This window comes from Agelaius phoeniceus, chromosome 18 (assembly GCF_051311805.1).
Source record: "Agelaius phoeniceus isolate bAgePho1 chromosome 18, bAgePho1.hap1, whole genome shotgun sequence".
Lineage (NCBI taxonomy): Eukaryota > Metazoa > Chordata > Aves > Passeriformes > Icteridae > Agelaius > Agelaius phoeniceus.
In genome coordinates, this window is record NC_135282.1 from 8081760 (window position 1) to 8146557 (window position 64798).

The following is a 64798-nucleotide window of genomic DNA, read 5'->3' on the forward strand; positions in this document are numbered from 1 at the left end:
ATTACACAGTACAGTGGAATATTTAGCATGCAAACAGGAGTGGCAGCACAGTAAAGCAGCACAACAACACATAGAAACTAATTGCACTTGATGAGTACCATAGCATTTAAATACAAAATCAGATGCTAGCAGGGATTGTCTGTATTTAGCAGAAGAGAAAGCAGATGTGTTTTTGAGAGGGAAAAGGAAAAGGTAGTAGAATAAAGAGAACTAGGTAAGCTTTTCAATGTATACATACATGTTAAAAACTCCACCCTAATGTAGGACTGCCATATATTCCATGCAGCTCTCAGCTCCCTGGCTGACTGTTGGCCAGCTGTTGCTTATCTGGGATGTTAAATTTGTGTTTTGTGAGCCATAGAAAAGCAGAGATTAAATTTCTGTTGATATGTGTTTTGTAGAAACACATTCTGCATATGCTTGCCTATATATGCAAAACAGTTGGCTAGAGGCAGGGATTCAAGCTTTTTCTGGGTTGGGATTGTTCAGTTTCCTTTTTTTCCCTTTCTTCTAAGAGATGTGTTTCTCATCTTAAAATCCAGCTTTGTATTTCCTTCTTCATTTTCTATCCTGCCCAGATTAGGGCATCCAGCACAAGCATATTCTGTCATTTCACAGATAAATAGAGCCAGAGGATTATTGTAATCATGTGCTACAACTCACCGTGGGACAGAAGCCACGTGACTGGTGATATTGCTTGTCATTTAAACCAGAACATCCCTTAGGAAAACATGCCTTAGAACATCCTGTCTCCACAAATTGTTAATTCCTTGTTCCAGTCATTAATTACTCTCATTGACAGATCTATACATCTTATTTCTCCCTTGAATGTATTTAATTTTACCTTTCAGCTACTGTTTCCTCTGTCTCTGTAAGATGGAGGAGACTGTAGGACTCACTATAGACATGAGAGCATCCTTTCAAGTAATAGCATTTGATAAAACACATTTTTCAATTTCTAAGTTGTTTCTAGATCTCTTCTCAGATCCTTTTCCAAGGTATCAAATGATTTCTTGAGCTGTGGATTCCAGCAGTGGATTCAAGCATGGGACTGTCCTTTTCTGTTCAGATAGATGATCATATCTATCTGTGCAATTCACTGCCAGTTCAACTGATTCTTTTGGGAAATGCCAAAGGCATTTCAGAATTGCTGTTCCCACTTCAAAACCAGGAATATCTTATTGTAAGGACAAGCAAATCCAAAGTTAGTTAATTGATGGTAAAAATCTTTTCAACTTGTGTTTTCTCATGAATCAAATTAGTCATACTATACAAATTAAAAGCTCGGCCACATTCAGAAGGCTTTTGCTATCAGGAATGACCAGCAGGTCACCGGACTTTTTCACAGAAGGTGAATTTAATTTCATTTCAGAGGTGAATTACAGATTTCCATAGCAAAGCAGTACTCTGGGAAAAATTAAATTGGAACCAATTTTGATTAGGATTGACTTCCTGTGGTAGCCAGCCTATTGTTTACAGGGCAAAATGCAACAGGGCATCAAATTATTCTCTGGAATTATATGAAGACAGATACTAAAGAGCTGATTCTTTTTGCAATGTTGAGATAAATATACAAAGTAAAGAGTAATGCTGGCCATGGAAGTTTTCTGAGAAGGACAAAAATAAAAGCTTTTATTGTAATTAATATGTCTAGTGTAACTTTGAAACTGAATGAGAAGGAGACTGAAGAGAAGAACAGTAATAACAAGAAAAAATATGTTCTGTGACTGTCAGAGCACAGGGTTATACACTGTAACTTGACACATATTCTTTTGAGTAACTTATCTAAAAAGTGTCTACAAAGATTGCTGGAAGGAGAGCATACAAAGCAGCCCCTGTCTTCCTGCTCTTCACACTCGGGTTTTTTAATTCACTGTGGCAATTGCTAGAGCTGCCTCTGCAGATTTATTACTTGTATTGATACACCAGATTCTGTGAGATTAACTCAAAGGTCTTATTTGCCACCCTGTAATTTTTCCCTCCTCTTAATCTTTTCTTCTTTTTTTCCCTTGGATCATTTAATTCCATCAACCCCTGGAGAATGCAACCGAGTCTAAAGACTGGTTTTATTTAGACTCAAGAAAAAGCATCCCTGATTTTTATGTTTTGTGATCAGATTACCTGTACATTTTGTTTGTAGGTTGGAACAAGCTATATGTGATTTCTGTATCATAAATACTAGATATTTCTGATTTTTATTTTCTCCAAGGCTATCTCAGTAACTGAGAAGTGAACAATCCTATTAAAACTGCTGAAGGATTTAGAGAAAAAACAGTGGAACACTTTGTCCCACTGGGAAGGTGTGCCTGGTACTGTAGTGGCTCCATCTTGTGGCTGAACCTGCACTGATTCTTTAGAACAGGCTGACCCTTCTTGCCATCATTCTTATATAAATATTGACAAATAAGTGTGAATTTCCTTTATAACTTTGAGGACAAATGGCTCAAATTTTTCTGGTAATAGAGAAATAGGGAGATAGGTTGAAGACAAGATTGGCCCGAGCAAGCATTGCCCAGTTCCCTGTGTAGCAATGTCAGTCACAGAGTTTGGTTACATTCTCTGCTTACTGCCACAGGAGCACAAGCAAACACCAGCTTCACTTTTTGATTCCAACCTCCACTAATGTTGCTGTTCATTATTAACTTGCTGTGGCCAGTAAAGCAATTCGTCATTTACCTTCAAGAGTGGCTTCGAGTTTCTACCAAAACATAAACACAGATCAGTGTAGTTTATTTTGGCAGCATTCTTTTTTTTCTAAAACAAATATTTTTTCAAGTGGTTGTCATTAAACAAAATGTTAGCATTTGAATGGAAGAAAAAAGCAGATACCTTTTAATTAACCTTTTCCTTCCATCCCTGAACTGTGTTCAGTAAATGCCTCAATTTGACTGCTCAGCCACCCAAACCATGAGCTGAGCATAGGAAAGGACAAAACTCACAGCAGGAATTACAGAAGGCTGCCAACACCCTGGCTCACTGACCACATGGCTCAGCTACTGCCTGCTTCATGTCCCCATTATATAAGTTCATGTTTCAGTGTACAGCACAACTAGGTGTTTTCTTCAGACTGCAGAAAAGTAAATAGTTCACTTTTAGCACCTTCAGTGTTGGCAGCAGGAAGGCAGTGAGCTGCCAGGGCATGCTGGATGTTCTGTTGTGTATCAGCTTGTGTGTTACAGGACAGAGCTTTAACAGGCACAGTAGAAATGGCATTCATCTCTAAAGATATTGCCACAGCTGCAAGATTGCAGAGATCAAGAGAACACAAATTACAATTGCAGAGCCTGGTAGAGGGCTGGTTACTGGGTACAAGGCAGGATAAGACTGGCTGCACCCATATTTTGGCAGTGTTGATATAAAAGACACATTCCCTGATCCACACAATGTGAAAACAAAGAAAGTGCCTGTGTCCAAGGAGTCACAAGCCCCAGCAAAATATGCATGGCAGGAAAAGTCACTCTTGCTATGTCATACAGAGCATCCACCATATCCAAGCTTGAGTGACAAAGCAGCTTTACCTTGTAATGTTGCTGCAGCCTCCAGACAGGTGGTAATTAGCATTGACTCCACGATTCTCAGAAGGCTGATCCATCCCTTTATTACACTATATTTATATATACTTATACTTTATTACACTTACAGTCACAATACAGGTGGACCCAATTGGTCCTTCAATCTAAACACCATCACCATTGGCCAATTAAAGAAACCCTGTGGTAAACAAATCTCCATAACACATTCCACATGTTCACAACAACAGGTGCAGCAAGTGAAGATAATTGTTCATCATTCTTTTCTCTGAGCTTCTCACAGCCTTTCCCAGGACAATGCCTGGGAAAGTTGTGCATTGCTCTCTGTGGCCAGAGAGCTGCTGGCACATAATCTAGCTGCCAATCTGGAAAACATTCTATATCTAAAATTCCATTTTTATCCCCTGCAGACATGCTCAGAAATCTGGAAATAGATACAGATTTGCAAGACTGCCACAGTGAGTTAATAGTGTCAAAGTCTCACTCTCTCTGCTGCACATCATCCCCGTTGCATAAAGCAAATCCACTCAGAGCTGCACTACAGTTTTATGTGAAGGATTCCTTGCTAGATTTTGTACCAAGAAAAAAATCTTTGCATTAAGCGTGTCACTTGGTCAGGATGGCCTTTGCACACAGGACAGACCTGCTGTGCTCTGCTGTGCCCACAGCTGCTGAATGCTCTCTCTGTTCTGCCCTGGTACTCACATGTCTGGCAGAATGTTTGCTGAGCCTGGCACAGGCACTGCTGAGCTTGTGGCCCAGGGAGGCAGCGCAGGAGAGGAACGGGGTGGCCAGGCTGCTGAAATGACTGCACAAGGGTGGGAGAAAGCCATAAAAGGCTCTCTTACATCAGCTTGAGACAGCAGCATCCAGCACTGCACATAAAAGCTGCCAGGTGCGTGTCATAGAATGTAATAACAATTACTTAAAGGCAGAGGTAATGCTGCTGCTTCATGTCCTGCAGTGTGCCAGGTTAGGAGGTTGTTGTCTGGTAACAGAGGGGTGAAATGCAAATACTGCAATGCCATCTCAGCTGGTATCTAAGCTCTAGAGAGGCCAGTGCTCAGGTGGATCTTACCCACACCAGCTGGGGGTTACATCTTCAACATCCTTCTCTGCATCCATCTATTCCAGAGAATTAGTGCTGATGTTGGTGTGCCACGCAGAGGAACTGTCACAGGCGCCTTTGTCCTGTGCTTTTCTGAAACCCACTTTGCATCCTTGGCTTTGTTTTTGTATTCCCTGGTATCCTTGAGAAGACCCTGCTCTGCCAGAGATATCCACATTTCAGTGCCTTTGTGGGGTACCTTAAACTTTTAGGTTGTAAAAAAAAAGTCACCTGAGACCTCTGGATGGCTCAGGGGGCACAGGACACAACCAAACCAGCTGCTCTGGCAGGAGCACACAAGCCAACATAACTCACATTTGATCAGGAAACTGATACTTGCTCTTGTCTGAGCTAAAGAATGATAGAGCAGAGCAGACAGCATTAACTGTGTGAGCAGGGTGCAAAGCAGGGCATGGAAACTGCCAGAAAAGCTATTGGAACCAGCAAAATCCCCTGAGCACCCAGAAACTTCCTGTAAGACACTTTGCTGCTGCTACAAACAAGATTCTGCAACCCCTTGGATATTGTTACAAGAGAGAAATGTGTCATCTTAGCAGGGGGTACAAAGCACACCCACAGGCTGGTGAAGTTAGTTTTTGTGTTACAAGCTGTAATACTGTTCTCTCAGTCCTCTATCTTGAATTGTTCTTTTGATACTTCTGCCAGTACGTATGGAATGGGTGGATGGGAACAGAGATGAGAAGAACAGATTGTACAAAGTTTGACAATCATAACTAGCATAATCATAAGCATTAATATTCATATTAAGTTCCCAATGCCTCACCTTGCTTCTGTGCTTCATTCCCTAGCACGGTGGTGTGCTTTTTTTGTAGGTGGTGGGAATTGCTTGGACCCACACCAGAAACGGGGAGAAAAAGGGAAGAATGATCAAATCAGTCCCACACAAAAAAATTGTCTTTAATTCCTCCTTTCTACTGCCTTGACCAGTTATACTGTACACCCACTGTGAGACTCAGACTGCTTTAAAATAATACAACTAAACAACCAAACCCAAAACAAAAAAAAACCCCAAACCTACCACATAAAAATAGAAATTATTCATTTACAGTTTCAGAGATATGTTTATGTTGTACCCTGTCATAGGTTAGCCTTTGACAAACACTGAAGCTCTAAATCTAGAAGACTTATATGATATTTTTCTAGACAGTCTGAGTATCATTATAAATTCTGCTGTTGAATGATGGCAGTTGAGTGCCGTCAGCAGGGTTTCTATGTGTGTAACGCAGTTCATGGCAGCTTTTTCCCAGCAGATGGCACGAGCGCAGCCGTGACCATCCCGACAGCTCTGCAGGACCGGGCTGGGCAGGAGCTTTGCAGCACAGAGCTCTGAGCTGCGGCTACGCTTTCTCATTTCCTTCACAGCCTTTAACGGAGGCAAGGTTCCTACTACGAGGCTGAATAAAAAGTGTCATTACGTCATTTCTAGGGCCGGTTTTGTCTCTGTTATTTTTGCTTTCTGGAGACTAGAGCACCATTGCTGAAAAAATTGACCCACAGACAAAATGAATAGCAAACATTACACAAAATTGGGTTTGATTTGTAGAAAGTATGTGTAAAATCCAAAACGTGCAAGGTGGTACAAGATCGAAAGCTCAGCCTGGAGGCAGGAACAGCACAAACTGTGGTGGTGCCAGGAAGGGCAGCCTGTGCAGCAGGGAGGGGCTCAGCCTTTGCATCTGCTCTGTACAAACGGGAATCATCCTTCTCTGCCCATGTCTTCCAGTCAAAACAGAAAAAAGGATGTGAGGGGTAGCCCCCTTTATACCCTATGCCCAACGTGACTGAAGTAAGGGTGGAAGTGATTCAAGGACAAATTCTATGCCTAAATCTGTCTTGATCACTGTACACAGCTAAACAGCAAAGTTTAGCTCTATAAGGTATTAGCAAGTATGAACTAAAGATTCACTTCTCCCCTCCCCTGAGCAGGTCCTCTTCAGCCCCATGGAGCCCAGAGGTGTCCAGGTCACCACATCTGCACTGCCATGGGTGTTGGGCTGGGTGACCTTCAGAGGTTCCTTCCAGCAGGATTTTTCTATGGCTGCCTTCAGGAGCTTGGCTACATTTGACAGCTACATCTAATGGCACTGAATTACAGAAAGTTCTTGAGATGGACTGCCTGTTATCCAGGAAGGCCAGGCATTCATCTCACCTCAGCACAGCCTTTAAAGTGTAAGGGGACTAAAGAGAAGAGTAAAACAACAAGAAAATAAATTATTGCACAGGACGACAAATGGAAACAAAACCATCACAAGAAGATACCAGGCAGGAGACCTCTGGCAGCGCCCATTAATTCCTGAGGGAGTACTGGGTACTGGGTGAATCCAGTTTTGGGGCTGGTTTAAGAAAATCAACATGGCATTGGAAAACCCTCCCGGCAGTATTGTAGCAGCTGCTGATTAGCAAGCCCTGGAAGGCAGGGCTTCCGTGGTGTAGTCCCCAGCAGGGGATAGGAGTTGTGCTCATAGGAAGAGCTGTTTCCCTCAAGCTTTTCAGAAATTAGTTAGCTCTTCACTGCCTGAGTAGGTGCAAAGGGTTTACAGATGTATTTATTATCCCTAAACAGGCCATACAAAGAGGTTTCAATTTTTACTAGTTTACCTGAAGATTATTTTATTCCAGGGCATGAAAGGCTTCACGCCCCCTGCTCCAAAAGCTAGCAGAGTTAGCAAGCAGGAGTAAGACAGATCACTGAAAGGCAATCACACTTCTTTTCACAGTGAAAATTACCAAATATTCAAATGATTCATACATTCAAGTAAAACCAAAATATACACATGCAAAATTTCAGTAATTGAACACAAACATGTCATCATGAATCCATTCTCAGTGCCACTGAATGCCAAGACAATTCCTGAATATCCCGAAATTAGCACCTTAAGAGCTGAAATAGACTCACCTGCTTAATTAATTGCTACCTTTGTTTGATGAGGAGTGTGGCAATTTGCAGATAGCAATATTTATACAAGAAATGCCATGGGCTTCATTGTTGCTGCCCACCTCTCTACCCACCAAACCCACCTGGATTATAATCACCACCTTCAGACAACCCCTGTTGCACACACAAATTTCATTCATTCAAGCGCATTGATTTGAAGATATTTTTGCTTCCTAGTCCCTTTCCCCCCCCCAAGATTTAATTCAGTTGCTATTACAGACATGGCATTTTATTCTGAGAAGGATTGTATTTGTATTTATTCTTCAAGCTAAGTGTTTTGTTTAATATGCTTGTTGTAAATAAACTCTTTTACCCCTTGTGGTAAAAGGCCACAAGTTCTTGCTTTGAGAAACTGTTAAGTGAAATTGTTGCCAGATAAATGTTTCCATGTGGTATTTGCCTCTTAATTCACTTAAATACCTTTGAAAGACTCAGGCTCCCAAGGACCTTATGTAACAGTTGCAGGGAAGGAGTTTTAAAGGGAGGAAAACAGAGAAGAATTACAGAAGCAGTTAAAAGTTGGGAAGCAGAAATATTGTCACCTCCAAAAAAAAAGAATTTTTCCCTGTATACACAAAAGACAGCTGACTGGAGCCTCAGGTAGTTGGGAATTGCAAGCTGCTTCTCTCTTCAGCACTGCAGAAAATCCAGCCATTTGAATATTTCCTAAAAGTATTTCATATTCACCCCCCAAGGAAAATACATATTTTGAAATACATATGAAACTCCTTAAATTTTACCTGCTGCTGCACTGCCTGATGACATGCCTTCCACAACACATGGACATTCACGAGGGCAAATTGTTCTGAAGGGCTTCACAGCGGCCTTCATTCCACCTCCTGGGGACCGATTTCTAGGAGAGGGGGCACTGAGCACATCTCCCAGCATTCCTGCTGCCCCTCTGCTGCTCCCCTGCCGGCTCCACACCTGCAGAGAGCGCAGCAGAGCAGCACATCTGCATTTGGAACTCAAGAGCAGCGCTGGGTGTTCTCCACACAGGGCAGACCTCTTCCACTCTGACGCCCCTCTCTCCTTGGATGGGAAACAGCAACAGGCTCCAAGGACACAAGGCCCCAGCAACAGCTTCCTCATCAGCTTCCCACTGCAAATTATCCTGTGCTCTGTACTTGTTATACAAATGGTTAGAGGTATTTACATAAAATGGTATTATTGCTCCACTGACAATCAGTCTGACAGAAGGGTTGATTTGCTGTCAGCTGGCAAATAATGTGGCAATGTTCCTGCCTAGAATAATTGCTGTCAATGCTAGAGTTGCCTGGAACTTGTTAATAGGACCAGATTGCTGTGGAGGCTGGTCAGCAAAAGGTTCCTCATAAAAGCACAGGCACAGCCTTTCTAATCCCCAGGTGATCCTCCAGGAAGTGCAGTGAGGACTGACAGCTAAGGCAGTGTCACACGTGTACAGAGCAGCACCACAAATAACTTGACTGTGCGTTTACAGTAATTTTATTTACAAGTTACCATGACACCTGTAGTACTACAGTTTATAGAACACCATTAGCAGTAAAGTAAGTCACATCTAAGAAGGAGGCAGCAGAGAAAAATGTGCACAAGGGAATGCAGAAAGGCTATTTAGCTCTAACTTAAAGTATTTTTCTACAGACTTAGTAAGAAGGAATATATGTTGAGAAGAACAAGCTCTTCAGCCCTCTTATTTCTACAGTATTGAATTTTTTTGTACAGTGACAATTTAGTATAATGACTACTACACTAGCAGTCAAATGCAAGTGATAGGGACAAAACTGTCTTAATATCTTGCCCTTTTGAACATCCAGGAATTAAACCCCAAGCTTCCCTTTGGACGGAGTTATCCAGGGCTGGTTTACTTGCAGAGCCAGTAGTGCAGAATTGCTACTGGGGGGCAGGAGGGAACAGAACTCATGACTAGAGAGTTCCCAAGCATTGCATATTGCCTCTGAGGTCTTATCTGCTCTTAAGTACTTGGTGAGCAAAGCCAGTTGCAGCATTCCATAAGTCTTTTTACAGTGCTGTGCTCTAAAGCTGAGTACAGTTTAGCAGAATCCCAGAATCAAGCAGAGAAAAAAAACCTTCTGCTCTCTTATCATCATTGGCTCTAATGATGCTGGTGTCGAGCCTGGGCCTTTCTCAAGAAGAACAATGTGGAGGAGCAAATCTGGAGAAACACTCTAGACTTAGATGTATTCTGATGACAAGACTCAGAAGAAAATAAGCTTAATGCAGCATCGGGTGCAACCCTTTTCTGCCTCAAAGTACAGCAACAGCTTCCAGAAAGCAAACAAGTGTTATCCAGGACCTGGCTTTCCCCTAGACGTCTTTAATAGCCTGGAGCGACTGTCAGTGCACACAATCCATGCTAGGGGCTGCAAAGACAATGAATATACAAGCTGCACAGTAATAATTATTTCCACTAGTAACTACACACAGGATATATTGCTTTTGGTACAATGCCATTTATTGTCACAAGAAGAAAACCAGTGATTAAGTTGAGCACATGAATTATGCAGACCTTTGCCATGCTGGAACAACAGCATATTTTACTTACAGAAATGTCACCAAGTCAGCTGTAAAAACAGCTTAACACAGTTCCTCCAAAATACCAAGCATATCCTCAAATCCAAATTTATTTTACATTTAGCTACAACAGAATGATTAAGAAATGGTTTTGTTTTCAATCCCCACTTTTGTCTGGAGTGCTGTGCTTATACTGCATGGAGGCAAACAGAATCCAAACACGGAGCTACAGTGACAGCCACAACACCCACTGAAATATTTCTGAGTGGGAAAACTGGTCTGCAAGTTTGTGTCCCCTCCACACCTGTGCAAACCTACTCAGAAAGCCTGCAAAGGTATGTATGTGTACAAAAACTAACAAAGTTTTTTAAAACACAGAATGCATTAGAAAGTCCAAAGTTTGAACTCTTGAGTCTGTGGTGCCTCAACTGTAAGTTAGAATATCTGTGAGTTTTAACACTTCCAGGAACAAAGAAAGGATTTTTAGTCCAAATTTCCTTTTCAGTACTAGCTAACAAAATTAAAGGTGACCTAGGAGAAAAAAGCTCGACTAAAAAACCTTCCAGCTCTCTTGCAGTATCAGTTCAGTGAGTCTCAAGCCAAAATTCTGAATATTCAGCATTTTTGCATTTGCAATTTTAAGGCAGAAAAAGATGTTCACAGCAAGCCATTTTGTCTTGGATGTTACAAAAAAATCACAAACAACAAACCAACAAAAACAAATAAACAAACAAACTACCCTCCTAAAAGGTGCATCTCAATTCTTTTAGTAATAGCAAATTTAAAAAAATTCTATGGCATTCTCTTACAGCTTTGGATTTTTTTTTTCTAAAAAAGCCTGAATTTTCAGACACAGATCACACATCACAGATAGAGATTAACATCTTCCATGATTTTAAGTTGTGTGTTCAAGGTCAGAACGAAACTCGCAAGGTGGAATAAGAGATCCCTGCACCAAGAGCTGGCTGCTGCAGGGCTGGCCCAGCACTGGAGCTGTCCTGCAGCACCTCGGGTTTCTCCCCAGAGCCAGGGCTCCAGGCCAGCTGCTGTACCCAGCCCCAGCCCTTGAGGCACAACTGTGTCCTCGGCTCAGCTCTACAGAGGCAAAAAATGAAAAGCAAATAAAAGCAGAGCTGTGAGACTGCAGGAATCTACAAGCGTGTGAGGCAAGGAAAAGAAAGAACAAAGGAGTGAAGTCATCAAGCCAGAGCACACAAGGGACTTTGGAGAAAGATCCCAACATGGAAAGTGTAAACCCCTGAGGAGGAGCAGTGTCACTGAAGAGGAGCTCAGATCAAAGGTCAGCCCAGTGCAAGCAGTGAGGCAAGGAGAGAGAGGAGCTGCAGGCAACAGCTGAGCGCACACAAACTCACAGACTGGCAAGAGACATGAAAGTATTTTTATTACTGTCTTTTTAGGTAAGAAACACTGCAAACCCAAGACCCTGGCAAGGCTTTTCTTGCTCTTTTCAGGGAAATCAGGAATAGAAGACTTCAAGTCTCTTCAGCCTTCACATACAAACACAAGCTACCTCTGTACTAAGCTAGAAGGAGCACACATTACCACACCAATTAATCAGCTGGAAAGAGAAGGAACTTCAGGAAAAATAGGCTCTGTGTGTGTGCATGTTGAGAGCAAAACAAGAGGCAGCTTTAGGGAACTTGCAGGAAGTTTTCAGTATTCACAAGGTACATCAGTTTAACAGGATCAATAATCTGCTGTTTATCATCTGAACGCTTACAAATCCTATAAAATAAAGATTTTTTTTGTAACAAGTGGAACTTGTTTAGACTCAGTTTCACAGAGAAAAGTAAATTGCCAATAGCAAGATGTCCTGAAAACAGGGCAGAGTTTTAGAAAACATTTGAAGGAAAGTTGTCATAAATTACAGGGAAAAAGACGGAGAGGTTACAGAACAGTTCTCACATCCAACTCCCAAGATCAGGTTTGACACAAACAGCACATCAGCAGGGCTGCCTTCCTGACAGGGATGTGAACACCCCTGACACCAGTGGAGGTTCAGCAGACACACTGACACAACTCTGACACCAGTGGAGGTTCAGCAGACACACTGAAGTTGCCTTTGAAAGCAGAGTTGAGGCTCTAGAATTCCTCCCGAAGCTACCTGGACTTGTGTGGGAGAAGAGCAAGGTAACCACCAACAGACCCAGCATACATTGATGCAATGATGTTTGTGAGTCTTCTACATTCCTCAAGTGTTTTATATTTTTTAAACTTTTCAGTGTTACATATATGCAATTTAGTAGAAAGAATAACTAAAGATGAAACATGCACAACACAGAATTATCTTTGGTCTGCAGGGTCCTGGGTCAGAGTTCTACACAGCTTGATGCCATCAGAGCTACATTAATCTCTTCCAATAAACACAGCTTGTCCTCAAAAGCAGCTCCTTGCCAGCCTTCCTGGTATCTGAGTGCAGCATCTCCCCAGCACCTGGGGGTGCTCACTGGAACCACCACCCCAACCCACATCCCAACAGCTCAGGAGTGCCCACTACACCTGAAGCTTACACACGGAGAGCTTACAGCCACTTCTGCTCAAACACAGGAAATTTGTGTGGTATTTCAAACTAATCCCACTGAAACAAGGACCACAACAATGTTAAGTCAAATCAGTTATTTGTCAAAACTTTCCTGGAGCCAAGCAGCTGTGCACTTGTACCTTGAAGTCCCTTCCTGAAGTGCATGCTACAGTGAACACACCTTCTGCCAGGGGAACAGCCACAGCCAACAACAATGTTAAGAACACACAGAAACACGGCAAAAATGAAACTCTGTATTATTCTTGGGGGAAAAAAAGTCTGTACTCTGCAGTGAAAGCCAAGGAGGGGAATGAGAGATGAATTTTTACAAGCCAATCTCAGAGCTATTATGCATCTGCCAGATACGGTTAAGCTTTCTTTAGTTGCAGGCCACATTTTTTGCCTTTTCATATTAACTAAGAAGTTTTTAGCTGCCATTATCCAGCTACACCTTTTAAGAGTTCAATTCTTTGAAGAAGAGTTAAAGGTCCATGACAGTGATATGAACTTGCACTGCTCGCAGAAATCCCACATTTCAAATCCCTGGTTGGAGAAGAACCTTTTTGTACTGAAATGAAAACATTTGGTTTCTAAAGATTACACAAGTAAACATGTTCAAGATTTCATGGGAACAGTGCAATGTGAATATCCATAGAAAGAGTGTCAGAAAAGCCTGTGAGCCATCAGGTAACACTGACACTGATTTGCATCACTCAGCAGGTCAAGATTTCATCATTTTCTCACACCAAAGATAACACATTCTGCCTGTCTATAAAGAAAGCTCATCTGTGGGTTTTTTGGTTTTTTTTTTGGGATGGCTTCCTTAATTGAATTCCAAGCTGGTACAGCTACACAGGGGGACACACCTTGAGCAGTTACAGCTCCTGCCTGCAGGCCAAGGAGGGGCAGTTTTGGATCAGCCAATGGACCAGCTCAGGCCAAAGCAAAGTCCCAGTCGTTCTAGATATGCACGGAACTATGCTGGTTTGGTAATACAGGGACACAATTTAATGATTTTCTTTGCATTTGTTTTTACAAGATTCAGATGCCAAAAACAAAACAGAACATTAAGTTACCTGATTTAAAAAAGAAAATCACAAACGTTTACAACATCAAAAGAATAAGACGAAATATAAACCTTTGCTACTTACAATTGATCTATACAGATTAACCAAATCACAAATCTGTCACAATATAAATGTTTAATTGTTACAATGAATAAGAACATACAGAAAATGATTTATTTATTTTTTATAAAATCTTCCTTTGCTTTTTTATTTTAAACTTACCATTAACTAAATTAGCTATGCAGGACTTGTGGGGTACGTGACTAAGAAGGCACCAACAGTACAAAGCAAAGACAAAGCAGTTTGAGTATTTTAAGAGTACTCTACACTGATACAACACAAGAAAAGGCAACAATAGTAAGTAAACCAGCTGCAACCTTTAGAAATTTGTTCTAGATTTACACATGTAGTCCAACTTTTACATTTCTGCCAATGTGTCACTTGGTTTGATCACAGCACATGCTACAAAAACCACTGTAAGCTTCACTTCACTAATGTGCACTTTTCACTAATTTAGTGTCTTGATTTCAATTGTTAACTAAACCATTTTGAACCACAAATGTATTTAAAACTTAGTAAAAGGATTGTTTGGACTTTTTTGTTTAAACCACTGCATTTACAAAAATATTTCCCCTAAAATCTGGGATTGCTTGAAGACATTGCTGTACAAATATAAAAGTACTATGCAAGGGACCAAATTCATAAGTATATGGTGTGTATGTATAGACCTATATTTATACCATATCACTGTGCTGTAACAACACAATAAATTTATCAATAACCAAGGACTATATAAACTACACTAACATAAGCAAATATATATTAATAAAGTTTAAATCTATAGTACAGTTGCTCAGCAAACAACTTTGACATGGTATAAATATATTGTAGCATATTACAGTGGGCAGCAACAACAGGTTTTTCATTCTCATTCTGCAAGGAAAGCCCTGCCCAGCTCCTCAGGTTTTGTCTGTCCCCACTGCCACTCCCGGAAGCTCCCGGCGCACGCGGCCCAGCTCTGGTGTCACAGGGGTGAGGAAGAGTCTGGCCACAGGCAGGACAGCAGAGTCAGAGGCTTGTTTGCCAAAGTATCCATGAGAATTTTGTGTTTGCATATTTTTCTTCAGCTGTAAGGTTGGAATGTTTTTGACAGTGAACTGTTTACATTCCTTATTCCCAAAGCATCTTTACCATGAAATATGCATGCTACTTCGATTAAGAGTTGCTGTTCTCCGCTCTAAAATATAAAAACTGCATAAAGAAAAGAACCCAATGTAAAATGATGAAATAACTGACCTAACACAGTGTTGTTAGAGGCACCTTCTTTAAACTATTTTTAAAATCTGACCAAAAAAAAACTCGTGCTTCAGCATTTGACGCATCAACAAATTCAACCCAACAATGTTGACTGAATTCAGTAAAAGATTGATGAATGTGGTTATGGATCCTGATGGATGCCAATTGGATTCAGCAAAAGTAGCTAAGGAAAAAAGCCCAAAAGCACCAGACATTAGGTAAAGCAAATCCTCGGCTTCTCACTCAGAGAGGATGCAAGGGTAAGTCTACACCTCCCCAAACATCCCAAATTAAAGACAGTATTAAAAAAAAAAAAGAATTGGGAAAGAGAAGGGTGAAGTAAGCTGCCAAAGTTCTTCCTTAATAAATTAAAATGAAGGTGTTACAAACTAATTTCAGTAACAGTCATCTTTCCAACCGTGCCAAAAATGATTCCTGTTGTAATGATGATCATGCAAGTAGCAGAGATTCTAGAACTATTTCAACTTTTCAAAACTGAGTGAGAAAAGCATTTTGGTAAAGATGTGTAGAAAGGTCAAGAGAAATTTCTACACTGATATCAACAGTCAAGTGCATATTTCTTCTACAGAAATGTTTTTAGCATAGGTTCCATACCACGATTCCATGATCACTTGTGCAGTGTCCTGACAATGCTCTGAATTTGTTCCCCACGTCAGAGATTTATGTACCACAGGAACTTCCTAATAGAAAATGCCCTTTAATGATGAACCCTTGCTTATTAAAAATTAGTTTTGGCAGATTAACACTTAAACTATAGGAAAAAAAAATTGAAATGGAATCTTGTAAGCACCCTTATCTACTGGAGTCTAAGTTAATGGCTTTCTAGATTTCTCTGAAGAGCAGACTAAATGGTATGAGGAAGCCTGGAGTTATTAACCAGCCAGCATCCTTATGTACTACAGTAGCAATTGAACCTGATTTCCATTCAAAGACATTACCCAAGAGGAAACCAAAAACTAATTCTTAATGTTAATGTGAAGATATAAGATTTAAATTTATTTCCAGGAATTACAAGTGCATTTTGTTCATATTAGCAAGCAGTCTTTATACAATCCATTCTTCACTGCTGCCAAAATAAAATGAGAAAAAGACAGCAGAGATATGAAAAGCTAAAAATAGAACTATTTTTCCTAAGTTATTTGTTGAATAGCATTTCAGTTGAACACAACTCAGAGGTAACAATAGATTATTTTTTTTTCTCAATCATAGGCATGTGGCACTTAGACAATCATCTTTGCACAGAAAGCTTTAACAGTCATGCGAGGGCACAGTAATTATTTTAAACAAGGCAAATTTCTCACCACAGAGAGCAGTGGGGAAAGAAAAGGAGGCACTGCACTGGAACATAACACCTAGTAAACTCCACATTATACAATTTCAGTAACAAATACTTGAAAAGATCATTAAAAGGTATACAATTTTAAATGTTATTTAGTGCTAGCTTTGTTTGGTTGTCCTAACTCAGCATTATCAGAAAAGTTTGATAGTACTTGACAACAGAACAGTACTTCATGTCACGAGCTCATGGAGGCTTGATTACAAATCACCATAGTGTAGGTTGCAAGAAATGAACTTGAGATGCTGACATGCTGTAGGAGCAAAAGTAAAATCAAACTTTCTCATTTGAAGATGCAGTGTTCCTCTCTGCAAGAATCTGAATGTCAGTGATTAGATTCAAATGTCAAAACTATCAATCCTCATTTGAAGCATTTCATTGGTATGCAGGATGTAGACTGAGTTAATTAATATCATATTCTGAATTCTTGCTTGCCACCAGATACGGCTGCCTTGCCCAGGAAAAGCACTGGCCATGGGGTCACGGTGCCATCGTGGTCTGTGTTAACCCTTCCAGCACTCAGGGAGCAAAGAGCAGCTGCAGCTGCCACCTTGCCTTTGCACAGGCTGTACAAGCACTGCTGCATGGTAGGAACTTTGGGAGTACTATGCCTCCAACGTGGGTAAACTTTAAATGATCTCTCTTAGGAAAAGCAGGGAAAAAAAGGTACAAATTTTGTCAATACATGGAAAAATGTTTCTTGGATGAATTCAGTTAAGATGGGCTCCTATGTAGCTCTTACATTGGATAGAATACCTGTATGTACAGCACAGGACACCCAAACAAGTGCATAAGCAAGATTAACATGAACACAACTTATGCTGCAATCCATAGCATAATGGAACACTCTGCCGGATGCTAACCAACCATTTCTATTTAAAAAGGACGTGCAAAAAAAATCTGGGATGTCACTGACTTAAAGTGCCCTGAATAGTAGCTTTTCTAAAAAAAATGCCAGCGACTTCAGTAAAGTCAGAAAAACAGTTCATGGTGTAAACGTCTTACAGGTGAATGGATTCTCTTCTTGGACATTGATCCAGGAGTGAAAGGAACCACTGCATCTTTCAAACCAGAAAGCAAGCAGTTAAAACACGGGCAGCAGTAGGTGCACGTACAGTACAGTACTGCAACAGGTCAACAATGGGCATTACGCATAGGAGTGTCAATTACAATTCTTCAGGCTTAAAAGATTCATTGAAAGCATGAAAAGCCAAAACTACCAGGAACCGCCCTCCTGAATGGCTCAAAGGAGTTAGTGGATAAGCTGAGAGAGGCCACAAGACATGACCAACAATAAAGAACTGGGAAGAGGAACAGCAACATTTGAGCATGCCCAGTCCTTTAAGTCCTTGTCCTACAAGAGAGCAGAGACATATTTCAGTGAAGGAAATTTAACATCACCTTTTAAAACAAGCCCTTTCCTATTTCTGTGCACAGTGTGTTTACCATCAGCCAGAGCCAGCAGGATCTACAGATGTTAAAAAAGAATTCAGAGACAGTGGATCTCAGGGCATTCAATTTTAAACTATTAATTCTTCAAAAGATTAGAAAGATTAAACATAACTAATCAATGAAGTACATTGTTTGTCTGAACCAAAAATCTGTTGTTTTCATATTGCTTCTCAATTCCAAAATCCACAGCTCAGGGGACACTTTGAATCTCAAGAAACAGCCCAGTGAGAGGAGCTGGCTGCTGAAGCCCAGGGGGTGTGCAGGAGAACAGGAATGCACAGCAGGACACTGGTACTGTGCATTTGAAGCCAGCTCCTGGGGACTGGCCCTCACTAGGATGTCAAGCAGCTCTGTTTAAACTGCTGTGCTATGGCAGAGCTGGCAATCCTACCCACAAATGACTTGGACAAATTACCAACTGTCCTCACCAAGCTAAGTACAGTATTTCAATTTCAGTGTTGTGCTGGCCAAATCAACTCTGCATAGTAGCATTTGAAGGTAACATTTTTATCAAACCAGAAATTTCTGCTAGCAACGGATCACTGGTATCTTTATCCCTAATCCTTTTATCCCTTAATCCCTAATACAACCTAGGTAAATATGGTCTGAGCAATGAGGCAAGCAAGAGATCACAAACTGTGATTTACCACATCAGTAACCACTCACTGCCCTTCCTTGAGACTACAGCCTATTAGGAACAGGCTTCAGCTTGTTCCTAAAGATTTCTGTAACTTGTTTCCACCGTGTGTACATGCACAGCTGTGCTCTCACACAGAAAACATGAGTGGGACATGAACACCAGTCAGTCACTGTGTCCCAGGTCTGCTCTATTAACAATGCCAACTAATAGAACCAGTGTGTGAACCTCAGATTTCCCTACCTTTCAATTATTACAACAGTTCAAATATCACCTAGCAAGCTTAAATAAACAAAATGCAGTATTTGTAAAAATTGAAATTTGTTCATTTGTGAGCTTCTATACATCTAAATACTCAAGCCAGTGACAACAGCTGTTACCCTAATGAAGTAAAAACTTTTAAAAGTTTCCCCCACTTTCTTTTTCTTTCCTATGAATTCATCATTCAATGAAAACCTGGGGGTATATGCAATGCAGAAACTGCAATCACGTTTTTAGTGCAGAAAAGTTATTGCTTACAGCAAAGCGACAGAGCTCCAGCACACTGCCAGAGCTGTGGATTACCCCCGTGGGTTTCTGGCAGCAAGGAAGTGCCCTGGCTCAACACCTCACCTTCCTGCTGGAGCTGCCCCCACAAAGCAGTGATTGCAGAATGCTGCTCTGGGGGAGGAAAGCACACAGAGCACAAACCAGGAAACCCAGGGCAGCCTGTTGCCTTTGGCTTGTTTTTCCTTTCCACTCATAAAACTTTGATACTTTCCCCTATCAGTATCACAGAAGTTTCCCAGGTGCTCCAATCAAGTCAGTGTTTGGCCAATTTGGTATGAAACTCCCAAGACTTGCAAGCCTTGTGGCACAGGAAGACCAGTTAAGTTCATTGACTTAAAAAAAAAGTCAGTCAGTGAATATAAGTACATTTAATCTTAAATTAAACTTTCAGACCTTCAAGATGCTAGAAAGGTTAATAATAATTAATTTATGAATATTTAAATACCTATTCTTATTTACTCACACTATTTGCGAGCTACTTAAAACTGAAGATAATTTCTGCTGAAGTTTTGTGTGTGGGTTTTTTCCTTTAAAATAATTGAAGAGATTTCTCCTCTGTACATTACATTTAGGAGGAGGTTTCTTTAAAAGCCTTTGAAGCCATATGACCAAATTATGTATGTGTAAAATATGAAGAACATTGCCCCCTAAAATGTTTTTTAATAAAATTTGCATTTCAAAGCGTTACCATTGCCTTTATTCTAAGCAGCACTATTGAAATGCAATTCTTGTTCCCTAAATGTAACCTACAACAAGGTAAACACCTGGGACAGTTGCCTGGATTCCATGTGGACACTTCACTGCTGTGGGCAAACAGAAACTTTCCTCAAAAACAGGACAGGGCTGAGGTCAGCTCCTTGGGCAGGGAGTTACTGGGCACTGGGACAGGCAAGTCCTACATTTCACCAGCAGCACCAAAGTCTCAATGTCCCCCCTGCCCAAGTGTCCCCTACTGCTGTGACCTTACCTATGCACGATTTAAGATCGGTATCCTGGCTGGAATCTTGCAGTTTCCTCAAAAATCAATTCTTTCAGCTTTTCCTTCGGCAAGTCATCCAACTCCATATCAAACTTGAAGGGTGCTTCAGCTACAGGCTTAGTAACACAAAGAAATATCATTATTTTAATGTCACCGTGCTGTTCAATTTCATGCAGTCCTTTTATGGATGGGGAAAAAGTCTGAAAATGTCCTGCACAAAAATATCTAACACTGAGCAGTCTTCAAGGCAGAACTCCCCCTGTTAGTCCTATGTGTGCTTTAGGTATTAGTTTATCAAATTTTACATCAAGCACAGTAAGTAGCTGGTCAAATCCAAACTACAAGTTAAAATATTTATTTGAGGCTCTTAACTCAGTATCTACTTGAAGAAAAAAATTATCTTAAACATTTTTTTAAATTGGAATAAACATATCTGGCCTTTAAGGGAAACTAGGTTATTTCCTCCTCCCCTATTTCTTCAGAAAAATGAGCCAGAAATCTCCTCAGAACTGTACATAAACTACAGCCAGTTCCAATTCAGGTTTATAAAGAATAATCTGATGGCAAACTCAGTCATCCTCCTCCTTTACCTCAGACATTATGAAACCAGGCCTCACATGAGCTGAGAGTCTCCATTTTCTGGAGAGGGAGGACACTTTAGTATCTATTTATTGTGTGGCATCTCCTGAGTGTTGTACTGAAGTGAGAAATTGTGGTAAATTGATGCAATTTGTTCTTCAACTCCGTTAGTGCAGTAGAAATATTCCCCTTGAACTGAAGTAGAAAATAATCAGCTGGATAATTTATCAATGTTTACATTTTAACAATGCCTTTACCTCATCACTTGGATCATAATACTGCTCCAGATATGGATGGGCTAAAGCTTGCTCCACTTCAATCCGCTTATGAGGATTAAAGGTCAACATTTTATCCAACAAATCAAGTGCTAAGAGGAAAAAAAGTGAGCAAAGATTTAATACACACTCCAAAAAAGTGTCACAAACCTTGACCTTACCCAGACAATACCCACTGCCCAAGGTCTGTGCTAATGGCAGTGCAGCCCTGGAGCTCCCCTGCTGTGGCTGGGAGCTGTAACCTGGGCACAGAGGCTGTGCCAGCTCCTCTCAGCATTCCTGGGCTGCAGCTGCCCTGGGCACCCCTGCTCCAGCACAGGTGTTACCCTGCCCAAGCCCTTCAGCCCCAGAAGGGATGGCAAGGCAAGAAACACAGCAAATCCTACAGTACAATCTGGCCTGAACTATAACAGAAATTAAATAGATGAGGCTTTTTCTTCTCTCAGAAAAATGCTTTGGATTTTTGTGCCAAAATCCAAACTAAGATGGAGCTTTTCTGAAATAAATAATTATGAATATGTTCTTATTCTGAAAAGAGAGCTTGGCTGTTTACAGATGAAAATATCATCCAGAAGTCATTAGGAGTTCTAGATCATCACAGTGAAATATTCTGGCACAACCAGCAGCACAGAAGATACTCTCCAGAGAAGATGCAAATACATTTATATTCATGAGATTCAAAATCTGTTGAAGACAACTCGCAAAGAATCCATAAAGAACCTGAGGATCCAGTAAGATAAGAGTGAGGTCTGGGGAAACTCTGGACAGGCATCACAAATCAGTGCTACTGCAGTTGGTCAGCTACTGTGCCTGTAACACATTTCCCTTTCCCAAGAAGAGAAAAACTGATTACAGCAGCAAGAAGCCCTAAGATATCTGCAGTATCCTAAATTCCATCACATTTTTTTTCCTCACCACATCATTTATGAACCAGAATTTTAACAGAGACTTCTTGATGCAGTGCAGCAGCTGCAGCTTTGCACCAGGATGAGGAGCACACCTGTGACCTCAGGTCATGGCACAGCCTGGGGAGGGAGGAGGCACCATCCCCATCACCCCACACTGCAGTGAGCTCCTCTGGGTCTGAGCAGCACCCAGCGCTGCCCAAGAGACCCAGCTGCACTCGAGGGCAGCTCCAAAAGCCTCAGGCCTGCACTGGAACCATCCCTGCAGCCATCCCTGGAACCATCCCTGCGGCCATCCCTGGAACCATCCCTGCGGCCATCCCTGGAACCATCCCTGCGGCCATCCCTGGAACCATCCCTGGAACCATCCCTGCGGCCATCCCTGCGGCCATCCCTGGAACCATCCCTGGAACCATCCCTGCGGCCATCCCTGGAACCATCCCTGCGGCCATCCCTGGAACCATCCCTGCGGCCATCCCTGCGGCCATCCCTGGAACCATCCCTGCGGCCATCCCTGGAACCATCCCTGCGGCCATCCCTGGAACCATCCCTGCGGCCATCCCTGGAACCATCCCTGCGGCCATCCCTGGAACCATCCCTGCGGCCATCCCTGGAACCATCCCTGCGGCCATCCCTGGAACCATCCCTGGAACCATCCCTGCGGCCATCCCTGCGGCCATCCCTGGAACCATCCCTGGAACCATCCCTGCGGCCATCCCTGGAACCATCCCTGCGGCCATCCCTGGAACCATCCCTGGAACCATCCCTGCGGCCATCCCTGCGGCCATCCCTGGAACCATCCCTGCAGCCATCCCTGGAACCATCCCTGGAACCATCCCTGGAACCATCCCTGTGGCCATCCCTGGAACCATCCCTGGAACCATCCCTGCGGCCATCCCTGCGGCCATCCCTGCGGCCATCCCTGCGGCCATCCCTGGAACCATCCCTGGAACCATCCCTGCGGCCATCCCTGGAACCATCCCTGGAACCATCCCTGCAGCCATCCCTGGAACCATCCCTGGAACCATCCCTGCGGCCATCCCTGGAACCATCCCTGGAACCATCCCTGCAACCATCCCTGCGGCCATCCCTGCGGCCATCCCTGCGGCCATCCCTGCGGCCATCCCTGCGGCCATCCCTGGAACCATCCCTGCAGCCATCCCTGCGGCCATCCCTGGAACCATCCCTGCGGCCATCCCTGGAACCATCCCTGGAACCATCCCTGGAACCATCCCTGCGGCCATCCCTGGAACCATCCCTGGAACCATCCCTGCGGCCATCCCTGGAACCATCCCTGCGGCCATCCCTGCGGCCATCCCTGCGGCCATCCCTGCGGCCATCCCTGCGGCCATCCCTGGAACCATCCCTGGAACCATCCCTGCGGCCATCCCTGGAACCATCCCTGGAACCATCCCTGGAACCATCCCTGCAGCCATCCCTGCAGCCATCCCTGGAACCATCCCTGCGGCCATCCCTGGAACCATCCCTGGAACCATCCCTGGAACCATCCCTGCGGCCATCCCTGCAGCCATCCCTGGAACCATCCCTGCGGCCATCCCTGCGGCCATCCCTGGAACCATCCCTGCGGCCATCCCTGCAGCCATCCCTGGAACCATCCCTGGAACCATCCCTGGAACCATCCCTGCAGCCATCCCTGGAACCATCCCTGCAGCCATCCCTGGAACCATCCCTGCAGCCATCCCTGGAACCATCCCTGCGGCCATCCCTGCAGCCATCCCTGCGGCCATCCCTGGAACCATCCCTGGAACCATCCCTGGAACCATCCCTGGAACCATCCCTGGAACCATCACTCTGTGCTTGGCTGTGGTTCCCTCACTCAGCCCCAGGCGGGCAACAGGGCCCAGCGCTGCCCCTGCCTTCAGTGCCAGCCAGCTCCTGAAAGCTGCCCTGGCACAGCTGCCCTGGCACAGCTGCCCTGGCACAGCTGCCCTGGCACAGCTGCCCTTGGGGTGTCACTGTCAAGGACTGCACCAATGGCACACTCCCCCTCAGCTGAGGTACCAGCACTGCTGCCACCTGAGCTGTCAGAGCCCACAGGGAGGATTCTCACACTGATGAGCACTGCTATAAAAGCAGAATAAATCACTGCTGTTTTCCTCAATGACAGAGATAATCAGCTCCATACAGTTCCATCTGCAGAAATCAGCTTTTACATGGTAATTCAGTACCTGATCATATCCAGTAAAAGTAAATTATCATATCAGTTCAAAAAGAAGTGACTTAGGAATTGTGCTAGAGCAGGTAAAAGAGCGCTGTACTGTGAACACAGCCACCCCTAAACTGCACAAAATTGAGTATAAAAGGTAAATTAATAGCTATCTAGCAAAACAAATCACATTTACCCTTTACTAAAGCCTTGTTAAGAAAGGTTAACAATTATTATATTCCTTGCTTTTATAACTTTTGCTCCACACATCCTGAATTTTTTAACCCATTAAATTTTAAGCTTTCATGGTACCTAAGGATCCCACCCGCTGACGAGACCCTGTTTAACCTACAATTGATGCACAGTCTGCAAAACTCTACCCAGGGCAGCAGCAAGCAGCTGCCTCCTACCTAGTGCTAGAAACAAAGTTCAAGACTTGTTTGATGCCAGTGTCAAAATCCAGTGCTGATGATCAGCACTTGAATGATGAACTGTGCTCTAAGGACAGTGACAAGAGTTTGGATCTCACATGTCAGTTAAAGACCAAACTCCACAACAGGTAATCTTAGAGTTACTAGAATTGCATTAAAAAGATAAACTAGTGTGAGGGCTTTGTGCTGGTTTATGATTTTATAATAGATTAACAGTGCTATTTTAAGGCACTTGCATGTTCTACTTCCAATATAAAGATAAATTCTTAGGTTATAGAAACTCCCATCCTGCCATTACTTTGATACAAAGTAATAGAGTATCAAATACCTTTGGGGTCAGCATTTGGAAACAGCCTGTTCCATGGTACCTTATTTTTGTGTGGTAGAGAAAGCAAGTAGTTTCTGGCCTTTAAATTTATTATACAATTCAAATCTTCTTGGGAAGGGGATCCAAGTATACCTAAAAAATATGAATACAAACAATAGTGCATTCTGTGAAAATCATATTAACACAGCTGTATCATATCTGCTAAAACTCAGTATTAAAACTGCTGGGAAGGAGATTTCAGACCAAATGTTTTAAGGACAGAGAATATCTGAGTAGTTTTTAGAAACTTTTACTAAAAACCATTTGTTACATAAATAAATGGATCTGAGTTTTCTAATGATGTGTAATCTCTCAGAAAGATCCCAGTAAGTAGTGTACCTAAAGAAAGTTTTAAAAAATTGACCTGGACCTAATAATAGATGAGCTTTTAATTTATTTTTTTAAATTTTGTTTTAAAAATATATCTGCTGATGTAGTAAATAAATTGCTAAGTATTCTCCAGTTGTCCCCAAAACAATGATTACCTGTAGCAATTGCTGCAAAAATAACGAGAGGGGAGAGCAGACACACCTGCAGATGCACACCCTACACAGTGACCCACTGGAGAAAGACCAGCCCAGCTGGCAGAAACGATGGAGAGGCAGATGTGGAAATGCTGCTTTTCCATAAAGCTTACCAAGGATATGGTTAAGTTGGTCAAGGTAGTGTTTTCCTGGGAAGATGGGTCTGTTGGAGAGCATCTCTGCCAGAATGCAGCCCACTGACCAGATGTCAATGGACTTGGTGTAACCCTGCAAGTGAAGCAGAAACACATTTTTGTCAAATTTTTGTATAATAGCAGCAAGTGTTACTTTAGTAAACCGTGAAAGTGCACACAAATCATCTTTTTCTTTGTTAGATGAGTCCTGCTTGCTCATGCTGTTTGGTTTCTCTGTACAAATGAAATAATTAAGAACCATATATCAAAACACTATTTTGAAGGGGTAGCAAGAACTGAAGTCTCCAAGAGACAATTTTCAAAAAGGATTTTTTAAGTTTAGCTAAATTTGTTACCAACTGCAAATTGTTGAGATTCCCTAATTTTATAACCAATTTAAACTAAAACATTTTGGAAACCAGGTATTCTGAATTGCACAGCCCCTGACAGAGTGCTGAACACGTGTCAAAGAGCTGTCCCTGAGGGGATCTAAGCTGCACTCCAGGACCAGGCCTTTGGCAAAGGGGGAAATGGCCAAAGCAATGGCTGCTGCTTGGCTGCTCTGTCCAACACCACAGGCAGGAGGAGGTGCAGATGCTGGGAGCAGAGCACAGCAGTCCCTGGGGTATAACAGGAATGGAACAGAGGGATATCCCCATGTATGGCCAACCCCTGCCAGCCCCAGGAAAAGGCACAGCAGTGACACCCGTCAGTGACAGAGCCCCCCGTGCCTGGCCTGCTGCCACTGCCCCTCCCCTGGGAAGGCTCTGTCCCCACTGTCCCCACTGTCCCCACAGCCACTGGGCTCCAGCTCCTCAGGATTCATCCCTTCACCATTTGTGTTCAAGGTGCCAGAATCATAAAAGGAATCACACATTAAACCAGGAACTTTTAACCTGACCACCTCTTACAAACACAAAATATATTTGTTGTGATACCTTTGATAAGTAGATATGTGGACCAGCCCAGTGTTGTGGCCTCAGTGAGGGTTTAAAATACAAGATGTGAGTTTAAAATACAAGAAGCTGAAGGAAAACACACTTAATTGGTCAGATGTCTATTTGCTTGGACATGCTACTGATGCACCAAAACACACCCACCAACTGGAAAAGCTGTAAATCCTACAGGAACAACAGCTGTCCCAGGATATCAAATACAGCTCCAGGTGTCACTTGGGTGCTTTGCTAACAGATGTCTGGCTGTGGGAGTGAACACAGGCGTTCTAAAGGACACCCCCCACCCACACAAGGATTGGATGCACCTTAAAACAGCCACAGAACACAACAGTAATTCCAAATACATAAAAACCAAAGGAATGATTTCATGAAGACTATGGGAATGCAATTAAGACTGACACATAAGAAGGATCACATGCCCTCATTCAGAATCAGATTCACCCTCATTATACATTCTAAACCTAAATGAAGATGTCAAGATGACATTAAGGCAACATTTGCAGCCTCGATGGAGGCAGCAGCAGAATGCTCACTCCTAGCACTCCTGTCCTGCTCAGTGGCACAGCAGGTGATGGAAGCAGCCTCGTGACTGGCAAGGAACTGGAGGTGTGGGAAGTTGAGCACGTGATTTCTCAGTTCTAGTACCCAGTAATTGATTCTGGAATCACAATTTATTTCAAGCCAGCAGCTCTACTGGAAACCATGCCCACTTCTCCCCAAGACTGTGCGTGCGTTCTGATCCTAAAAACACACAAGGGCTCGCTGTTCCAAGCCCAGTTGGAGCTCACAAGGGAAAAAGCAGCAACAGCAGCACCCCAGCAGCTCCCTGTGGCCTTACCTTAGAATTCAGCATGATTTCAGGAGCCCTGTACCAACGTGTGGCCACATACTCTGTCAGGAATCCTGTGTGATCATGGTCGGGATCTGCAACGCGAGCCAATCCAAAGTCACAAATCTGGTTTTAGAGAATAGGAAAAAAAAAGCACATTAGACACGTTTCCAACACTACAACATTACTGATTCACCATTTCCCAATCAATGTAACACCCACAAATGCAGAGATGGCAACCTATGCTTTTAGAAAAGTTACTGCACAAAGGTGAAGAAAAATGTTTGGATCAATTACAAAGAATATCCAACTGCCATTCAGGGCCAGTAAGAATAAGTAAAAAAAGGAAACAGTTCACAATTTATGCTGCACTACAGGCTTGCTTACAGCACCTTTGCCAAACAGGCAAAGATACACTGCTCCAACCTCTCAGAAACTCACCAGAAAACAAAAAGAATAGCAATTAAGACTTTCAGAAAACCTAATTAGCAACCAACACATTTGTAACCAAGTTCAACACCCAATTTTACAAAAGCTATCATCATAACTGCATCTTTGCATAAGAAACAACCTATCCAATCATGAGATAATGGTAGGCTGAAGAGATTATGGGCTGTTGAAGGAAGCATAAGCCTAAAAGACAAAAAAAATCCCCCAAAAAGAAAACACAAGCAAGAAAATTTCTCAACCCCTTATAAGGAAAATAGTTTTATCTAACTATGAAAAGAAAAACAAATACCAATTTAGACTAGTGAGTTCAGCAAAAAGAAAAAGGTGGTTTTAGTTATGCTCCTGTAAGAAGGCTCCATGGTTTTCAGAGCTATTTACTGTCTAGAGAGAAATTAGGCAAATTGAAAATGTGAAGACAGACTGCTGTGGAGCAGAGCAGATGTTCCTTTCTTACCGTCCCAAAGGTCAATGGCAAGGTTGTTGAGTGGCACATTAGACACATTCACAAGCTTCTGCTGCCCCCCAAAAAACAGCAGGTTATGATTGCCACACAAAGTGTGTTTCCATGAAAGAATATATAGTTTCAGGAAAACAAGGCATCAAATGTAGGAGTGGCAAACACTGGGAGGTTCCTCTGCTACATTTGTTTTATAATATTTACTCTTAGCTAGTTAATTGTGTACAGTGATTATATTGAAAATGTGAAGTGAAAATAGGCTGTAGTCAACAAAGTCAGTAATGGAAAATCCTACCACAACCACAGAAACCTCACTTTGCCCTGGCAGATATTTCTTAACTTTCCTGTAGGGACACCCTGTCAGTGAAATAACTGATAGATCAATTAGGGAAGAAATACTTCACCTGACTAAAAGCTGCATCTGAAAGACAAAACTCACAGCTGACTGTTACACAGGGGGTCTGAAGGAAAGGCAATGATGAATGTCATAAGCCCAGCTGTGTCCCATTACTTTAGCTACATATTCAAAAAATAAACCCAGCTCCCCGAATCCTTAGAAAACAGCCCCAAAAAGAACCTTTCTAAAGCATGGCAAGGTTCTCCCAGGCTACAGCAACAGAGCAGCTGCCTTGTGTGCAATTAGCTTGCATAAAGAGACTCAGTACAAATAATCAGAAGAACCTCCTCTAAAGACAGAAATGAAGAAACTGTAGAGGACAGCTTAGAAACGTCAGAAAATAATTATGCAGCAGGCAAAATTGTTGTAATCTCTTCCTCCTAACCTTGAAAAAGCCAGATAAGATTACAGGCAAAGGGACTTGTGCAGAATTTCAGTATTACACAAAAGCAAAGCACTAGGGTTTGTCACATTAAAACAAAAGGAGAAAGACACTCTCTGGTCCACAGTGAAAAGCAAGAACTGAATTACAGAAGATGGCTCTGAATCTCTCAACTCAAGTAGAAAAATGCTCATGGGATGGAAAGGAAGAATAATGACAAAGAGAGCTCATTAAAATGACAAAAAGCCTCTGCTGACTGGAGCAGAAACAGGTTAAGCAGAAAAGCAGAAACACCATTAGTGAGAAAGACTTCAAGGCTGAAGCTGCAAGGAAGAGGTTTTGGCTGCCAGGAGTGACAGCACAGAGGGACAGGGACGCTGGAGGTGCAGGCTCTGCCGGGCACAGCTCTGGCTGCAGCTGGGCAGGGCAGAGCCCTCTCACCCTGAGCCCAAAGGACACCCAGAGAGCAGCTGCCCTGCTCCAGGGGCTCTGGGGCCACTGCCCATCTAATGATGATGCACAGCAGGCAAAGCACAAGGAGTTGCTTTTTAGGCTTCTCCACGTGAATGAAAACAATGACAAAAATAAAATAAATAATCTGAGAGCAATATAATAACAGGCAAATTTTCTTGGCATTTTCACTAAGTCATAGCAGAGAATAAAAAACTACATAATGAAAGACTCAGGTATGTCAGTCAGCACTTCATGCCTTGGAGAGACAGAACAGATGCTAGTGAGACAGAAGAAATTACTTCCCTGCTAAATAAATTTTAAAATAATAAATAAAACCAGCATCCTATCTATATATTTAGCTTCCACTTCTTGAAAACAATGTTCTTGCAATCAGTATCAGAGTTTTCTAAACAGAGATGGCTTAAAATTGGATAAAGCTATCAAGCAGATGGGAAGATTTAGGAGGATCATGTACATGCAACCATCTACTAAGCAAACGAAATGACACCAAGAGTACTACAAATATACTGAAATATCTGCAGTTGTATTGCTGAGTAGCCTGTGCCTCTGTGTATTTGTACAAAAGGAAAGAGAAAAATTAAGTTTAATTGTTACTGATAAGATGGTGGTTCAAACAGTTGCATCTCCTGAGTAACTGGTAAAATCATGAAACACTAACTTGCAGTTTTCCTTTAAAAAAATCCCTCTCTCATCACCTTTTCATGCCTGCTGCAGTAGGTAACAATTCTTGGTCATTTAATAATTGTGAGTGTTCATTATATAGACAGAATTGATGATGCAGCCAGTCTTTAGAATGGACCAGCATACAGACAGCAAGGAACTGTGTGACACTCTTGGAATTGTGACAAACCTGTACAGCTCACAACTGGCTCACACTTTGAAGAGGGTATTTTTGTTTTGTGGTTTGTTTATTGAGAAAGTTAGAGCTACACTAAAAATCAGAGGGTAATTAGGAGCAACACAGTATTCAACAAACACAGTTGTACCACCTGGGATCAAGAACTGTAAACTCAGCAATTCCACTCCATCAGTGGCCAGCAGCAAATACATGAAATATATACATTATATTTATATAGACCATGAAAAGGGAAACAAATTCCAATGCCTCTCCCATCTTCCATGGATCTGCCATTGTGGGACTCTAAACCACAGGGAGCATTCAATGAGGGTTTTTTCTGCTAACTTGCTTGGTGGTTTTTTAAAAACTGCAATATCTAGAGTGCTCTGTGATACCAAATTCCACAGCTTAACAATGCTGCAAGTAAACTTCACCTGCTCCTTTCCTCCCTCACAGCCTTTTCAGTAGGTACAGACAGTGAGCACAGCTGCTCCCCACTCACCATCCCTGTGCCACTGCCAACGTTATCAGTGTTGGCAAATCCTACTGGATTCCTCTGCTCCTCACGCAGCATCTCCCAGCAGAGGAGACCCAGCTAAACAGCCCTTTGTGTTCTAGAGAGCAGTACTCTGAAATCCTGCTCTCCTCATATCACTGGGAGAAATGCAATAGCTACCATCACAGGCTCAAAACAAGTGAAAGGTAGAGAATGGCATGTTTTCAGTTTATTCTCTATTTCTGTTCTATTTCTTCACACTTGGTTTGCTTTACTGAATGTCACTAAGCATTGAGCTGACATTTTCCAAGAATCATAACAGCTCTAAGCTCATCCTTCTGTAGTATTAACGAGTACAGAGCTGATCACTGGAAATGCAAATTAGGAACATTCCCTCCCTAAGTAATTGCCATGCATTTAATCAGCACTGAATCTCACATGCTGCTTTAGCTGCCCACTAATATGAAGTCCTTTTCCAACAACAAAACATTACCAGTGTAAACAGAGAAACCAAATCTTGAAACATACACAGTTCTGAGTTTACTTTTGAGGTAAACATGATGCTGCTTCAGATCAGTATTTTCACCCAGCTTTCAAAGAGGCTGTTTCCAAGTCAGCCTCCAGATGGAAACAGTGATGCACTCATTACAGCAGTCTAACAGATTCTTAGTCACTCAAATCTTGATAATTATTTTATCAAACCAAATAATGTTTTGGCAATCTTTCCAGGACAAAAATCACATTGATACCCAGTAAAATCACCACATTCATGGTTACAGCAGTTTGTTTATGAAAACCATGTCAGGAAAATCTGTAAGAAATTTCCACTCACCTTGAGATCACATGTGGTGTTAAGCAGCAGATTGGAAGGTTTGAGGTCACGGTGAAGCACATTGGCTGAGTGGATATACTTTAACCCTCTCAGAATCTGGTAAAGGAAGTAACAAATGTGGTCATTGCTGAGGTGTTGAGTCTTTAGGAGCTTGTAAAGATCTGTCTCCATAAGATCTTGCACAATGTATCTGTGAGGTATTAGATGTAAGGCAGCAAAAAAACTCAATGTCATATCAGATATCAACGTACAGTACCCAAGGGAACTTCTAGAACATCTTTTCTCTCTTATTTGTATGTTTGATGACAATTATGACATTGTGTAGCTGATTCTTGCTTTAGAAGCTTGGAATCCAATCAACCCTGTTACATGATGCAGCCCTTTATAGAATAAAAAGGCACCAGCATGTGATCCTCTCAAATTAATCATCATAAACCTCTATTTGTTCATAGTAGAGCTTGACTTTTATTGGAATCTCAATTTCATCTGATTCCTATCCTGCTTGCCAAGAAACAAAGGGTGTTTTTTTGGTTAATGAGTAATAAGCTTCCAAGATACTTGTTTGCAATTGCATAAAAGCAGGAATGTAGAAGATCTCACCATTTCTGATAAATTTTCTCTACCATCTCCCCACTTTAAAAATTCAGCTGTTCTTCTCTATACGTATTTATTGTGGTACATTGAACACAACAGTCCTCCTCTTACCAAAACTAATTCCCAATGTACTCATTCAGATTATTTTTTTTAATAAGATTGTAATGAAAATTAAAAGAAGGGGCTTTTTTGGTTTTTTTTTGCTTGGACAGGAATGAGTTAAGTAAAATTTTCTTCCCCTGTAATTCAAGAACATTTGAGACAATTATAGCAGAGTCTGGACATTTGACTTTCTCATCAAAGCAACCAGTTGTAACAGCAGCTCAACTAAGAGCAAATATAGTTTTAGAATTATGTGACCAAACTAATTCTTCTCTAGAATGTTGAGTTCTTTGCCTTGGAAGATAAAAATTATTCTCTCTTCCTGGAAAAGAAAGAATTAAACTAGTGCTCATCTACATCAAAACTATAAACCAATCAAATACTATTAACTTCCCTTTTGATTTACAATAATAGAAGCCAACTTTTATTAATATTTAGGAAGGAAGAGGATGAAGGGGAAGAAACAATCAAAAGAGAGGAGGCAACCATTACTAATGATGCCAAAAAACACTTTGAAAGGATACACATCTTTCATCTGTTCAATAGTTGGAGCTCTGATAATGTCATTTATTCCAATAATGTTCTCATGCCTGAAGCGCAGCAGGATCTTGATCTCTCTCAGAGTTCTCTGGCAGTATGTCTGGTGCTCAAAAGGACTGATTTTCTTTATAGCAACTCGAACTTTGTTGACGTTATCATAAGCAGAACTAGAAGAGAATCAATAACATCAATTACAAGGAACATTAATTAAATTCAGAAAGAAAGAATGTGAATTCATTTAATACAGGGGTGGTGCATTTTGTTTACATTTATTTTTATCAAATGGGGAGAGGTGACAGTGACACATCTTTTAGTTTGGTGAACTGACAAAACACTGCTGTTCTTTCACCAGCCTGTTTGGGTCTCTACCCATTGGCTTTCCCAGCTGACTTGGAGTCTCTGATTCATGGGTCCTGCACAAAGGGAAAGGTATTTGGTCTTTGTCCTCTTTATCAGCCTGTGCAACAACCAAGTCTGAGGTTTTTTCTATATGCTGCAATCATCAGAAGTTTGAGAAAGTTCATCTAGAGTTAACCCATTCACTTTGGGGTGCAGAAAAACCTTCAGAAATCATCTCTTAAGCAGCAAAATACCACATCCTGTGTCCAGCTCCCACAAGTAAGAGCAGTTGTCACAATCTTTCATGCTTCCATCAATCTACACTGTCAGCACCTCCACAACAGACAGGGAAGAACAGAAGGGATGGAGAATTTGTGCCAGCACCTTGCCAAGTGCAATTCCAAAGGTAAGCAGAGTCTGAGGAAAGAAAGCTGTATCAGGTACATACATGGAGTGGAGCAGGCAGCAGCACAATGAGGATCACAGAGACTGTGAGCCATGGTAAGGAACTCACTGCCTCCTACATTTCCATGACTCTTTCCAGGAGCTCAAAACTCCATTCCCAGCTACACCAATAAATAGGCTCAATAAATAGTATCTCTGTTCAACATGCCTACACATTCCTGAAGAATATCACAGCCTGAGTCTAATTAAAAGTCTCAGTAAAAGCTGAGACTTGATTTTCTGAATATCATACCTGATTTTCTAAATTCTGGACAATGAATCCTAACAAGGTTTAGTATGTTTTCTATGGTCTTGTTTACAAAGATGACAAAGCATCTCATTATCATAACCTCTACTGTATTAGAAGTATATGTTAATTTAATTAATTAAAATTTAGATGTGTTTATATGAGTCTTGTCCCTACTCAAGCCCGCTACTGAATTATTAGGAAATTAAAAAATACTCAAGCCTATATTCCATGCATATCTGTTAGCCTCAACTATTTAATATAAAATTAGCCATAACTAGCCAAGGAGGCTTTACATCCTACCAGTTTTCTATAATTGAGTCCCAGAACTTTCTTTGATACACTTTTATTTTGCCTTACTCTGCTGAGATGTCCAGGTATGTGGTGACCAGGTAAAGCAGAGTAACATGCAAAAATCCAATTAGAAAAGGAGGCCTTTGAGGAATTCAAATACCTGGCCACATCAAGGCTCTTTGACAGCCAAGCAGAAATATGGTGTAACAAGGTGTTTTTGAGATGGTACTGTCATCACTGGATGCAAAACTGCTTAAAATTTCTCACTTTCATTATTCAAATGGGCATAAAGTTCAGTCAATTAGGGTCACCAGGAAGATCTTCATAGAGCACATGCAGTTACATATGTAACTGTAACATCCTTTTTGCACGGTTTTCCCACTCAATCCCTTTGACCTGCCTGCATCCCCAACCCTGGCCTGTGCCCACAGACAGCACCATTTATTTGCCTCTAGAAACACTGAACTCAAATGCTCCATGGGGAGCTTTGAAATGCCACATGCTGAGCAAGTATTCATTACAACTGTTGCTGCTGCATATGTATAGATAACACATTAGCAGTTCCTCAGTCCCAAAATAGATAATAACCAAGTGCTGTAAGTGGAACTTGGCATTGCCTCCAAGAGCACTTGGGCTCCAGTAATTTTCTTAGCTCATCACCTGTGGTGTTGACAATAGACCAGTGAGGTCTGTCACAAGCAGAAAACAAAACCAGAAATAACCCTGAAGCAGGAACAACCTGGATTTGGGGAAGAAATGAAAGAATGCTATGGGCCATTTCATCATTATAAACAAACCTCCTGCCTCCTCCTCTGTACTGACCTGAGCATTTTTTCTGCCACAATGCAGAATCTTACTTCCTTTCAAAGGACTGGACAGCAGCAGCTATGCAGACCACAAAAAGACAAAATGCCAATATTTACCCATTGATGCTGCTTAAATAAAAGCTCCCAGTCGCTTAAAATATTTGATAAATCAGTTATTGCTTCACGAGGGTTGCTTATTGATGGAAAATACATTATTTTTTCTAGTACAGATTAAATGAACATGAATTCATCAATTAAACATACCAAGATTTCCTCTCTTGTAGCTGTTTCCCCTACACTCCTAAGCATTTCTAAGCAAAAGGTTTATGCTGTCATTTAGAAAAGGATGGCTAATTTTGCTTTCTGATGGTGCAACTATAATACACCTGGTTCACTGAGGAAAAAAGCTGCATATTTGGAATAAAGATGCAATCAGCTTCCTCTCCAGGGTACCTTCCCCATACAGTCACCACTAGCGCAGCTAAGCTTCCATTGCCTCAGCTGAGGGGAGCAAAACTGAAATATTGTCTAGTTGGAACGTTAAAAGGGTCACTGGGTTTATTGCTGGTGTCACACTTTTTGAAATATAAGCCTTTCTGCAACTTGATTAAACATCCAAGAGATTATCTCAACTTCTGTGAGCAAGAAGCTAATCATACAAGCAGTCACTTACTGGTGCATAATATTTTAAATGTCATGCATAATGCAGGTACATTGAGAATCTGTATTATCTAGTTAACAGCATTTCACATTCTCAGCCACAGCCCTTAAAGCACATATTGCTTAAGTAAACTCTGTCACCCTTTAAAAATTCTTTCTGGATTTGACACGTGCTATAGGAAAGTGTAAAAGCTGCACATTGGGCTGAACTTTAGTGGAACTGAAGTGTCAGGCTACAGCCAGACCCCATTTGGCCGATGAAGCCCTATGGAAATAACTGCCTGACTATGCAGGAAACCCCTGACATTCCCAGAACAGGGTCCTTTGGAAGGCAGACTGAGCCACCTCCCAAGCTTTCCCTCCATCCCAGCGTTCACCTCCTGCCACCAGCAGCAGATTTACACACTCCTGCCCAGAGCTCTGCTGCAGAAATGTGCTGCTCAGAGCGTGCATTGCAGCAGCTCAAACAAACCCCCCCGAAGGAGCAATGCAGGTCCTGGTGCATCTCCCTGCAGCCCGTGCTCGGCTCATCCCTGCGGGCTGCAGCCGCAATTACTGATCTCATGGGCGACTCCTGGTCACCCGTGCTCCCCCTGCAGTCCGACCAGGACCAGCTCCACAGCGCATCCTAAATTTAGATTATTTGCATTCTGGCAGTGCTGTCCCAGTGTGCACAGTGTAACCTCTTTGTCTGGGCTGTCAGCTTCTACTAAAGCTCACGACAGCTGGTTATATTTGCAATGAAGCAGTTAACTGGGACATCTTCTGAAGTCAGGAACTTTCTACTATCTTGACTTTTTTCCAGAGAAGATAAAAATCTGTAAAATGGGAATAACAGTTCCCACATTAAGAACTCTTAGAGTGCCAGTTTATTGCTTTTAGTTTCTAATCGTTAAGCACATGTACTGATCATCACCCACAGAACTGTCCCATTATGATGAATCTAGACACCAACACCTTAAATATTCAGAAGGGAGGATTTATTTCCACCCCAATCATGTGCAGCCTCACAAGCTGAAGCAACCATTGAGCTGTGAGTGCTATTTGTCTGTAATGTAATAAATTTAAATATAGATTTTTGCAACTGCCCAACTGTTGTAGCCACAACATTATTCCTATTTCAAGCCGTGGTTACTAAACTGTGACAACCTGCAATGGCACCGTTATTTAGATACTTTTGCAACCTCGTGTGAAAATCAATACAAGCCCCAGCAGCAGAGTTTACCATTCCCGATTTTAAGTATCTTGAAAATACATAACAAAGTTTTGACTAACTAAAACAAAATAAACAAATGAGCATTTATAACCCAAGAAGTTGCACCACATAACTTTTAAAGCCAGTTTTTATCCTTCTACTCTCTGGTACCAACTTCCTTTTTAAGCAGAAGTGCAGGGCGGGGCTGCTTCCAGGAGCAGTGACCAGAGAGGCACCGCAGCCCTGAGCCCACAGCGCTGCCCAGGCGGCTTCGGGCCCCTCTGCCATGAACTCGAGGGAAGGGAAGGGCAAGGGAAGCTTTCAGCAGGCACGTGTGGCCCAGTGCCAAGCTCAGCCCTTCTGCCCACAATGCCTGCTCCATGTTCTTCACCCATTCCTATTCCTCGCATGTCTCACCGGGGCAGAGCTGGAACAAGTGAGAGCACGCTGCAGGAAAGGAGCCAGCTCCGGGCAGTCCCTGCATCCCGCACGGGGCTGCTCCTGCACACCGAGCAGCAACCGCCGGCTCCTCTGCCACGCTGCCTGCAGGCTGCCCCCACCACGGGATGCTCCTCCAACATCTCCAGGATTGTTCACCTCGTGGCTGTTCTACAGGCTGCTCTCAGCACACACACACAAAATACACAACGCTACCGGCAAACATACTCATTACAACTCGAAATAACAGACTGATTTGAAGTTTAAAAGGGATTTTTTTTTTTATCAGTAGCTTTGCGTTGCTGTGGAAACATGATTCCAAGGGCATATCCAGAGATAAGAATCTTTGTGAAATATTGGGTAATTCGGCTTACTCACAGAATAGGAAAGGCAAAAATAATTCCCAGCAAGCAAGCTGATCTACAGAGATCTTTAATCTTTTCATTCAGTCTACATTTAGCTCAATCATGGACATTTCCACAACACGCTGACATTTATCAAGTTACAATGCAAATAGCTTAAACTTATTTTTAAGACTCCTGTAAATAAAATAATGCAATATTATGGCACAGTAACAACCACCCTAACAGACTGTTCGCTTCAACTTTTGGGGATGGGGAAGGTGGTTGCAAAAGTGCAGATTTGCAGAGGGTTTTGGGTTTTTTGTTTGGAGCTGGTTTTTAATAATCAGATGTTAACCCTTCCAGATTCTTCAGAATAATTACTTTCTTCTTCTACATGATTGAACCACAGAGAGCAGCTACAGTGTATGACTTTTTTAATAAAGAGAAAAGACTGGAAAAAGGATAAAAATAGTCAAAGACTATTTGAGGACACTGAGTAATATGTCATTTTTACACTGTTGAATGTATTTTTTGTAGCCAACTGTAAACACCTACATTTACTAGAAATATTTGTTACTTTCCTCCATTTATTCATAATATTTTGAAGACAAGTGTATTATTCATTAGACTTTTTTATTAGCACTAATTTACAAAATCAGCACCTGGTTTTAGAAGGAACAAGTGCCTACTTATATTGGGATACATTTGCCATGTTTCAAGAAACCTATTTATAAAAAGACAACCCATGTCACAGCTTCATTTTGATTTCTCAGCTTTCTCTAGAAGAGGTTCTCAATAACAAAGCATTTCTCAGGTTTGTCAGCTGAGAATTCAGGAAATAAACTACAGAAACAGGGGCATCTTAATACACTTCTACTTTCCTCCATTAAACATTTAGTTTTACAGACTAACCCCTGCCATGTAGGAAAGTCAGCAATCCATGAAAATGGAGTTACCTTACTCTTATATTCTTCAAAAAACAACAAACAAATAAAAAACCAGCAAAGGAGAAAAGCAACATAATTTCTGAATCAGTGCCCTTTATTGTATCCCAAGTCCATAGCAAGGGGCCCATTGAAGCTGAACTGGAGCTGCAGACTCCAGTGTGCTTTTAGTGAACCTCTGAGGCTTACTGGGTCACACTGGAGCAGCACTGCCCTCATCTCTGCCACTACTGCTTCAGTCATCTTCCTTTGAACACTCCAAAGCAATCCTGACAGCAAAGCTGCCTGCTACAATGACGCCAACTCCTTCCTCCCATGACAAAGGTGAATAATTACTCTGAAGTGATTTTACTCAGATCTGATCTACTGCAGGTTTCTGCCCCTCACACCACAAATTCTTAAGGCACTTTCATAACTTCCTAAGATTTGCTTTCATTTCATTGTATTATCTGCTCAAATAAATCTAATAAATCTAATACTGGTGAGACACTGGCACAGGTTTCCCAGAGCAGCTGTGGATGCCCCATCCCTGGAGATGTCCCAGACCAGGCTGGAGAGGGCTTGGAGCAGCCTGGTCCAGTGGAAGGTGTCCCTGCAGGGGGCTGGCTCTACTTCATCCTTAAGGTCCCTTCCAACTCAAATCATTCTAGGCTCTAATAGGTTACAAAGGCACAATTTTATTTTTCAGAATTTGAAAAGTAGCATTTGATGGATCCTTGCAAAAAATTCAATTTTAAGCTACTTACTATGCACATAATAATTACTTAATAGTATAACTCCTTAGATCACTCCTAGTATTTTGAAAACGAATAGCTAGTCATGCAAAATGGAGTCTGTTAAATTAATTACTTTTGCCAGAAGCTCAGTCAATTCATAATCCTGGGTGTGGCAGACCAGATGATTTGTGTTTTGTTAGCACCTACTAAACCGAGCTATGAAGAGCAGCAGTTCTAGAGCCACACCTTAATCCTGGCATTAGAACAATACTGGCTATTTCACCCAAGGTTCTGTATTGTTTGGCTAAAGATGTTATTTAATTTTATGGTGTTTTGATTAATCTTAGTTGTTTGAAAAAAAAAAAAAACCCAATTCTCTCAATCTCTTCTAATGTGTATTTTTCTTTCTATACCTTTAGCTGTACAACACTGACTTCAAACCACCACATATGCCTACTCTGTTTTTTGCCACTTCAAGTTAGTCTTCAGAAAATAGAAAGCTCTTACATCTCACTTTATCTACTTCTTCCCTTCCCACTTCCCTTCCTTATTTTAGAGGTTTACTGGTTCTCCACTGCCAGTATTTCCTTTGATAGCATTGATGCTAAATTTAACAAACTTCACTACATTTAAAGGCCCCTTGGCATCTGTGAAATAAATTAATTCCAAAGGCACCAACTGCTTTTGATAAAATATCACAATATTAAATATCACTATCTTTCTCCTCTGTATATAAATTCCTGTGGGAATGAATTTTGGGCTAAAATTGTAAGAGCTCAGCAACATGAGCCAACCTAAGGTCTCAGTGAATTCAAAGGAGGGGCTGAGGTTCACTCTCCCTTTTATGCCTCACATCCCTGCCCTTTCTCACTTTTTTGGTTGGAGTGGTGCCTTTGTTTGTGTCAGGTCAGAGAACTAAAGCAGCTCCAAGTTGAAGCAGGAACAGTAAAGAAGCTTTTACCTGCACAGTCCTATTGCCTTCCTGTGTCAGCACCAGCACTCACAGGGCTTTGTGTCCATCATTTCAACTTCTCACCTTTCAATTTTATTTTTGTATGAAGTCACCTTTTAGCTAAACCAGCCTTCCAACACAGCAAATGCTCCAGCTGTGCAGGCCCCAGCACAAGAGAGGAGGAAGGAGTGACAGAGCAGAGGCATGGAGGGAAAAGCTGCCCCTGCAGCAGCAGCAGCACAGCCCGAGATCAGCACAGGTCAGCCTGCAAGGCTCAGCCCTGCAAAGCTCAGCTCAGGAGAGCTCAGCCCCCACACAGCCGATGGGGTGCCCAACTCCTCCCCCTGTGCTTAAGGCTCCTCAAGGGGCAACAAAAACCCACCAGACAGCAAAGGACAGGTCAGCAACATCATCACTGTTACTCCAGAGCCTGGAAAACAACCACCACATCCCCAAGCAGCAAAGCAGGAATCATAAATGTGTGCAGGAAACACTTCCCCTTTCCTAGAGAGAAGGGAGAGCACTACCAGAGAGCTGTGAGTGGTGATAGGATTAGCAAATCCTCCAGTGTGGTTTAGTCTTTTGTCTGCTAAGGTTCTAATTTGACTTATATCCCAGATACTCCTCCTAAAATCAGCTTATTTGATTGATTCCACACCATATAAATCTTCAGAAGAGACAGTTCACAGTAGTTCATCCCAACAGAAAACAGAACAAAATCATCCATGCACACTCAAAAGCAGAGATTTTTCTAAACCTGATGTAGAAACATCAGTACAAAATGAAAAGTATCTCAAAGCACTGATGAAAACAAGGTCATTGCCCCTGGCCACTCTGCCATGGTTGACTCAGTATTTCACTTGCAAACCAAATCAACCAAACCACTAGCACTGAGTGTGCACCTCACCACTATCAGAAGTTACTTCCCTTTGTGTAAGATTACAAGGCGTTTTCTGCATGTTTTTTCCCTGTTTCTAAAAAGACATGCCAACAATAAACCCTCAGCATATTCACAGCTTGGTGGTTTGTTCAGAGGAGGTATCAGCACTAAGACATGTTGGCTCCAGTAGCTGAAAGGAAGCTATTTCACAATTATGAAACACTCAAAAAAATCCAATATAAAAGTCAACCTGAATGTCATTTGGGATATTTTGCAACATCCAAATCCCAATAAAATTGGGCAAATTCTAGACTGAAGCATTTTGGGACGTATTGATTTGGAGTGCTCAAATGACCTGAAATTTTACTCAGGGCACATCAGCAATATTTGGTGAAGCAATCTGCCTTCCTTCTGAAGAAGCAAGAAGTAATGTACTGCAGTGGCAGCTGCTAACGTTAAGAAAAACTGCAAAATGAAGTAATTGCACATTATAAACTGCAGCCTAATTGCGAGTTGCTCGTACTTAAAACATACCCACAACACAGACCAATTACTTTCCACCATGTAACAAAAACTCTCATTTGCATCCTAATCACCACAGAGTATTTCAGTATTTTATGAAAATTCTCTTAAAATACAAAAGAAGGACTTCCAAGAGAAGAGATTTCCTCTTGGGGAACTTAGGTTGTGATTTTGGGTACTGCAAACAGATGGACAGTAAAAGCATGTGCACAAACAACTCTGCTAAAACTGAACTGTCACGAAGATTCTGCCCAAATCTAACAGAAAAATATTTCTACTACAGCCTTTCTACAAGACATATACACACACAGAGCAGTATTGGATCCGGCAGTGCGAGGTCACCGGGCTGGAGCGGCACGGCCCAAGCCCAGGCACTGCGGAGGCAGCCGGGGCACGCGAGGGTGCGGAGGGGCTGGGGAGGGGCCGGGGCTGTCCCTGCTCTGCCTCTCCCCAGCGGAAACGGGTGGAGACGGGAATGCTGCGAAACAGAAACCAACTCCTGCACCCCGATGGAGCACAGGAAACCCTGCCGAAGGACCTGCCATCAAATAACGCTAGCTGAATCGGTGACATTCAGTACAAGCTGTAATTGTCTTACCAATCTACCTGCTCAAAGCTGACAATGAACTGCATTTGGTTTTTTGTGCACCGTGCAAAAAGATGAGTTTGAGAATAGCTCAAACATATACCCAAACGTTGTACTAAATAAAAGGAAAAGAAGCTCTCTTCTGAAAAGGAGATTCATCCACAAGCAAACCAGCGTCTTTAATAACCGTCCTGCCAATTAACAGAACACAGATTTCACACAGATAAATCACCTGAAATGAACTATACTGCTGAATTTCATATTATTACACTATTATTTTTATCTCCCTCAAAACACAAAAAACATAGAAGCTCTATTTTCAAATACATTTATAGCTCCATACACTTCATTTGAGTGATCTGGAAATCAAAATCAAATACAACTGAAATCACTTAATAAAATGTTTCTGGGTTTGGGATTTTTTTCCAGATATTATTTTAAAAGTTCCTAAAATACTTCACTTTAGGTGAAAGCCTTCTCCAAATTATCAGAACAACATCCAGCTTCATCCATGAGCAGTGCCAGCTCCCAGTGATGAAGGCTGACCAAGGACTGGGCTGTGTTATGTGCACAGCCAGCAGGTCAAGGGAACTGAGTCCTGCTGTGAGGGCACATCTGGAATTCTGCATCCAGTTTTCCTCCCTTCCAGTACAGGACCAAATCCAGCAGAAAACCATTAGGATGCATAGGGAGCTGAAGGATGTGACATGAAAGAAAAAAATGGAAACAACTGGGTTTGTATAGGCTAGGAGGGGGAAAAGGGGTGGTGGTGGAAAACATCCAACTGCTCTTTTAAGTTACATAAAGGAGAATCACTGAGAAAAGTGATCCAGATTCTTCTCAGAGACAAAAAGTACAAAGGACAAGAGGGGATGGTTGCAGCAAGGCAAACTCTCATGATTTTAAGGGGAAAAGTATCACTGGACAATTGGTTTAACACCAAAACCAGAAGCTGCCCATAGATGTTGTAGAATCTCCATCCCTGGAGATTTTGGAAATACTCAGTGGACATGTTGAGCAACTTGGTCTAATTTTGACATCAGCCCTGCTTTGAGTAGGAGGCTGGACTACATGACCTCAGAAAGTCCCTTTCAACCTACATTATGCTGTGAAATATTCCATAAAAAGATGTCATAAAATATTTTCATTAAATACCAAATCAATCAGTTATTTTCATTTCTAGATCACAGCTGAAAACTGACAAAGCATCAACAGAAAAAGCATTAAAAAAACCTTCAATGTTGGCAAAGTACTAGTTTTCAACACAAGCTGAGCTCTACACCTACTCAATTGGTAAAGCACCAACTCTTTCTGGGCTGTAGATCCCTACCCCTGAACAAGAAGCCACTGAACTAACAGAGCCTGGTGTCCTACAAATACACATTTCTGGTCTCAGGAGTAGCAATAAATCCATCTGTGAAACTGGGGCACGTCATGTCTCCTCAGGGAGTCTGATTTCTCACATGTCACCCAAAACAATCTCTTCCCCAGTGGAGCAGCATACAGGATCTCTTCACTTGAGCAAAATACCTATTTTTGTGAAACCTGCAGAATAACTTTCCATCTTTAAGACTTTTACCATCTGTCAGACTTGATGGAAGGCAGGCAACAGGTACTAGAATCCTATGTAGGGGTATGGGAGATGGGCAGATGCAGCCACAGACACATGCTGTGAACATACAAGCCTTATTTCCTTCATAAAGCACACTTCTAAGAAAACCCATAAGTTATCCCTGTCCCATGGGATGGATCATGCTGAGCAAGAAAAATGTGTATTTGTTCATAAAATGCAAGTGTCCATGAGCTGCACTCTTTGGCTAAGCCAGTATCCCATTGCTCTGGGATAGTGACAGCAGAAGTTCTACCTCTGACACGAGCAAGTGGCTGCTGCCCGTCCCTGCTGCTCAGCTTGTGGGGGCCACCTGTCTGTCCATCCCCGGGGAGGGCAGGAAAAGCAGCTCCAATTCCTCCTTCGGGTTCCCAGGGCAGGTTAGGTGAGTGCTAGAAGCTTGAGTGACTGCAGGGAAGTGCTTCCCTCTGCCTTCTCCCCAGAGGGAAGAAGCTGATAACTGGCCACCAATTACACTCCCTAATTCCCTCCTCTGATCCTTGCACTGGGCCGGGTTGGCTCAGTTGTATCAGCTCCCTGCTCTCTTTATCACACAGACAGAAGATGTTAATTACCAGGTATTGACACGCAGACCCAACCTGCGCTCCCTAGAAGTGCACACAAACAGGGGCACGGATCCCGGCACTGGCTCCATCGTTAAAGGCTCTCTGGAGCAAGGAAGGGTTAACAGAACAAACATGAACGGCTCTTTCTGATGGCTGCCACTGAGCAGCCCACTCCAGCCACCACGTTGACCCCCACAAAGGATGCAAAATCCACCTTTTTATGTAACTCAAAAGAAACTATTATGCAACCATCAATTCCATTCAAATTTCATGTTTTAGTATCAATATCTATGCCTTGCAGATCGTTCTATTCCTGATTTCTTTCTGCTTTTAGTTTCTTTATTAATATGCTTCTCTTCATTTTAAATTATTGATGCTCTAAAAGTAGGGCAGTTCCATGAAGCAGTAGCAAGAAGTGTAACTTTAAAGAATCTACTGCCTAATGTTTAAAGTATTCTTTTCAGTATTAATTTAGCATTTAACTATTGACTACCTAAACTTCTAATATCAGTCTTCCACAGCACATCAGTAACACAAAGCTCTCTTTGTAACGCAGCAAATTCAGAGCAAGAAATCTAAAATTTGAGCTTGCAGATTATTTTCTTCCAACTGCACTCATCTGCATTCAACTGCTTATTTATAAGCAGTTATTTGCAGCACTGATATTACTTCACATTCATAGAAGCTCGATGACAAAAAAAGCTTCCAAAAGCTAGGATAAAAATGAGAACATCCCTATCACATTCAATTCACCATTTCTTTCCAAAATGATTATTTGTTTTTTACTATCAAATTATCATCCCTGCCAAATTACCACTGATCAACTGGAGGAAGAACAAGTCACGCTGGAAACGTAAAGCTCAGCTCTATCATGTTTTTATTGCTGTTCCAGTGTGTTTGAAGTATAGCTTGTTAACAGGCTGCTTTAAAACAATCCTACTAATAAAACCAAGCCCACATAGGGAGAGAAAGAAACAACCTCAACAACCTTTCCCAATTTGTTGTGTTTGAAAGGTGTTTCTGAAACTCTCAGACCTGGTCTAAAACTGTGTTCCATCTGACTGATGTTGATAACATCCTATCACTGAATGAAAGGGAAAGTCACTTAAAGAACTTCACCCCAATGCCCCTCAAAAGGACTAACAATTCTTAAGTGAAAGCAGAGAGGAAGAAGACAACACAACATCTACATATATTTGGATAAATGAAGTCAGAGTAACAAACATGACTGGATGACTAAGTAATTGCTCAAAGAATGTCCTGCAGTCCTAGGAAGTGCTGAGGATTTTGGCTCAAACTTTGCTCTGTGCTCAGCCCTTAGTTTCACACGCAGAATGACCAAAACAAAAACGGGTTAGAAGGGGGCTCTGACAGGGATCCACCTCCTACCACTTCACCCTCTGCAACAAAAGGCAAAAGCCTGTGTCACAGGCTGAACGATTCTGGCAGAGTTGAACTGGAGGACATTAGGATGGGTTTGGCCTGATAATGTGCATTTTCTGCTTACCAAGCTGAGAAAGTGCAACCACAACACTGCAGTAAATACACTGCTCTGCTCAGTTTATTTTTACTCAAAATCTGATTATGTAAAAAAATGACTGCACTAGGGAAAATAGTTAAATGCCTTTAAGGGTTTTCAAATCCAGATGAGAGAGCATTCACGTACAGTCTCTTCAGCCAACATCTTCCTCTATTTCCTGTACTGGTATTTTATGTTGTGATCAATATTTCTCAAACATTATTCTCTCTGCTGCAAAATCAAAATGGAAGACTGACCATAACAGCACTATCCTAAGAAAACTTCGTTTGCCCTTTTACTCATATAATCAAAAGCATTTTATTGTTTTCAAATCCCTAATCCAATAATGTAAAAACATAAGAATTAGGATAAAAATGAGAAAGAGAGTGAAGGATTTTAAGAGTCAAAAGACACTCGTTTGCCATGTCACAAGCCTTCTGGCACAATGCACTTGTAAATAACCATCATCTCTGAAGAGCCCCACATTAGCTGTGGGTCTAAACAAAACCATCAGGGCCTGCTTTGCTTTCCTTTAATAAAATGTACAAATTTAAATGGCTTTTGCAGTTGCAGGAAACATCTCCATCTGCACACTCACAGCTTGCCCTCTACCCCACCCCCTGAGGGAGAAGCTTCTGCAGATCCTCACTGCATTAGCAACCAGAGCAAAACACAGAGCAGTGAAGTGCACAGCCTGCACGGCTGGGATTGATGGCAATCACATTTCATTGCAGGCACCACCACACAGCACAGCTGCTATGGCGCTGCTGCAAGTGCATCCAACACTTTCCTGATCAAGTACACGCTATAAACTGAGACTTTGTTCCCTGTCACTTCACACCCAAGGCACAAGAGCAATAATCAAGAGCACAAAATACATAATGTGGCATTTTATGTTAATAATTTTATAGCAGAAAACAGAGGAGCCAAGTGCATATTTCAAGTGAACTGGAAATTTGGAAATTTTGATAGTGTTTTTGTACAGCATTCACAGCAGACACAAAGTATCAAAAGAAGTTTTCAAATAAAAACCAACCTTTTGGATTTGGAGTGGAAACAGCTTCAGTGTACAAGTTTACCACACATGAATTGGAGGGGCAGAAGCGGCCCTGTTTCCCCTGTATCTGCTTACTGGCACAGGGATGCCAAAAAAGGGCATCAACTGCTGTCGTGCTGCTTCTTGCAGTCCCTGATCTGGGGTGAAACATTTTAGCTTTTCACTTTGTTTGTGAAACACAGTGTTTAACACTCCGTGGAAGTGAACTGGACTGCCCCCAGCAGACACCTCAGCAATGCTATTCCCCAGGACCTTCAAAAACCTGACTGTGAATGCAAACCAGTGCAGCCACTACTGAGATTATCTGCACTCATTTCCTTACCCTGGTTCAGATGATAAAATAACCATAATAAAGTACAGCCTGTACCAGAAGCTACATCAACAAGTTTTGGACTAGATATATTGCTGTGATTTCTAACACTGAAACAATAACAAGGATATTTTTACACTGGAAACGGGATTTCTGATTTACATTTTGAAGGTTCTTCCCACAGCAAAAAAAAAGTGAAGGCCACAACACAAAACTCTGAGAGAGAGGCTCATCTCCCAGCTAAACTCAGGCCTAGATGAAAGCTCCCTCCCTGAAACACACAATGACTTCATCCTGACGGGCCAGCACAATTCAGTGACTATGTGCAAAAACCTACAGCTATAAAAATCTGTAGCGCACAGCTGAAGGCTGTGAGGTGTCTTCACTGAAAAATGCACTGCTTTACAAAAGATTCCTCATCAGAGAGAGAAATTAATGCTGCTAAAGCTTTCATAAAGTCACAGCCTGTAAGTCGCTTTTAGTACTTCTGGTCAAAAACCATACTGAAGAAACAGAGGCAGTGTTGCAAGAAAGTTGATAAAACCGCAACAAAAAAGAGTTTTTCATCTGCATCCCTTAAGTTCTTTCAGGACTACAGGTTTTTTTTTTACTAATGGAAGACAGAATATGAAATCTTAAGTAAGGCCATTGAGCATACCAGGTTAATAACTCAGTCATTAGATACACAGATCACACAGCATCACCCCAGCTCACTGAGGCTGCTAAAAAAATCCATCTCACACTCTTAATCCAGTTAGTTCACGGTTTTTGTAGTTCGTTCACGGCGCTCTGTAAGACCGATGTTACCCACAGCAAACATACACGATCGCTTTTCAGCGAGACTCAGACTAAGTCTTTATAATGCAACAGAATTAGAGCTAGGACAGCCGAAGAGAACTTTCACCTGCCCACGTTAACGCAGGCACTAACCCGGCCAGCTCTGCAGCAAAGCCAGCACGTCCTGAGCAAAGTCAGGCAGCGGCAGCAACTCCTGTGCTCAGATTCACCTTTTTTATCCCCCACGACCTCGGGCTGCTGCAGCCAGGTGAGCCCTCGCAGGGCACTGGAAGGGACGCGGGGCTGCCAGCAGCATTTACCACCTTCCCCTCCTTCCTGAACCTCTGCAATCGCACTACGGAGACGGGGGAAATAACGAGAGCGACCAACTCCACATGCACATTTAAAGATTTAAAGAAAATAAAGGCAGGAGCGAAACGAAACGAGACGCTCAGCTGCACCCACCGACGGAGGGATGGGGGGGGTGCAGGGAGGGAGAGGAAAGAAGGGTGATGCCGGAGAGACAACCTCGGGAACACGGAGGGGGAGACAGAGCTGAGGAGAGCGAGACGGAGCTGCTCCCCCTCCCCGAGGGCAAGGGCGGGCCGGGCCCGCGGCCGGGCAGGGCGGCGGGAAGGAGGGAGGGAAGGGAGGAGGGAGTTGTCCGGGGCAAGGGCGCTGCCCCGGCGGCCGCACTCACCACACCATGCCGTAGGCCCCCTCGCCGATGTAGGAGAGGTTGGTGTAGCGCGGCCCCACGTCGAACACTTGTCCCCGCACCATCTCCGGGCCGCCGGCGCTGGCGGAGCCGCCCGCAGCCCCTGCCCCCGACACCGCCGCCATGTTGTCCGTGCCGGGAACCGCGGTGCCTGCGTGCGGGGGGGCGGAGGCGGGCGAGGCGGGGGGCGAGGAGGAGGATGCGGGAGGGAGGAGAGAGGAGAAGGAGGAGAAGGAGGAGGGAGGAAGAGGCACCGCCCGCTCCGGCCGCTCCGCCGGTCTCGGCCCGTTGGCCCCGTCAGCGCCGAACCCGCCGCGGCCGCTCTGAGGAGGCGCCGCCGGCCGCGCGCGCGCGCACCGCCCGGCCCGGGAGCTGGAAGGGGGGGGAGCGGGGGGGGGCGAGGGCGCGCGCGCAGGGAGCGGCGCGGGGCGGGGCCACGCGCGGCAGGGGCGGGGCCAGGGGCGGGGCCGGGGACTGCGGTAACCGCAGCCGCTGGGGAGGGGGCGCGGCGGCCGTGGGTCACGTGGGGCGCGCGGCGGGTCACGTGGCCGCGCGGCGCCATTAGAGGCGTCAGGTGACGGGCGGGAAATGGAGCCGGGCCCGGCCCGGCCTCAGCGCCCTCAGCGTCCCCCGCACCCTCAGCGCCCCGCCGGTCCCAGAGCTCGGGCACCGCGATAAGGGCGAGTTCATCTGTGACACTCCCCGACTTCAGCGCACAGTTTTGCAAACTCTTTTTAGCATGTTGCTTTTACATGTAATTACGGTTGCCTGTTCGCTGCTTCCCGTGTAAATGTAAATAAACTTTGTAGAGGAGGTGAAATCTCAGCTGAAGGTTTGTCACGGTTTGAGCGCTGCTTGCAGCAATGCCGTACCTCCTCTGTTTCTCTGCAAGGCAGAGTTTTCCTAAAATAGCTTTTCCTTGTTTGCAGGAGTCTGTGCACAAGGATCTTAACTCCACTTCTGCCTTTTTTCCTGCAGTTCTCTAATGACCCTGACAAAAAGTACTAATCTTTGGTTACTGCTGACATTTTCACTGCCACCATCTCTGCTGCTTCTCATCTGTCCCTGCCTGGAGGCTGTCCCCAGCCATGTCCCTGACAATGTCTTGCTTCTCCCCGAGGTCATTTCTGGCATCCCACCTTCTTCTGGCCCTTCTGCTTCCTCTGCCATGGCCGAACCCTCTCAGTGTCCCGGAGCCGCTTCCAGCGCTGCGATCCCCTCGTTCCCCTCGCTCCCCCCCGGCTCCGGGCCAGCTTTGCCCAGGGTGGGGAGGGCAGTCCCGGCTCTGGCTGCACCCCCAGGTGTCCCCAAGGCTCCGGGTGCCACCCAGCCCAGGTGATGGAGAGAAAGCCGTCAGGGCTGAGCACCAAAATCTAACAAACTCCCCTCTATTTAACAGGCATTCAACTCTACAGCTCGTGCTTTTGTGTATTTGAGTGGGATAATGCTTCTGATGTATTAATTTTTATGTGTGTATAACGGTTTTTGTTTCATGATGTGTTCTGCACTTCAGAAACACAGAATTATTCTCAGAAATTTCAGTCAGCAGTAAATGTGAGCATTTAAATTTTCTAAAGCCAAGTGAAGTATTATTTTAAAAGTTCTTTAAAAATGAAAATTTGCTTACAGTTCTGATTACATACATAAATAAATCTGTCATCAGCAAATGCAAAACAAATTATTATGGAGAATGTAGCTTAAACACAGCCTGTCATATCAAATTTAATTAAAAACTGGTGTGTATCTAGATTATTTTCTACCTTCACTGGGAAGCATCTGATCAAAAAGGAAACCGACCAGGCAGGCCAGAAAATTGTGGAAGGACTGTCAGCTCCTTTGAGCACTGTGTTCAAATATATGTCTAATCCAATTAAGCCCAAATAAGTGGTCAGAGGCTGTGGCATGCTCTCCCAACAACTCCTCCCATGACAGAACTCGGTGCAGTATTTCAGTGAAGCTCTGCAGTTGCTGAGATAGGCAGAGTGGATGGGAGTGGTATCAATCAGTTTTCAGCCTACTTAAATACACTGCCATTACCTGCACTTAATGTTGGGTCTTTTGCCTTAACAAAGTGACATTAAAGGCTCAATTCTGGAAAGTACGTAAATGTATTTTGAGAAAATTATGAGTTCCATGATCAAAATAAAGGGCTGTGTTGGGGGAGAAGAGGTGATATTAAAAAATGATACCAGGTAACGAGAAGCAGAAGGAAAAAACCTTTTTATTTCAAAAAGAAATCAAAGCAGTGCTGAGAAGAGTTTGTGTAAGCAGAAACAGGAATATTAAGGAAAAGCTAAGCCATAAGCTAAGTCATGTAAATACGTCATGGTTTGGACTGTCTCCATCTTCAGTCAAGTTCAGGAGTCACATGAATGAGTTCATCCTACAATCAGGATCTAGAAATTCCCTGCACTGTTGCTCGTTTCTGCTTTAACTGTTAATTCTTGTTCTGTAAATTGGTCTCTTGAAAAGGGAACATTGTACCACAAGGCCCCTGGGCCCTGGGATCAGCAGTGCCGGGTCAGGCTGAGGACAAACACCATGGAGCTGCCCTATGGTGCCCCTCCATAGTGGGGGTGGGAGGCATCTCAGATCTTTGTGCTAATTTAAAACTGAAGCCACATCTCCTAAAATCATCATAATTATACCGGTTGTGTGATTTGCGTGGGACATTGCAGTCATGGCTTTCCTGGTAGCTGCTGTACCAGTATGTCAGCATGAACCTGAAGCTCCCCATCATCCCAACCAAGCATGGGCATTAAGTACAAACAGTTTTACCAGAATTGTTTCAAAAGACCTCAAGCCTTTGTGCGGGGGTGATGAGAGAGAGAAATAAGACATGTTAAAATGTTTTATAAAGATATATTTTAACTTGTAAGGCACTCAGGAACCATGGTGATGGTTCCTGAAATTGCTTAAATATGAGCTCTGATCCACAGGGAACAATCCTAAGATTCAGAAAGAGCAGCAGCTGGTAATAACTTGTAGTCAGTACCTACCTGGGCTTGACTGAACAGGTGACACACATCAGAAATCCCTTGAGACTGATCCTCATGAGAATGTTGACCACTGCTTTGGCAGCATTAGGTGACCTTAACGAAAATGAGGCTCTTGCTGTAATCTTGCACTGCTGGGAGGTTAAAAACAATCTCTCATCTAAACTGCTGGGCACTTGGTGCCAGAACAAATTTACTTTCCCCCCAGTATTTCCTTTTTTCCACATTCTGATGGACTTTGCATGGAGCTTACTGTGGCTTAGACACCATGGAGTTAAGATGAGAGAACAGATTGCTGTGGTTGTTCTGTGCATGCCAAGGGGAGCACAAAAGATTATTAATTGCAGAATGATTCTGACAGTAACAGCCTTGATCCTGCACTGAGTATCATTCTGTCACTGTCAGAACCTGTCACTGTTGTAGGAGATGTCTTGTATTATCCATCATGTTCTGGTTAGTTTTGCTGTTCACAAATATGGTTTGAAAACACAGTTGCAATTTCAAGTCATTTTTATGTTCCTTAGTTTTGAACAAGTAGTTTACAATCATACTCTAAATATTTTTAAAGGGATCCATTTTACAGAAACCTTAAAAGCTTACCATATAAATCTAGCTATTTTAATTAATATACTGACATTTTGTTGCTGTCTATATAAAATTAAGTTGCTTTTATTTTTCAACTGCAGTAGTAGCAGTATCCAGGCACTGTCCTGCAGTTCAGTAATGGAAATTTCCCAGCCTCAAAGCACACTCTGTCTCAGTCAGCTGCAATAAAACTCTGAGTGATTTCAATATTGTTGTGTGCCTTACTTGTCCTCGGTTATCTGGAGCTTGTATCTTTTGAAAACCAGCAACTCCTCATGAGCTTGCTTCATCTTGCCCAAGACTTAAAATTCAGTAAACAAGCTGGGGATGATAAGAGAATTGAATCACCAGATAAAAAGTTAATTTACAGGACTGACAAAATGAAACATATGCATATTAAGTATTTACACAGCACATGACAGCGACTTGTGAGTCTTCACTGAGTTCCTGCTACATGACCCCTGTTTTAGTGTGCTGAAGCCTTATACACTGGAAGGCTATTAAGTTCTTACAGTAAGGTTTAGCTAGTACATAATATCAGTCTCTTGATCTCTGCATTTCTGGTATCACTGACTGCTAAGAAAATAAATTAAAAAAAGGAGATAAAAATTATTACATAACCTCAGAAGTCTAATAATTTACAAATACTAGAACACGCACTGTGTTTCCCCCACATTTATTCTTGGTTCAGCTGTAGGCAGGACAAGTGATGCCTCCAGCAGAGGCAGAAGTCAAAGCATGTAGAAACAGGATTATTAGGATTTTATGTTGTCCAAATATTGCATTTTTAATGCTTTTTGCTCATAGCTAAAAATGTAGGGAACTTTTGTAATGCAGAGGGTGGCTGATGTGAGGACAGAGGGAAAAGGGTGATGCAAGAATGAATAAAAAAGAATATGGGGGGGAAGAATGTAAATTAAAAGTAAAATGAACAGATAGTGGGACTGAGCTGTGGGAATAGAAGGGTCCTGGTTGGAGGGCTGATATCCAGACCCCCCTGCATCTGGCTGTGTGCAAGTGAAGCCCCTGGCAGACACCCAAGTCTATTCATGGAGAACCAGTTTGGGGAATGATGCCAGGCCTTTTAAAAGCGCTCACCAGGACCTGCTTTCCCTGACGTCGGCGTCTGCTGGGGTGACGTTGATCACAAACGTGGCTGATGACTCTGATGGCACACGGACACGTCCTGCTTGTCTGCTGGTATTAGATGTAATCTAAACCATGGGCAGTGGCTGAGCAGGAACAAGTGATAGGGGACAGCACACTAATGGCATTCTGAGATTTTCACCAGGGTTGAACGTTCAGCCTGCATTAATGGCTGTACAGCCCATGACAAGTGCGTGGCAGCCTTCAGGAGCAAGCTGGAGGCTGTAGCACAGCAATTCTGGGTGAAGGCTCCATATCCAAACTGTCACACTGGGATTTCCTGGGCATGTGACAAGGAAACAGGATTCCCTCTGCTCTGCTGGGCAGGTCCTGACCTTGCTGACATGGAACTGCAGAGGAGGCAGCTCCAGGTTTATGGCTGCAGGGAAATTTGCATATTTGCTGTCTACACCTATGCTGCTGGAGGGAGGGCAGGTATCAGTCTCCTTTCCTTGCACTTTATTCAATCCACTGATCTGACAGTACAAAGGGCCTTTACTGCTTATTTTTAATAGATTTTGTATAAATTATAGACATCAGTTTCTACAGTCCAAAACTGATGAATCATCACTTCAAAACCCAAAAATTTCTTTTGCAGTTTTGCATATCTGTAGCAGATAAAAGCTGTGAAGAGAGATTTCCTAAAGGAAGTGGTGTCACCGTATTTTGAGAAAAAGAGCCAAGCTGTTGGAATCTGTGTTGCATTATGGGGCAATGCAATACCTCTGAGCACTTCCTGTTTATCATGAGATAAGTTTTCACCACATCATAAAATTGCAAGCATTTGTTAATAAACACTCCGAGAGAAAAAATAATATCCAAATATATAACCCCTGTGGCATCTGCCATTATAAACAAAAGAAGGTTTTCATTACATATATTGGAGGACAATTTGTGTGAAAGCAGCAGATTTTGAGGGTCCCATCCAGCTCTTGCTGAAGGCAATGTCACATCTCTCATTAGATCATTGCACCCCAGCACATGATTCTTCTTATATGTAAACAGCAAGGTATTTGAATGAGCAAATCTAATTTTTACTATCATCATTCATCATTTTCTTAAACAATGTGGGGATACAGAGAACAAACATCTGCAGAATGGCAGGAGAGAGTCTTGTATGAAAATGGCAAAAGTAAGATTTGCTTTTAACAACAATAATCCGCCAGTGCTGAGGTACCTAATCAAATACACAAACTGTGCAGATGTTCAGAGTGGTGCTGTCTTGCTGTGTGGCCTTTCTAACTTGTCAGCTTTGTTCCTTCAATTAATTCTTCTGGATAAATTAACCTAGCTGGGAAAGGAAGAGCTGGAGAGCAGAAGGGTGCAGATTTTTCAACACCAGCAACCTCGATGGCACAATTTGCACCCCCAGCAGATAAAATCTTTGGCAAGGAAATGCAAATTATTGTGACTGATTCAGGATGTTCTTGTGATCTGGCTGGAACTTGGTCTGCAGCTGACAGACCCACGGGGTGGGGGCTGGGGAGGGGATTCAAGGTTTCTGCCAGTTCCAAGGGGAAGCATTTTGATAGGCAACTGTACAACAACAACACTGTACAGTCGGACACAAGACAGGCTGGTGCCTCTTCCAGCTTCACCACTGTTAAATTCACTTTAAAGTTCAAAGCAAACTACAAGGCTTATCTGTTTGTTCAAGATGGGAACATCTGAACTGCAGTTTCATGTGGTAAAATCCTGCTGCATGGAAATGCAAGATGGGCAATGACTGTGTACAGTTCTTGCTTCTTTAAATGGCTATAGCATTTAAAACTCTGCCACACTGACTGTTATCAGTTAGACAAGAGGAAAGACTGAACACCAGAAAGATGTTCCCTCCAGCTACCAGCAGTAGATTTAGCAAAATTGAATAATTAAGGCATTTGTAGCTTTTTGGATTTTGAAAGTTTTAACAATGGGAAAATGATCTGGCTCACATTATCTTTGTCTTACCTGACATATGGTGGTTATTATTGCAGATACACAGAGCCTCATGATAAGAGATGCCTTTTATAAGTCCAATACATCCACTGTAATCAGGCACTACATTTATCTTACTGCATTACCAAGTCTCTGGGTTTTGTTCAAGTGACACAAAATTGTTGTGAGGATATATCAGTGTCCTGAATATCAACTAACTTTTCAATATGATGTCTCATTTCCAACTGACATTAACAGCCCAATTGAATCCCTGCCCTGGAAATCCTGAGAAAAAGACAAAGGCTGCTTAAAAAAAAAAAACCAAACAAACAAAAACAAAAAACAAACAAGAAAGAACATCATTCTTTTAGAAAGATATGGCAAAATATCTGTAGGATGATGCTCTGCATCCCATTTTCCAAGTACCATTAGTAGTGGCAGGATAAGGTTAAGTGATCAGGCTCTGCCAGCAGCACGTGTGGGGGAGCAGACAGCAGATGTGCAGCCACTTAGCCTCTGCCTTGTGCACCAGACCGTGGTATGGAAATGCACGTGGATATTTAATTGCTATTCAACTACAAGTTGCTTGGATTTATGAGTCTGGGAAGTGCAGATGCTTCAGTGAGGAATGAGTGTTTATTAGCACAGTAGCTGTGCTGGCCTCTCATGCAGAGAGGCAAAGTGCCCCCATCTAGAGAAAATGGATTAAAAGGGGGCAGTGCACCACTCTGGTGTCCCATTTACCTTTGTGAAGTGCAGCTGGAAAAATGCCAATATATGGATACATTTCCATCATGAACTCTAAACTGATTTTACTGCTGCTTATCACAGATAATAAAAATGCAGCAGCTGTCCTCTTATCAAAACCCAATTTAGAGAAATGTATGGCTAAACAAGGGACAAAAGCACCTTCAGGGGCAGCTACATGGATACATGAGAATAAATCCTTTAAGAGCCAGATTAGGAAGATGGGACCATTACCCTTTACTCAGGCATTTTTCCAGTGCTTGTTGCAGCAACCTTCTGTGGTTACTCTGCACGTGTTCCCTTTCCTTTTTGGTTCCTCTTGCACTACACTGTTCCCCATGCCAGCATCCTGCTGGGCTGCTGCAGTCCCACTGAATCCTCTCTCTGCCCCAGGGGCTGGTGCTGCTGGCTGAGCTTCCTTCATCTCCCTGCTCAGGCGTGTTCATCCTGTGCCCTTCTGAGAGAAGCCCCACCTAGGAGGTGAAGTGAGGGGTTAAGCATCAACTAGGAGCAAGGCACCCCCCAAAACACCCCAAATGTGCAGCAAAATTCTGATGTTCATACTTCTCCCACTCATTGCAGTCTCAATTCTTACAGTGTCCAATTCTTCTCCTTTCCTGGACTGGTATATTTTTTACTGAATTCATTTTCTTGCAGTTTACTGAGCTGCATGAGCTCATTAAAGAGTCAAACAAGCACCAGACCTGCACAAAGAAAGCAGCATGACTGGAAGCAGAAGCATCATTTTGATACCAGCAGTCCTTTAGATTTGGCTCAGCTGCCAGGTGATATCACTCCCTAAGACTAGTTTCAGCTCTAAAATCAGGAGGTTTGACTGCACTGCTGAGAAGCCTTCAGACACTTCTCTTGCCTTTGCCATTCTTTGCTGCACTTTTCTCTCTTTTTGAAAAATGCAGCAAAAAGCACTCATGAGGGCAGGTTTCTAATGACTGCCTTAACCACCTCCTTTCTGCTTGTCCTCTGCCTCTCCTGTTTCTGCCATTTATGCTTCCCAAAGTCTCCCAGCTGTAATTCTCTGTGCTCCTGGTGACATTGTCCTACCTCTCACGAGCAGCCTGGATCAGGAGAGCCTTTCCACTAGAAATTTTCCCTTGCAAACTGCACAAGAAAGACAGACAAACCCAGTCCTCCTTTCTCAGGACAAGTGCTCAAAAAAAAAGGTATTACACAATCCCCAAGACATGCACATTACTCACCAAAACAATCCTGGGAATCTTATTTGTGCCTCTCCTTTCTCTGCAGTGGTACCAGTGCCCTGAAGGCAGGACCCAAAGGCTGTATAAACCCAAAGCCTGCAATGGAGGGCACTGCTTTGTGCAATGATCAGCAGCCCTACTGTGAAGGACAGAAGTATCTTGCTGTGTTTGTTTTGTGATGTGTTCTGCTAATTTATACTGTTGGATTAATAAAAATAACAAGATAGAAGCTTCCAAATGGAATCCATTGCTAACTGTCCTTCATAGCTCTATTCTTGTTCCACACACATTAGGAAGTGCACATTATCTGGTAAATCAAGACATTAGAAACAAATAAATGCCTTTATATTGTAAGGGGGGAAAAAAGCCTTTCTAGAAATACTGTAGAAACAGTCACATCCTCTATTTCTGCCTTTTATAAAAGGCTGGCTGTGTCTCATTATCATCAAGGAAGAAGTAAACAAATGTAATTTAATCAGTTCTGTCTTTGGTTGATTTGCATCAGCAAGAATAAAAGACAAAGGCAGAATGGAAAACAGCAGCTTTGTGCTAAAAGTTTCAATGCACAAAATACTTCTTTCTCCAGCTGTCAAACATTAAAAAACGCTCTGCATACCAGTAATAATAAAAGTGTCAAACAATTGACCACAATGGGAATCACAATGCTTCATTAAAAGCTCTAAAGCAGAGTAGAAAAGGTTCCAGACATTTGCTAAACAGAACTAAATGCTCAGATACTTTCAAAAAGTGTCAGAAGATGCTTTCATCTAGTCTAGTCATGCAGATAAATATCTCCTTGCTTATTCCAGCCCAGTCTCCAAGCTCCTGCTGTTTCAGCAGTAACAGCTGCATGTGCCACTTGCTGTCCTGAGGCTGAGGCAGCTCTAGTGCACCACAAGAGGTTAATGTCCTCTCCAGCGATGAGGCTCCATTGCATGTGGCATTGCAGGGATTTAATCAGTAATTTTGTATTTACATACATAATTATGTATTATTTGAGAGCCTAACCTATTTGTTCAGCTGACAGGCGATGTTGTGATAAGGAATTTCAGCAGACAGGATATTTATAGATCCTTTATCTCTATGTACAATCAGAGCTAAAACATCAAACAATACCCCGAATGAAGGGTTGTTCCAGTTCAACTTTACCCCATTGTTGCTTTTCCTTTTTTTTTTTTTTTCTTCCTATGTCTAGTTAGTACCTAAAACTTGGCAGTGAGGGAAAAAAGGGAATGTGACTCACACTGACAACTTCATTTGCTGTAAGAGACCTCAGTAATTGCTCTAACCCACTTACAGGAAAGCTACCCCTCCTCTTTCTCTCCTTCTCCACCCTTGGACAGAGTGAGGCCACGCTTGTAACAGGAGCAGCAGGCTGCTCCCAGAGGTCAGGCTATCACTTAAGGAGTAACCAGGCCTTCCTTTTCACTTTTTTCTTCTGCATTTCAAGTTAACCCCTCACAAGAATTTAGAGCAGCTTCAGCTTAAGGGGCATCTTCCCAACACGGCTTTTTCATGAACCCAATAATAAGCAGGGTTTGCAAAGGGCTCACAGCTCAAACACAGCAGGGGTGAGGTGGCTGCTCCCACAACATGCAGGGTTTGGCAGCCAGGACAGCAGCTCCAGGATAAAGCTGTCGAGGAGTCAAACAATTGTGGCCTTTTCCTTTCCTTGTGAGATGGGGGCAGGGAATGGTAAATAGAAACAGAAGAATCAGCACAGTGCCATGCAGCACTCTACCAAAATATATTTTCATTTTTACTTACATAATCAACATGAGAGCACATTCGTAGTGAGGTGGCGGAACAGATGGCAAAGCCTTCGTTTTCAGCAAGACGTTAATTAACAACAACTCGGGTTTCTGTGAGAGAGAGGGTTTGTTCTGCTCTAGCAGGGTTGAGATGGGTGCTTACTACATAAAGCAAAACTCACTTTCCCCACACAGAATTGTGATTTCTTTTTTCCATTACATCCCTGTTACTTTTCCAGGATACTCTCTAACACAGCAACATCCCAAATGCAAAGCCTTATAAAAAACCATCACAAGTTTGGGTCCTACCAGTAGCTTGGAATTCTCCTTGCAAATACTTTTGAACACTCTGTGGACGTATAAATACAGAGAGGAAAGGGAAGAAGAGCCTTGAGTAAGGGAGTTGTGTGCAACTTACACTGCAGGTGAGGCTTGTGTTATGTGTAGCAGCTTTCACAGAGATATGATTGAAGCTAAAGCTTCTTAGATGCTCTGCATTAAGTTCTCTCTCCTCTTTCCTCTGTTCCACACACTTGGACTTGACATCTTCAGCACACTGATGTAGCTGAGCTGGAAAGAGCTGTCCCAAGGGGGACTGAAGCAGAAAGTAACTATGAAAGATATTTATTCAACCACAGGCAGAGAATACATCACCCAGACACAATGAATAGGGAAATGGCACATGAAGCCGAAAAGTCTGGCCTCTATTTTTCATCTGATAAGCTGTCTGGACAGTCCACAAATATCCAGCTCTTCCCTCCCTGTGCTGCCAGGTGATAGGAGGTTGCTTTTTCCTGCTTTACATTCAGCATCAGTGGTTCTCCAGAGTCACACCCAAGTCCTGCAGAGGCCTGTGGCCACATTCCTCGGGGGATTACATCCATCCCAGCAGGAGAGAGGGAAGAGATGCAGGCCAAAAGGGATGGGCAAGCAGTGGGGAGGGAGGAGTTGAGTGGAGCAGGGAAGGAGTGAGCAATAGGGAACATCCAAATTAACCCAGGCAGGAGCTGGAAGGCAGTACTGGAGAAAAGGGAGAGGGGAAGCAGTCATACACTCCATTATGTAAAATAGGGCAACAGGGCATCTGGATTGATCTGCTGTGGAGCTTGGAAATGAAGCCATTATTCCCACGTCTCAGCACTCATCCCTGTGCTGCCAGCAAAGCTCTAACACCTGACAAGAAATGTCTCTGCCCATTCTAGTGACATGCACATCTAGAAAGGTTGCTGTTCCATTACTCCCACTTCCTCTGTGCAGGCAGTAGATAGCTGTGGGTCTGTGCTGCAAGCTGAAAATCACACCTTATTCATTACCCAGAGGGACTGAACAATATATTTGCAATGATTATTTTCTTCAATGTGTGTTAAAAACATAGTTGAGATAACTGAAAAACTACATTACAAGAATACTGCAGTTATCAAGTCTAACTAAAAATGAGTATGTGGTTGAACTAAGAGTGTCTGCTCTACCTTTCAGCACTTACTTTAAATTGAAATTTCAGGTAGGCTCCTGTGCCTATTGCTCTCAACAACAAGAAAACACATCCTGACATTGTTATACTGAGCACAACCAACCTGCAGAATTGTACAAGACTTTGGCCTCCACCAGTTCGTGTTGTGTTAAACTGGAAATGGGCCACAGAGAATATCTTGCATACATCAGATGGCAGAGATTCTTTGCAGGATGATTCTCAGGAGAAGTGCCAGATATCACTGAAACTGTGCTTAGGAGGTGCAAAGTAAAAGAAAGAAAAGAACACCAAAATGGTATTCTGCTTAGCCTGTCCTCCTCTTGCAGGGGTTAAGAGGGAGATGTGAGAATCAGCAGAACTGCTTCTGTACTTACAGCTGATTTTTTGGGAGGAGAGAAGAGGGATGAAAAATCCTTTGCAGATATTACCTTTTAAAAAATATTATCAGCATAACCAGAAGTTAGCTCTTCAATCAAAACCAAAAAGAGAAGCGACCAACAGATGCACAGACAAGCACTGACTTCAGTGGAGCTGCAAGGCTGAATTTGGCTCCAATTCTGTGAAGTACTTTCAAAGCTGGAACATACTGCATACAAATGAGCATTAAATAATTCGCATCATTAAGAGAGCTCTGAGCAGCTCATCTGGACTTTGAAAAAAGCTAAAGCAAATGTAGATTGTTTGAATACCATTAGGGACAGTCATTAATGAGCACTAAGGCATCTACAGTATTGACACAGTGACCCATCCTCCTTCCCAGGTTATTTTCTTTATTGATTTGTATTTTCTTACACATGAGCTTTAGAGTGTGACAAAGCTCAGCAATTCATGTAGGAACACCCCTTAAAGCACTATACAATTACATTTTTTGTATAGTGCATCTTTTAATTTTGGTTTTAGAGAAACATGGCCCTGTCATAGACAGCTTCACCACCAATGAATATCAAAGAAACAAAGGCAAATAGGTAAATGGATTCATCCAGAGTGACACAGAAGGAGCTGTGTAACAGAAACAGTCCAAAGGCTCTGGATGCCTGGTTTCCAGGCTGAAGCATTTCACTCAATCAGCTCTAAGCAGAGCTGCTGTAGCACTGGGATAAACTGTAGCCTCATACCATATCTCAAATGCTGGGAAACATATGGGACAGTGCAGGGACAATGCAGAAGAGATCAGGTGAAGAACACAAATTGGGCAAAGAACCGAAGGTACCCAGGTGCCAGAGCTGCAGGAGTTGAGGAGTGATGGAATACTGAGAGCTAAATATGTGCAGCAAAGTGCAAAGGGGGAGGCAGGGGCAGGCACCAGCCTACAGGCAGTCGAAGGGGAGCTGGAAGGAATCTTTAATGAAGGCAGAAATCATTCTGAGTGACTCAGAATATTGGTATTCACAAAGAGAATTGAGAACGGGCAAAAATAAATAAAGCTGAAAGCAAAACCCAAAGGCCAAATCCCTCTCAATAGCCAGAACGCTGATATAATCTGAGCAACCAAACAACAGGTCCTTGTGAAAACCTCTCTCCAGCTACTTCCTGCACACCAGCCTCTCTCCCAGGCTGGGGAGGGCTGCAGGCAGCTCCCACTGCCCAGCCTGGGAGCTTTGCAGGCTGCTCTTGTGCTGACACCTTTTTTTCTGCAAAATGCAGCCCTGGTGGTCCTCCCTCCACACCCCCAGCCCTTGGCTTTCCTGTGACATCTCAACTAGTGCATTGTGTAACGTCACAAACTTCCCTGAGCAGCTCTGTGTGGCTTTCATTAGCTGCCAGCTTTTGTACATGACACAGGCACACACATCAGTCCCTGACAGACCCAAAGGCACAGTAGTTTTATTTATGAGTGAGTTTAATGCTAGCCAGCTTTAAGATCTTGCTACCATCAGCCAAAAATATCTGCAGGCAGCATTTAACTAAAACCCCAAGCTCTACAAGTTTTACAGTGAAGATTGGAAACCAGGCTAGTTTCAGTTTTATTTTTTTTTATACAAGTGTGATGACTTATGTTCTTTCCTTTTCTTCATTTTTAACTTTTCATTGAAGAGTAGTCAAAGAAGTTACAGTTCTATATTTTGGAGCTGAGATCAGTAAGACTGAAGAACAGGAAAGACTTCCTGACAGTGAGATGTATTAGTCAATGGAGCAGTCTCCCAAAGGAGGTGCTGGGAGCACAAGAAGTGCTTTAGCAGAGCTAGAGGCAGCATTAAGTGCTCCAAGTGCTGCAGCCAGCTGCAGAGGATTGCCATGAGACACAGCAAGGACTCCTGCCATTAGCCTGCTAATGCACATCCTGGCCTGGCCAACTGCTAGTGGGAATAGCTCACTGACTTAAAAGGTCATTAACAAGAAAATATTAGAAGACAATTTTCTAATGACAGGGGCAGCCTCTGCAATGTGTCTTCCATTACAAAAGGTGATTATTGGTAGGGGGAAGAAACAAACAGTTTTTGTTAGTATTTTTGTATTAGGGCTCCTTCATTAGGTCTTCCTTAAATACCTAAAAGTAAAAACCACTAAATTGCTCAGATCCCCTTCATGTCTAACTTGCCCTGCAGAAAACAGTCCTTCCCCATCTCTTGCTAGCATTACCAAGGAAATAAAAAAGTATAAACCACCAATTACAAAGGTTTAAGACTGACCACAGAGATCTATAAGCTCTTTACATTAGAAAGCAAACAAAACAAAGAGAAATTGAAATACCACAATTCAGGCAAAACCCAGCTTTATAAACTTTTCCATGAGAAAGAACATAATTGGTGAGGGGAGGAAGATTAAACTATTTTCCAAAGGTTTTAGTGTCAGTACAAAATCCAGCACTTGAAATACTTTCCTTACAATTTTCTGGTATCACTGCACTATGCAGCAGGAACCTTGTCTCAGTGGTTTAGCTGGTAACTTTCAAACACCTTGTATTTAGACTTAAAATATAACCTTAGTACTGGATGTCTGGAATTTGATACTCACTTTAGTGTCCTGATCCATCAGGACACAAAAAATTGTACAGGCAACCAGCCATAGGTCTATGGTAAGAGTAAGGTCTGTCCATGTATGAGTTTATATTTTTATCACTCTGAAAAGATGGAAATCCTTTGGAGGGAGGACAGAGAGAGGGAGAGGATTACTGTTTGGTTTTAAAAGTACACTCACCAGTGCAACACCAAAGCCTGCCTGCACTGTTGAATTTGACCTTCATCTCAATGGCAACATTTCTGTTCTTCAGCAAGATATGGGGTAGAAAGAGGAACTTGGCAGAGTCATCTCAGCAGCTGATCCATTCTCCCATCTCCAAGTCCATCGTGGTGGGGCTCAGCAGGAGCAGGGCTAAAGCAGCTGTGCTCCAGGGAGCCTTCTGCCAGCCAGCACTAAGGAGGACACGGTACCTGTAAAGACCAATGACCTTGTGCCATTTAAGTCTGTCAGGGAAAAACTCTTGATGTGCCTCCACACTCAGCCCATGCTGGTCATTCCAGCTGCTGGAACAGTTGTGTGGAATTAGCTGCATCAACAGAAAACAATGGGGTAAAATATCTGTTGTCAGTGGCCCAACTCACGTTACCTGTGCTTGTCTGTAACCCAACAATTAGATCCATCGTTAGCAGCTTGGCTTAATTATAACTTAGAACTTCTCCAAGCATAGACTTTGCTCAAGATTTTAAATGACTATAATTAATTAGGCAGAAAGCCTCAAGTGTCTTCTCATCCATTGTTAGAATTATTTTTTCCTTTCCCCACATTTGACACCAGAATGTGGTTTCATAAAGGAACTGGGCTGTCAACTAGAAGATTAAAAAAGAGGCATCTCTTTGTAGAGAAACACCTTTTATATCCTATATAAAGAGAAAGAAGGCTTCAGAATTTTTTAATCTTGACTAAGATGCAAAAATGAATATCATTCTAACTTACACTTGTTTAGTCCCAGTCCTTATAGGAAAGACTTATTTCTTGCCTCCCATTTAAAAAGCTTTTTGCACCCTCCCCAAATTTCTGCTGTTATCAGAGATCTGGTATCAGGCAGCTGGGCCCCAGCCTGAACCAACTGCTTGAATCCTAATCAGCAAAAAGTAAGCCACAGAATTACTGCCAGAAAAATGGCAACTTGTTAAAGGACAGAGAGGAGGAAGGAAGGGGTTATCATGCAAAGAAACGCTTCCCACTGGGCTTTCCAGTGCCCACCCGCAAGACGAAAACATGAAAGGCAGGACAGCACTCGCAGAGGGCTCTCTGGGGCAGACCGTGGCTCTCTCTAGGGCAGACCGTGGCTCTCTCTAGGGCAGAAGGGCAGACCGTGGCTCTCGCTGGGCCAGACCGTGGCTCTCGCCGGGGCAGACCGTGGCTCTC

The 64798-nt window shown here is 42.8% G+C and overlaps 1 protein-coding gene and 1 long non-coding RNA gene across 2 annotated transcripts; one reads left to right on the plus strand and one right to left on the minus strand.

The window, feature by feature from the left end:
- Positions 1 to 8486: 8486 nt before the first annotated feature.
- On the plus strand, positions 8487 to 16220 carry LOC143695469 (uncharacterized). Its single transcript, XR_013184674.1, has 2 exons — positions 8487 to 12125; positions 12166 to 16220. It is a non-coding gene; the product is annotated as an uncharacterized LOC143695469 (long non-coding RNA).
- On the minus strand, positions 16010 to 49031 carry MAPK1 (mitogen-activated protein kinase 1). The gene is made up of 9 exons (XM_054646123.2): positions 48622 to 49031; positions 32701 to 32883; positions 31481 to 31670; positions 27164 to 27280; positions 25349 to 25463; positions 24673 to 24804; positions 20824 to 20933; positions 19976 to 20103; positions 16010 to 17724 (listed from the first exon to the last, which is right to left on the minus strand). Exons 1-8 carry the CDS (start codon positions 48762 to 48764, stop codon positions 19987 to 19989), a joined length of 1107 nt encoding a protein of 368 aa, XP_054502098.1. The 5' UTR covers positions 48765 to 49031; the 3' UTR covers positions 16010 to 17724; positions 19976 to 19986.
- Positions 49032 to 64798: the final 15767 nt, after the last annotated feature.

Excerpts from the sequence above, each read along its gene's own strand:
- MAPK1 (XM_054646123.2), bottom strand. The coding sequence starts at position 48,764 with ATGGCGGCGGTGTCGGGGGCAGGGGCTGCGGGCGGCTCCGCCAGCGCC. Across the intron at positions 31,671-32,700 it reads ATTGAACAGATGAAAGATGT|ATACATTGTGCAAGATCTTA; the intron begins GTATCCTTTCAA and ends AATACCTCACAG. Across the intron at positions 27,281-31,480 it reads ACACCACATGTGATCTCAAG|ATTTGTGACTTTGGATTGGC; the intron begins GTGAGTGGAAAT and ends CTCTAAAACCAG.